This window comes from Dipodomys merriami, unplaced genomic scaffold (genome assembly GCF_024711535.1).
Source record: "Dipodomys merriami isolate MVZ:Mamm:240054 unplaced genomic scaffold, mDipMer1.0.p SCAF_45, whole genome shotgun sequence".
NCBI classification, from domain to species: Eukaryota; Metazoa; Chordata; class Mammalia; order Rodentia; family Heteromyidae; genus Dipodomys; species Dipodomys merriami.
The window spans coordinates 10,928,467-10,993,285 of NW_027206013.1; the positions used below are offsets into that span (position 1 = coordinate 10,928,467).

Here is a 64,819-nt window from a genome sequence, read left to right on the forward strand (position 1 = left end):
GTGCTGGGGGCCTCTCACAGACGCCGGCTCCTGATTCCTGATAGAGGGTCCTCTGTGAAGATTCCTGAGGGTCAGAGTTGCATGCTTTAAATAAAGTGAGACCCCCCCCCCCAGTGGCACTTCCTGGCAGCAAGGGCTATAAGCACCCTCCCCACCCCTCCCCAAACTCCAGTCAAGGCCAGGACATGTTGTGATTTACCTATCTCAACACAACATTTGGCATGGGGTCCCTTCTTTAGGGTTCTAGAAGCAGGACTGCAGGCTGGCCTACCCAGTGGTGCCATCTCCCTCGGGGATGCCAGACTATTATTGTCTGGCACTGGGGAGGAGGGGCAGCTCCTCAGTGACAAGGTCTGGGATTCGTAAGAAGCCCCCCCCCTTCCCTGCCCCAGCACACCATCCCCCCCCCCCCCGCCCAGCTGAGCAGGACCGTGGCATCTGCGGGCTCATTTATCATCCTGAGGGGGGCACCGCACCGCTGGGTCCCTGGGGACAGCTCTGCTGTGGCCCCATCTGATTGAAATCCAGGCCCAGCAAACACTCCACCCTCCCACCCGGGGAAAGTGGCCGCCCAGAACCCCGGAAATAAATAACAACGTGCATACAGGAGGCACAAATCTGCTGCTAATTACGGCATATCCTGATTAAATGGGGTGCATAAATAAAATATTTCAGCTCAGAAGATCAATCTGCCAGGAGGGCCGCCTCAGCCCGAATGGTTCTGAGCAGCTCTTGTTGGCTTCCTCTTCTTCCTAGTGGCAAGGGACAAGGCCCTGGCTCCATTTGCTGTGTGGCCTGGGGATCGATCACTCCTCTCTCTGGACTAGCGTTTCTTCATCTGCCCAACGGGTGTCAAGAGTCATGTCTCTGCTGAGCTCCCAGGTCTGTGAGCAGGAAGGGGAAAGAATAATGAATTCAACACCTGGAGGTCTTGGTTTTGCATCCTAGCTTAGGACGCTGGGCTGTGCCTCAGTTTCCCCTTCTGTAAAATAGATGGGTGTGAAGATCTACTACCTGCCTAGCACTCAGCAAGTAGCCCTGCTCTAGATGGAAGCAGCATCATGAAAGTCCGTTCTGTCAGGTGGAGGGCTCTGGGTAAGGACCTCCCTCCATCCCCTCCCCTTACTCCCACCCTCTCGTCCTCCCCCCCACTTGCCTGGAGCCCTGTTAGAGACCTCTGTGCTTATAGTCACATAAGCCACCTTGTCATTTCCGACAGGCAGGGCCATAATAGGATGAGGGCCCAGGGGAGGGAAGGATGAGGCAGAATCATCCTGGAAAAGTTTAAATCAATTAACTCCCTTCCAGAAAAACAGACTGGGAAATGTAATGGAGAAATAATGACTTTTCTCCACAGGATTAAATGACATAGGCCAGGGCTCAGTAAGGAATCAAGAAAGCAGGCTCTCAAGAGCCCTCTTTCTGATGATCTATACAGGCTTAGGTAAGATTCAGTCCTTCTCCGAGCCTTAGTTTCCCCATCTGTACAAGGAGAGAGCATCTAGGAATAACTAATCGATGGCATGCCTTCCAGTACTCCCTATCCCTTGCCCACAACAGGCATTAGTAATGGTTTGCAGCACCATTCTCACTGAGTCCAGGCAGGACAGCAAAACCAATCCAATGCTGGGTACTAGAGGCTCAAGCCTATAATCCTAGCTACTCAGGAGGTTGAGATCTGAGGATCAAGGTTTGAAGCCAGGAAAAAGGAAAATCTGTGAGACTCCTATCTTCAGTTAACCAGCAGAAAGCTGAACATGAAGGTGTGGGTTCAGGTGTTAGAATGCCAGCCACGAGCAGAAAAAGCCAAGGAAAACCTGAAGCCTTGAGTTCAAGCCCAGTATCAACACAACAACAACAAAACAACAAAACAACTCTCAGTCTTCTTCCCCAGTAGGTCAAGCCTAGCACAGGCATTGGATTGAGTTTTGATGGCGGCTGCCAATATTACTGGGTATTACAGGCTCAGTCCATCATGGACACAAATCAAAGATTAGTGTTCAGTGAGCTATGGGCCAGGTACCATGAATGTTTTCATGCAACCTCAGAAACAGACAAGGCAGTGACTAGTAATGTTTTCCTTGTGTTAGAGAGGAAGAATAAAGGGCTGGGAAGGTGGCTCAGTGGAAGAGTGCTTGCCTTGCATGCATGAGGCCCTGGGTTTGATTCCTCAGCAGCACATAAGCAGAAAAAGCCAGAAGTAGCGCTGTGGCTCAAGTGGTAGAGTGCTAGCCTTGAGCAAAGAGCTGAGGGAGAGCGCCCAGGCCCCACAACCAACCAACCAAAAAAAAAAAAAATAGGAAGGAATGAAGGAAGGAAGGAAGGAAGGAAAGAAGGAAGGAAGGGAGGAAAAACTCAAGGCCCAGGAAAAGGAAGGGATTGGCCCAAGGTCATACAGTAGCAAGTAATGGTTCCAGGATTCAAACCCATATTTCTGGCCAATCCTCTTCTCTTGCTATTGGCAATCTAGGCAAGAGAGATCCACCATTTCTCATGCTCAGCTCTATGCCAAATGGATCATATGGGATCATTTTTGGAGAGGGAAACTGAGGCTGGGGGGTCACGTGGCTGACTGCTGTTCATGTCCCAATTCTCCTCTTCCCACTGCAGTGTGGGGCCTGAAGGCAGGAACAGTGTGTTCTGCAATCCTCAGTATCCCCAGCCCAGGGCCTGGCACACACAGGGAGTACCAGGGGACACCAGCCCTCCTGTCATCCTTTCTAGGATTCCTGAGCTGACTTCCCATCCCTTGTCCTTCACTGACTTCTCTGGCTCTTCTCTTGGTACCAGATGACCCTGGGAGGCCTCTTGTTTGTCATCCAAATCTATCACTGCAGAGTTCACTGTCCCAGCCCTGGCTCCACACATCCATCTTCCTACCACCGTTACAGAGAAGGGAGATTCTTGGCCCATTGGATCCTCTCCAGTGTTTCTCTATCATCTGTCAGCTGTGTTTGACCCGCTTTGGCCAACCACTATTAGAATCCAACAAGTAACCCCGGAATGTTAGCCTAAGGTTCCTGCCCCTAGCTAGTGGTCCCCCAAGACATTGTCCTTAACCCTCACATTCCCAGAAAGGCTTTTTCTGTTTTTGGTTGGTCATGGGGTTTGGACTCAGCGCCTGGCCACCGTTCCTGAGTTGTGGTGGGTTTTGTGGTTTTGTTTTGTTTTTGGTGGGGGGCTCATGGCTATCCTCTACCACTTGAGCCACAGCTCTACTTCTGGTTTTAAAGGTGGTTAATTGGAGCTAAGAGTCTCACAGTCTGGCTTTGAACCCTAATTAATGGTCAGATCTCAGCTTCTGAATAGTTAGGATTACAGGCATAAGCCACCAGTGCCCAGCCCTAGAAAGACTTTGAAACTACAAGAATTGGTTTCCAGCTGGGCGCCGGTGGTTCACGCCTACAATCCTAGCTACTCAGGAGGCTAAGATCTGAGGATCACGGTTCAAAGCCAGCCCAGGCAGGAAAGTCCGTGAGACTCTGATCTCCAATAAACCACTAAAAAAACAGAAGTGGCATTGTAGCTCAAGTGGTAGAGTGCTTGCCTTAAGCTGAAGAGCTGAGGGACAGCGCCCAAGGCCAGAATTCAAGCTCCACAACCAACCAAAAACAAACAAAAAAAAGAATCGCTTGCTTTTTTTGTCGTTGTTGGTCCTGGGGCTTGAACTCTGGACCTGGGCACTGTTCCTGAGCCCTACCCCTTGAGCCACAGCACTACTCCCAGCCTTTTCTGAGTAGTTTATTAGAAGAGTCTCACACACATTCTTGCCCGGGCTGGCTTTGAACCGTGACTCTTAGATCTCAACCTCCTGAGTAGCTAGGATGACAGGTGTGAGCCACCAGTGCCCAGCTTAGAATTGCTCATTTGTTAAAAAAATAAAATAAAATAAATCATCATGGAAATGTTCTGACCTACAGCCAAGTTGGAAGCCATTAACAACAAACACTTCCAAACTCCCCTCCCCTCCAGGGTTTACCATTAATATTTCACTAGACTGGCTTTCTGGAAGGAGGGCATCTCTCCTGGGTCTGCAAATTCCACAACTCAGAAAGAGATGTGCTGAGGTGTTGGAGGTCTCCTGGGAAAGGCCGATCGATGCATTAGTACAGGCTACACAGCCACCAGGACAAACAGGCCACCATCTTTTGGGGCTCACCACAAGGGCAGTTAATTTCTGGGTCATGAGTGGACAGGTGGGCACTTAGAAGGGGTGATCCACTGCCTCAGAGCAGATAAGGCTGATGGTGAGGAGGAGACACCGTGGCATTTGATAGCAGCAAAAGGAATTCACACAGCCATGCTTGGAAGTGGATACCTTGCTGGGCTCTGCTCCCAGAAGCCATTTCAATGGGGGGGGGGGGGGGAGGAGGGCTTGATTTCAGCTAGGAGTTGACTGTCTCTGCCCATATTCATTGGGCCTACTCTCTAATATCTGGACTCCTCTCACTATCCACCCCACCCCCCTGCACCCCCGACCCCTGTTTCTCGGAGCTACCTTAGGCTTATTAGAGGAAGCCTGGCCATTTCTCATGAGCTGGAGTCTAACCTGATTCAACAAGCATACATTGACCTCTTGCTGTATACCAGGACTCTGTGCCAAGCCCTACTGGTATACAGATGAAGAAAACCAGAGTTTGGCCCTTCCTGACCCAAAGCTCATGAGATTTTTTTCCATCTTGGGAAGGTGGGTGGATCTAACACTGCAAAGCAGGAAAAAAGGATTCAATTTCAATAACTCAAACTGTGTATGTTTGTGTGGGGGTGCGCACGTACATGTATGTGCGCACATTCACCTGTCCTGGGGCTTGAACTCAGAGCCTAGGTGCTATCCCTAAACTTTTGTGCTCAGCTAGTACTCTACCACTTTGAGTCACAGTGCCATTTCTAGCTTTGTGGTAGTTAATCTGAGCTAAGACTCATGGACTATTTTTCCTGCCTTTGAACCACAGTCCTAATATCTCAGCCTCCTGACTAGCTAGAGTTACAGGTGTGAGCCATCGTTGCCTGGCTATCAACAACTGAAACTTTTTTTGAGAAGTGGTTTCTCTATAGAATCCAGGCTGGGGCTGGGAATGTGGCTTAGTGGTAGAGTGCTTACCTAGCATGCATGAAGCCCTGGGTTTGATTTCTCAGTACCACATACACAGAAAAAGCCAGAAGTGGCACTGTGGCACAAGTGGTAGAGTAGTGCTAGCCTTGAGCAAAAGACACTCAGGGACAGTGCTCAGGACCTTAGTTCAAGCCCCAGGACTAACAAAAAGAAAAAAAAAAGAATCCAGGCTGGCCTCAAGTTCTTAATCCTTCGTCCTCAGCTTCTGAGATTACAGGCATGTGCCACCACGCCTAGCGTTGATAAATCTTTATTGGCACTTCCATGTATGTAGCCCGGTTGTGTGGTAAGCTTGTGGAATTATCACTTCCTTTTATTTATTTATTTATTTTAGGCAAGAGCATTCTCGAATCTTAGAAGGAAGGGAGGCCAGGGCTCAATGTGGGGAACTACTTCTATAGAATCACATAGTTAGTGGTATACCCAGGATTTTTACCCCAACACTTTCCCACTCTTTCCTACACCCACACACAAACCATTCTACCATACTCGTGTGTGTGTGTGTGTGTGTGTGTGTGTGTGTGTGTGTGTGTGTGTGTGTGTGTGATTTGAAATTCATGGCCTTGAGCTTGTTAGGCAAATGCTCTACCCCTTGAGCCATGCCTTCCACCCTTATTTGTACCATTTCAGAGGACCGAACGTTGAGGCTGCCAGGCCTTTCCTGGAGTGAGGGCTCAGGAGACTCAGCCCAGCCCTGAGGCTTTAGGCACCAAGCGCCCGGGAGTCAGGCTGGAAGCAGGGACCCTGACTAAGGATGACAGAGGGCTCAATCAATGCTATCTCTCCAGGCCATGCCTGGCCAGACATTGATTTCCAGCACCGTTGTTAACTCCCTGTTTATGTAACGCCTGAACTTTGCACAACTGAACCGTTTAATGTGCAGAAGAGGGCCTGTTGCCATGAAAACCGGGCTGCACATGACAGCCAGGATGTGGCCGGATCCCTGTTTTATTGGTCTGTGTGGAATGTATTTTAACCTTGATAAGTCAATAACTTTTTTTTTTCTTTTGGTACAAAAGGAGAACTGCCAGGAAGGCTTAGGAGAACCTGGGAGGCCTTGGGGCCTTTCCAGGTCAGAAGGGGGTTGAGTTGGGGAGGAAGGGGGGGGCACTGGCTTTAATCCTCTGGAAATCTCCTTGCCACACAGCCTGGGAAAACCCGACGCAGCTGGCCAGAGCTGACCTTGAGGGTGGGCTGAAGTGGGGACCACCTCCCACCTTTATCACCATTTCCTGTTAGTGAAGGCCTCCAGGGAAGTTGAAAACACTCCCTCCAAAGCAGGGACCTACTAGGGTTCAAATCCCAACCCATCCACTTCAGGGCTTCTGTGTGACCTTGAGCCAGGCTAAAGACACACCAGCCTCCATATCTACCTGCTTAACCAGACAGTGATTCCTTCTCATGGGCTGTGCCAGGCTTGCCAAGGCAATGCCAGGTCCCTGGGGGTCCGGGATGACTGTAGTACTATCATCTGTAAGACTTCACACTAATAAGCTCTGGCTCTAGCTGAAGATCACATTAGGCTTGGGGGAACCACGTGGCTGTTTTGTCATTCTCAAGCTTGAGATGAACAGGGCTGAGTTCATAGCCCCAGTTTTCAGATGAGAAACTGAGGGAGGCCCAGGGGAAGCTGGCTGTCCTGGCCAGAGCTCACATGATTTATGATGTGGTGCCGGCTGAAAGAACCAAGTTTACACATACTTAGCCCAGTGTTCTTTCACACTCAAAAATCATAGACATAGGATTAGCTCCCCCCCACAAAAAAAAGAACCTTCTAGAGCTCCAATATCCAACCCCAGACTCAAAACCTATTACTAAGTACTCTTGCTCCTGAGCCAGGCTGAGACCTCAGAATCCTCTTTAGCATAGAGCTAGCTGTGCTTGAGATGGATTCATATGGAACTCTATGCCCCATCCCCTAAAAAAAGGGGGGAGTCCTGAATTCAAGTTCTACCTTGGCCCAAACTTATTGTGTGACTTTGGGCAAGTGCTTTCCTGCCTCTGGGCATCCTGCCTCACAATGGTAAAAATTGAATCGTTCTTGGATTTACAGAGGGGTCTCCTAGCTTGAGATACCCCCCCCCCAACTACCTTCTGTTTTGTTGTTGTTGTTTGCTAGTCCTGGGACTTGAACTTAGGGCCTGGACACTGTCCCTGAGCTTCTTTTGCTCACTACCACTTAAGCCACAGCGCCACTTCCAGCTTTTTCTGTTTATGTGGTGCTGAGGAACTGAACTCAGAGCTTCAGGCATGCTAGGCAAGCACTCTACCACTGAGCCACCTTCCCAGCCCTACCTCCTGTTTCTTGTCCTGACTCTGCCCTCCTTCCACCCACGTCATTCAAATCTTCTCCAACATTACGGACAAATGCGGACCTTGAACCCACCATCCATCATACGTGTGCAATGTGTTATGGCCATAACAATAAAGAAATAAATGACTAGCTGGGTGCCAGTGGCTCACATCTGTAATCCTAGCTACTTAGGAGGCTTAGATCTGAGGATGGCAGTTCAAAGCCAGATCAGGCAGGAAAGTCCATGAGACTCTTATCTCCAATGAACCACCAGAAAACTGGAAGTAGCAATGAGGCTCAAAATGAGGTAGAGCACTGGTCTTGAGCAAAAGAGCTCAGGGATAGTGCCCAAGCCCTGAGTTCAAGCTTCATGACCAACAAGGAAGAAAGAAAGAAAGAGAGAGAGAGAGAGAGAGAGAGGAAGGAAGGAAGGAAGGAAGGAAGGAAGGAAGGAAGGACAGGACAGGACTAAGAGCCTTTCTCAGAGCTGAGCGTAGATAAGGAGACAGAAAATAAATAAGTCAACCCACAAGGGCTCAGAGTTACCAATGGAGATGCATAGTGGGGTGGTCCTTAGGAGAAATCAGCTGCAGGTGGGGTAGTCAGGGAGGCCTTCTCTGAGGAGGTAACATTTCAGCTATGATCTGAAGTAGAATGAGCCAGCTGTGGAAAGAGTGAATGGAAATGTCCTCCAGGGGAATGAGTAAGGGCACATCACACTGCGAGAGGAGGCAGGAGTTCCGAGAGGGGGGTGAGGGTGGGCTGTGGCCCCGAGGGCCCCCTGGTCGTCCTCAGCCCACACGGGAGGCTGTGCATCGGTGCCCCATCCCCCAGGGCCTGCCCCTCCCACCCTACTCCAGGTACTGGGGGTGGGGTAGGTGAATGACAAGGTTACGGAGCTCTTTCTCTCCCCTTTTCTCTGGGAGAAGAATAAAGAGCTCTTTCTTTTCTGCTTATTAATAGCTCTGATTAAATTATCTCTGAAAAACCTACATCGTGTGCACCAATGGGGGCCCGGCTCCCTCCAGCTCTGGCCTAGATTACAGCAAGCAGGGCAGGTGAGGCAACTGGAAGAGGGGTGGAGGGGGGTGGATGGGGTGGCGGGGGAGGAGACTCAGATCGCGCACCCCCCCGCTAGGAAAGCAACCACCTGTGCCCTTGCTATGTTCCCAGCTCCTCAACCTGGAAAACTGGGCCCAGTCCTGCCAGGGGCACTGTCCCCTACCCTGCCACCATGTTCACGGGGAAGCCACTTTGCCTTTCCCTGTCACCCACCCTCCCCTGGGACAGAGCACAGATCTGGGCTGTCTCCTCTCCTGGGACCCTGGATGAGCCTTGCTAGTCACCCTGCTGGGGCCTGCAGTTCCACGGGATGATCTATGTCTGGGTCACTGCAGATCCAGCATCAGGCACAGAGCTGTGTCCCAGGAAGAGGAATTGTGGGGGAAAGGAGGCTGGTCAGGGCTCTTGTGAGTATCAGTTTCCAGGCCCCCTGCGTGTTGCCTATGTGACCACACGTCCTGCTTCACGTAGAAGGGTAAACTGAGGCCCCCAAGGGGCTGAGTGATACAGCTTTTGTACAGGAAGGTGTTACATGCAGGAGGAGATAGCCAGGAAGGCTTCGCGGAGGAGGGGGGCTTTTTCTAGCTGAACTCTGCAGGAGGATTAAGAGTCAGCTTTCCAGAGACCATTCAGGTGGTGATTTTCTGTCCTTCATGACCGGGGAGACAGTGTTCAGGGGCAGTGGTCCCAGGAACTATGGCAAAGCCATCTTGACTCGCTCCAATCCCACCAGGCAGAGTCATTGTGCATGACCAAGAGCAAAGGCACACGCTGACCCAGTATGTGACTCATGTTTGTCATCCTAGTTACTCAGAGGGTCAAGATCAGAGATCGTGGTTCAAAACCAGCCCAGGCAGAAAGGTCTGAGAGCCTCCTTGTATTTCCCATTAACCAGCAAAACTCTGCAAACGCAGGTGTGGCTCAAATGGTAGAATTATCAGCCTTGAGTGAAAGAAGCAAGGGACAGCGCCCAGGACTGGAGTTGAAGCCCCAGCAATAGTGCCAAAAAGCAAGCAAGCAAACAAAAAAAGGTTCTGACTTACTGAGATGTGTACATTGGGGCAGGATGGGAGTGTATTTGGGGGATGCATAGAGGCTCAAGGCTGGATGACCTACAAGGTAGAGGCAGGCACGGAAAGACCACCTATATAGCTACCTTTCAGTCTGCTGTTCAATGGAGTCCCACAGATTCCCCAAATTTCAGAAAGGGGGGATCTTTTTTGTTGTTGTTGTAGGTTGCAGGGCTTGAACTCAAGGCCTGGGCAATGTCCCTGAGCCTCTTTGTGCTCAAAGGTAGCGCTCTGGGGCTGGTAAGTTGGCTCAATGGTAGAATGCTTGTCTTGCATGCATAAGACCCTGGGTTGATTCCTCAGCACCACATAAGCAGAAAAAAGTCAGAAGTGGTGCTGTGGCTCAAGTGATAGAGTGCTAGCCTTGAGCTGAAGAGCTGAGGGACAGCACCTAGGCCCAGAGTTCAGCCCCCACGACTGACAAAAAAAAGAAAAGAAAAGAAAAAAGATAAAAAGCTAGTGCTCTACCACTTGAGCCACAGCACCACTTATAGCTTTTGGGTGGCTAATTGGAGATAAGAGCCTCATGGGAACTTTCCTGCCCTGGCTGGCTTCCAACCACGATCCTCAGATCTTAGCCTCCTGAATAGCTAGTATTACAGGGGGGATTTTTGTCCAGATCTTCTAACCACCTTGGCTGTACTTTGAAATAATGTGAGGACCTTTGGAAACTTTTTTTTTTTTTTTTTTTGGGTCCAGTCGTGGGGTCTGAACTCTGGGCTTGGGCGCTGTCCCTCAGCTCTTCAGCTCAAGGCTAGCGCTCTACCACTTGAGCCACAGCGCCACTTCCGGCTTTTTTCCTTTTGCTCATGTGGTGCTGAGGAATCAAACCCAGGGCCTCATGCGTGCAAGGCAAGCGCTCTACCACTGAGCCAACTTCCCAGCCCTGGAAACTTTTTTTAATCGGTTGTGGGGCTTGAACTCAGGGCCTGGGTACTGTCCCTGAGCTTTTTGCTAGCGCTATACCACCTTGAACTACAGCACCACTTCTGGTTTCCTGGTGATTGGTTCATTGAAGAGAAGAGTCTCATGGACTTTCCTTCCTGGGCTGGCTTTGAACCTCGATCCTCAAATCTCATCCTCCTAACAGGCGTGAGCCACCGGCACCCAGCCTTTGGAAACTATTCACGTACATCCAGAGAGGCTCACGAGGGAACTGGAGCTCCAGGAAAGAGAAAAAACTTGTTCCCAAGGCCATACCCTGTCAACTAGTGGCTGGCATGGGACATAAGGAGCTAAGGGGAAAAGCCCTGGTGTTTAGGATCCAGGCTTGCCCTGGGGGCAGGACTCGGGGACAAATAGGACTGTACACTCACCCAGCACAGAAGAAGGGTCAAGTCTTGGTGACCTTACAAATGGAAAAAAAATCCCCAAACTTTAGAAAAGCTGGATGGGGGGGCTGGGAAGGTGGCTCAGTGGTAGAGCGCTTGCCTTGCATGCATGAAACCCTGGGTTCGATTCCTCAGTGCCACATACACAGAAAAAGACAGAAACGGTGCTGTGGCTCAAGTGGTAGAGTGCTAGCCTTGAGCAAAAGAAGCTCAGGGTCAGTGCCCAGGCCCTGAGTTCAAGCCCCAGGACTAGGAAAGAAAGAAAGAAAGAAAGAAAGAAAGAAAGAAAGAAAGAAAGAAAGAAAGAAAGAAAGAAAGAAAGAAAGAAAGAAAGAAAAGCTGGATGGGGTCCTGCTACTCATTTCTCCCCTCATATATTTTCTCTCTCTCCTGCTGGGCTTTGGTTGTTATGTCTTCGGTTCTATCACAGGCCAGAATCCGCTCTTTCCACCTGTCCATGCCTGGGTCTACCTAGTGAGTTGCCCCAGCAACCCGTCCTGACATCAGGGCAGCTCTGCAGCTGGCCTAGAGGAAGCAGCTGGCAGCTGGATCACATTTCCAGGTGAAGCCTGACCCCCGCCCCCACAGGCTGAGGTAGGGGAGAGGAAAGGAGGGTAGATTGAGAGGAAGGTGGGGGGCCATGAATAAATGGGACAGGACACTATGGCCCCCATGAGCTGCTGGAAACTGTGAGTGTGGTGTGAATGGAAGACTTGAAACAGGGCCAGTTCCTGCCCTAGATTCGGTGGCAGGTGGCCTACTTGGGCCAGCCCTGCTGGAGGTCCCAAGTGGGTGCCTCTCCCAGATTCTGAGTTAGGGGTGGATCGGCTCCCGAAACTAGGCTAAGGCCAGATTATAATCAGCACATGCTCTAGTCACATTCACCAGCCCTCCAGAATGGAGGATCACTGCTGGCAATTATTGAGCACCTAAGGTGTTCTTTCCATCTGATCGTTCATTTCATCCTCACAACAACCCCATTAAGAAGAAATGAAGACACCCTGTCCTCTTATTTCACACACAAGCATCTGAGGCACAAACCCCTGAAGATAAAGGCTGTGATCCTGCTGCTGCCTTGCCTTTCTGTAGGGATCCTGCGGTTTCTTCTGGGAAGCTGGCTCCTTGGCCTGCTTTGTGATGAACATATAACAAGTGAGGGAACTATCCCATGCAGTGCTGGACCTAAACTCCATCACTACAAGGTTGAAGGCTTGACCTCAATGGTATATACCAGTCCAGCAAATGTGAGGTCCCTAGTTCAAAACTAGTACCTATGAAAAAAAATCATCACTGCCAAAAATATGCCTTAGTACAAAATATTCATGACACTTCACATTTTTTCCCTTTTATTCTTTGTCTTTTTGTCAGTTGTAGGTCTTGAACTCAGGGCCTGGACACTGTCCCTGAGCTCTTAGCTCAAGGCTAGCACTCTACTACTTTGAGCCACAGTGCCCCTTCCAGTTTTGTGGTGGTTAATTGGAGAGAAGAGTCTCTCAGGAACTTTTCTGACCAGGCTAGATTCCAATCGTGATCCACAGATCTCAGCCTCCTGAGTAGCTAGGATTATAGGTGTGAGCCACTAGCCCCCCACCCACTCCACGTTTCTTTTTTTTTTTTTTTTTGTCGATCGTGGGGCTTGAACTCTGGTCCTGGGCGCTGTCCCTCAGCTCTTCAGCTCAAGGCGAGCGCTCTACCACTTGAGCTACAGCGCCACTTCCGGTTTTCTGGTGGTTTATTGGAGATAGGAGTCTCACGGTCTCTCCTGCCCGGGCTGGCTTTGAACAGCGATCCTCAGATCTCAGCCTCCTGAGTAGCTAGGATTACAGGCGTGAGCCACCAGCGCCCGGCTCACTCCACGTTTCTTAACCTGAGTTTCTCCTGTGGGCCATAATACCTTAGGTAAATAAGGTACTATGTAACTGTGCTAGCTACTGTTTTTGTTTTGTTTTGCAATGCTGGAGTCTGAACTCAGAACTCTAACATTAAGGAAGCATACTTCCACTTGAGTTTCACTCCCAGCCCTTTTAAAAATTATTTAGTTATTTTAAAAAAAAGGATCTTACTTTTGCTTTTTGCCTTTTCCCTCCCAATTAGCTGGGATCACAGAGGTGTAATCCTATAGCTGGCTTGTGACAGGGTATCACTATTTTGCTTTTGACCTTGAACTACAGTCCTGAGTTGTTAGGATTACAGGTGTGAGCCATTCCTTTTTGTTGTGGTTGTTGTTGCTTGCTTCATTTTAGGTACTGGGGATTGAACCCTGAGCTTCACACACCTGCAACTCTTTCCTTTTTATTACTTTCAAGATTGGTCATGGGCTTGGCCCAAGATTAAGTGAAACAATGCAGACAGTACACTTAGCACGGTATCTTACCCCAAACATAGGCTCAGTACAGAACTACTTTTTCCACCCTTCGGGCCCTGACAAAGGGACTACAAGTACCAGCATGGCCTGCGCCTCCAGTCCGGGTCTCTCCGCTCGCCTCAGGCGCGCGGCATGCCGGGAGTTGCAGTCCTCCAGAGGCCAGCCCCGCCTCGTTCCGAACTGGGGGGGCGGGGGGAGGAGGTTGGAGAGCCGCCCTGCCGGCCTTTGAATTTTGCCGCGAAAAGCGCGCGTGGCGGCCCCCGGCCCCGCCCCCTAATAGACGCGGCGCCGCGTCACCCTGGTAACCGCCTCTCGCCCGCCGCTGATTGGGCCGAGTGGCGAGGGGCGGGCGGGGATCGAGACGCAGCGGCGGCTGCGGCCGCTCGCGCCTGTCAGTCGGGCTGGAGCGGAGCAACGGGCAGGACGGTCGGGCTGGCGGCTCGGCGGAGACGCTGCGCGGCGCCGGCCCGGAGAGCCGCAGAGCCGGAGAGCCGGGCCCGCGACCGGAGGGGCGCGGTACCCGGATCCGGAGGCGAGGCCGAGGCGCCCGCGCACGCCAGGCGACACAAGACGGCCCCGAGAGTCCCCGCACGCCGCCCGGGGCCATGAGCGCGTGAGAGCCCCGTGCGCGCCGCTCCTGCTGCAGTCCTCGAGCGCACACGACCGGCGCGCCGACCCGCGGGCGTCCCCGCGTCCGCGCCGCGCCGCCGGGACCGGCCCTCCCCGGGCGCGAGGCCCCGGAGGCGGCGTCCCCGCCGGTGCCTCCGCCGCGGCGGCCGCGGCGCTCGCCGGCCTCCCCTCCCCCACGCCCGCGGCGCGGAGCGGCAGCGCGAGGAGGAGGAGGAGGAGGAGGAGGAGGAGGGGCCGGCGCATTCTCGCCGCTGCTCTTCGCAACCTGCGGGGGCCGGTGCGTGCCCGACCCGCAGCTGGGGCCGCAGCAGGTGCGCGCAGCCTCCGGAGGAGACGATTCTGCACCCCACACCCCGGGCCAGCCCGGGGGCCGCGAGCCGGCGGAGCGGGCGGGCGAGAAACAGCAACAAAGACCCGCTGCAGCTGGGGCTGGCGAGACGGGCCGCGGCCGCCGGGCTCCCCACGCTGACGGAGAGGCCGCCCTGGGAGCGGCGCGGGCCGAGCCGCAGCCGTAAGCGGGGCCCCGAGGGGAGGCGCAGCGCCTCCCGCCGGCCGCGTCGAGCGCTGGCTTGGGCAAGGATGCACCCCCTGAGCGCCAGCCCTGCCCGGGCCCCGGACGCGCGCGACCCTCGCTGAACCGAGGAGCCCCACCCCCACCCCACCCCCGACCTGGGACGGCGCGTCTCGGCGCCGGGATCGCTCGCACGGACTGCAACCCTTCCCACCCGGAGAGAAGCATCGGCCCCCGGAGGGGGCTTCCTCGGACAGCCTCTGCCCACCCCTGCATGGCTGCGACCCGCCCGGGGCAGCGTCGTGGCCTCTGAGACCTGGTGCCCTTGCACGGCCTGGCTGAATCGGTGAGTTGCGCGGTGCGGGGGGGATTCCGATCTGCAGTTGGGGGACACTCTCTGGCGTGTGGGCGGCCTGGACTGGACAGAAAGAGGCGCCCCGAGGCAGCAGTCTTCCGTGTCCACTCCTTCCCCGCCTGCACACAACTTGGTCGGACTAGCCAGAGGGCTGGAGTGGACGGTGGGGATCCCCGGTGGCCATTTCCGTGGTGCTTTGGGCAGGGCCAATGCCAGGGAGTTAAAGGTCACCCCACCGGTAAAGCTAACAGACAAAGGTGGTGGCTCTGTTGTCTGGAAATTCACTGGGAGCACCCTGGGTGGGACAGCATTGGGGATCTCCAAGGCAACCTCGGATTGCTTAGAGAGGGCCCTGGTTCCGAGAGGTGATCTGGTGTCTGGGACACACAGGTGGCAAAGGTTGAGAAGTTTGTGCTCTCCGAGTCCCAGTTACACATAGCAGGACTCTCTCCATTCCAGCCCAGATTCCCACCAATAACTTACAGGAGGATCCTGTGGTACTGTGTGTTCCCCATGGGCCTGTCACGTGACATCACTGCCCGGCCTCTGATGTCACTGGGGGTTGCAGCTGGTCTTGACCCCAGTACCTGAGAGAATAGGGCTGGGTGCTTTTTTGGCTAGTGGAAGGGTAACTGCCAACTTTTTTCCTCCCCCTCCCCCTCCCCCCCAAACTCTCTTACTACAGTCTTCTGACCTAAATCCCCAGCGGCCTGGCAAAGTGCAGGGAGGGAGGCAGCACCAGCTGTCCCTGCTGGTGCTCCTTCCCCCAAGGACAGGTGTTCAGAACTTTGCCATATAGCCCAGCAGAGTGTATAGGGAGCTTGAACTCCCAGACAGAGCAATGACCTACTTTAACATGGGATACTAAAGAGACCTCCTTGAACTTTACCATATACCTAGCCTAGGGCCCCAGTGATGTGAGCTGTCAGCCTTCAAACAGGCTACTTCTGCTCAGGAGCATGTGAATTCTCTGCCCACACATGTGAATTCTCTGCCCCCAGCTAGAGATGATGAGAGGAGCTGCTGCTGCTGCTGCTGCTGCTGCTGCTGCTGCTGTACTCTTAAGTCTAGGGGAGGCCCCTGCCATTGAACCTGAGGTGAGGGGCCTTGGCCCAACCTCCGCTCCTGCCTGTGCCATTCTCCTTGTGGAGTTACAGATGGTTTTGACATGCACAGTGTGATTGATGCTTATTAAATGGATGAAGGGCAAATCAGCGCAAGGTCTGAATAAAGGTTTCTGCCAGGGCCCAGCTTTGATGGGCAGAGACATTAAATCCTTTTTCCTCACCAGAGGCCAGCACTGGTCCTATACCATGTGAACTCCAGAGAAGCCCCAAGCAGCACCCTGTTTCTGGTCCCTGGGTACTATTTCTAAGTCCCTTCCAGCATTGACTGCCAGCGTCAGATGTGGGTAAGACTGCTGGATCACGTTTCTAGGAAAAGGCTCAAGTACTCTGTCATTGCTTCTGCAGTGTGGGCTAGGTTGAGCTCAGGGAAGAGCGTGTGGGGCCATTCTGGAAGCCAGGTCCTGGTGTCTGTGCAGCCAGCATTTTTCTTCTTCTCCTCCCAGACTCTCTAGCTAGATGAACAGGTCAGTAAATACCACAGAAGCTGCTTTGGGGGCTTGGCAGGGAGATGGTGTTTCTAGCTGAAATAGTGTTGTTAAACACACAAGCTTCCGAGGACAGCAGAGCAGCAGCAGATTGGGGGAGAGCTGGGAGGTGTGGGCCGGGGCTGTTTGCACTGCCTCTCCACGCTTCCCAGTTTAGAAACAAACTCTTGGAATGCTCGCCAGAGATCCACAAACACAGTATTTACACTTTCTCAGCCAAGGCGGAGGGAAAGGCTGTCAGAATTGGGCAACTCCTGCTGTTCCCTTCCCTCCGCTCCCTGGGCTTGGCAGTTGGCGCCAGACACAGGCAGGAGAGTGCCAGCTTACCCGGCATCTCCCTGTGTGCCTTGCAGTGCCTTTATTCTTCAAGTGGCTCAAAAACGGTGGCCATTTTGCAGATGAGAAAGCTGAGGCTCACACTGAGGAAGTAATGGTTAGCAAGGTGCTCAGCTAGGCAGCTGTGGAAGTTTGGCCTTAATAGCCCTGGCTTCAGAATCTCTGGGACCTTCCCCTCTTGCTTGTTGGACAGGTCTTTACTGCAAAATTCCGGGATTGTAGGCTATGAAGGGAGCCTGCCTTGTCTGTGCCAAAGCCCACATTTGAATCCCAGCATTACTTACAGGAAATATTAAGGACAGTGTCACTCCTGCCTGGTTTGTCATCTGCCTATCCCCCTGGACTTGCTTGGAGGGGTGATGAGGCTGCCTTCAGCCATCCAGGGACTCTGGATGAGTGCCTAGCTAATTCAAAGGCCAGAATATAGAGTGGCATGGGCTCCTGACCCAGTACCAGGTCAGGAAGGGCCTGGGGGACAGGGCCATGTGACCCTTGTAAAGGACAAGTTAGGGACACATGGGCAGAGGAGTAAGAAGAGCCAGCCAGGCAGTGGGAGCAGCACCAAGTGGGTCAGAGATGTCTGTGGGGCCTTGCGTCTGCTGTGGTGAAATGGGGCCAAGTGGCCCTGAGGTGACTGTGCCAGGGAGCCTCAGGTGACAGGGAGACAATCCAGTGAGAGCACCCTGGATATCCTTTCTGGTCAAAGAGAAGGGTTCTTTTTCTTTTTTTTGGGGGGGGGGTCTGGTCGTGGGGCCTGAACTCTGGGCCTGGGCGCTGTCCCTCAGCTCTTCAGCTCAAGGCTAGCGCTCTACCACTCGAGCCACAGCACCACTTCCAGCTTTTTTCTTTTTGCTTATGTGGTGCTGAGGAATCGAACCCAGGGCCTCGTGCATGCAAGGCAAGCGCTCTACCACTGAGCCACCTTCCCAGCCCCAAGAGAAGGGTTCTTTTGGAAAGGCTGGCTCCCTTCTCCCACCACAGTAATCCTCCTCCCATGTCTAATTCCACCTAAGCTTACTGTGCCTAGGCCAGGCAACTTTAAGGTTGCTGTGGTTGCTTATGCCCCCTGATGAGAAACTGAGGCTCTCCAGATTTCCTTCCGGCCATTTCCCCATTTGTAAGAAAGCTGCTAGTAGCCCCCACTTCCCCGGGGTCTACTGGATGAGGACATACAGTAAGCTCTGGGTAAATGCAATTTCAAACCTAACTCAGCCTTATTTTCTAGACAGGGTGGCTACAGACCCAGTTCTGGATACAGTGTGACAGGAAGGCACTTCTGACCCCCAAGCAGCTGTGCTCCAGGGCCTGGGGCTCGGCCAGGGTCTCCTCCCCAACCTCTTTTCTGCCCCTTTGCTTTCCCATCTCCTCCCAGCCAGAGGAAGCAGGCAAGCCGCTCATATTCATGAACTGTAATTCAATCAGCCAGCGATTCCTCGGGGCTGGGCGGGGGTGAGAACGGAGGGAGCGCACAAAAGGGCCGCTTTATTACCTCCTGCGGGCCGGGAATTGCTGCTCTCCCCCAGCAGCGGCCAGAGCCGCCTTTATTGTGTTAACCCATTTGAGTGTCAAGAGCCATTGTGCGCTCTCCCTCGCGGCCTGTGAGGCTCGGCCAGCGGAGGGAGGAGGGCTGCGCCGCTGGCCGGTCACCTCCGCCGGCGCCGCCTGCCGCCCTGATTGGTTGCTAAGTGATTTGCATCCAAGGTAATCACTTTTATCTCAGAAGGATGTCGACTATAATTATAAGCTACTGACATCTTCTGAAATCTGCCTAATGACTATTTTAGTCTGCCCGGGCTGGGAGGGGGGGGTGAAGGCAAGGGGGGGTGAAGGCACTGTGGAGTGGGGGGAGAATGGGCTCCTTCCACCTGGACCCTGAATTCTCTAGTTGAGAAGTAGCTAGTGAGTGCCTCAAACAAAAGACCAGCCGGCTGCAGGGGAGCTTTCATTCCGGTGGGCGGAGTTAGTACCATTTCAGAGATGGGGAAATGGAGGCCTAGGCAGAGAGCCACCTGCCCAGAGCCACACAACCAAACAGATGCCCAGCTTCTGGGTCCATGGGACCCTAACTCATGCACTGATCACATAGGTGGGGAACAGACAAATAATAGTGAGCGGGGGACCTTGGTCTAGTACCTTCTAGTACCTTCTAGTACCTAAGACATAAACCTCATTTTACCAAGGAGGACGTGGGGACACAGAGAAGATGCCTGTCAAGGGTTGCCCAACTAAGGAGTAGTAGGAGAGGGATCTGTAGGTGGCCAGAGGCTGGGGTGAGAGAGGTGGTATAGGCAGGGAGGAGAGAGAGTGAAAAGCCTAGGATTCCAGCTTACCCCCGCCCCTCATCGGAACACCTGCACCAGCCTAGGCCAGCGCATCCAGTATGGTTTGGTTACTATGAAGTGGCAAAACTCTTTTGGAATGGTGGGCCCAAAGCTTCATGGAAAGCCCTCTGCAAAGGAGGGAGGGGAGACCCAACGGGGGAAAACCCATAGCTGTTCCTGAAGGGCTTCTAACAGGAGCTAGGACCAAGTGCATCTGTCCAGCCCCAGCAAGTGGCAATGCTGCCGGCTGAGGGAGGTTAGGACCAGTTAAGATAGGGAGCTTGTAACTGGGCAGAGATGAAAGGGAGATAAACTTAGGAGAGTGTTGGGGAACCTTGAATGCAGGAAAGACTGGAGTCAATGCTGACTGAGGGGAAGGGGTGATTGGGACCTGTTAAGGTTGGCAGGGAGCTTGGGATCTTGAACTGCCTGGTTTAGAACCTGGGATCCTATACTGTTAGTGGCTGTGTGTCCTCAGATACATCACTTTACTCCTCTGGGCCTTGATTGCCTCATTCAAGAGGGAGATTTTCTTATAGATGGGAAGATTGCATGAGAATAGTACTCCTGTGTGTTGTGGGGATAGTGAGGAAGGAGAGGCTTGCTCAGCTCCTGAGACATTAAAGAGCCAGGTTCAGGCCCTGGCGAGTCACCCTGGCCCCACAGCAAGCCTCAGTCCAGGCTGTAGCAGCTGTTTTGGATTCTGGGAGGGCCTGCTATTGTACCAAGAGCACCAGAGTAAAGGCCTGGATGGTGGAGGGGGGCAGGGGGGGTGGTGCTGGCTGTGAACAAGTTCCCAGGGACAAAGGGTTAATGAGCAGTCTCTGGGAAGAGGGGACGCCCTTGGAGAAAGAGGTCCAGCCACTAGCTGTCTTTTCCAAGATTTGTTACCTGAATCTACTGGAGGAAGCAGAGGTGGTAGGGACTCCCAGTCTCAGTCTCCTCATCTGTCAGATGGGCCCAAGTCCATTGAGCCAGGGAGTAGCTAGAGTAAGAAGAAGACAGAAATGGCTATTTTTGCTCTTTATTCATGTATTCATTTACTACCAGGCTCCCTGCCAGGTGCTCAGGACACAAAGATGAACAGGCCCCAGTTACCTTGACAGGTGGCAGGCGCCCAGGGAGACATCTCTGACATGGAGCAGCAGAGCGGGTCCGTTGCCAAAACAGAGGGATTCTCAGTGTGCAGCCACCACCTCAGGAGCAGGATGCTACTGTGTCCCACAGCAGTGAACACAACAGAGGAAGGCCCTGCTCTTGAGGGCCTTGGGTCTCTCAAAGCCTGCTGGGAAATCAGAGGTGGAAACTGACTTGCAGCCAGGGTAACCAGGGAGGGTTCCCTGGAGGGGGTGACACAGCAATTGCTGGCGTTTTGCACTTTTAAACATTTTTTGCCAATTGTGAGAATCCCAGGACACTGTTGACACCTACTGTGTGCTGGACTGGGCCTCCTCCTTTGGCCTTTGTTTCTCTCATTTAATCTAAATCATAGAAAGGGCCATTTTGTGAAGGGTGTTTTGTTTTGTTTAATTCTTGTTTTATAGATGAGGAAATTGAGGCTCGCCTGCTGTGAGAACATAGCAGGTGGACAGAGCCCCCTTAATTATCCACCAGAGTGTTTGCCTCTCCTTCTGTGGGGGTTCTGGGCTGGGCAAGGCTACTTTGGGAAATCCTTGGGCAGGAACTACAGGACCCTATTCTGGGCAGGCTGACTCCTTTATGCACTGCATGACCTTGAACAAGTCGTCTCCCACCCCACTTCAACTCAGACAGAGCTGTGTCCTTCGTGAAATGTCAAGGATGGTAAATCAGTGGCAGGTCTGGCTTGCCTTCTACCACTGTGCCCTTGGCAGACATTGCCAATCAATTGCTGCCCTCTTCCCCTGCTGAGTTCCTCCCCTGACCTTGGGTTCTTGCCAGGGCTATGGGCAGACATCATCAATCAATCATCGGGGCCGATGAGCTGAAACTGGTGGTTGCGTGGCCTTGATTGAGCTCAGGGGTTTCTCTGCCATCTCCATGTGGTTCTGAGGCTAGGGACCCAGTGGGACCTTCTCTGAGGCTATGGGTTGTTCTTCAGCCATGAAGAACACATTTAAGTGTGATTCAATTGCCTTCTTCCAGCTCCCAGAGTCATAGCCATCTGTATAAATCCCCGAACACCTACAGCCTGGAACTTTTCAGTTAGTATTTATCGGGAGCTAGGTCCTTCAGGGGCACTCTTGACCGTCTTCAGGGTACCTTCTCTAGGGAGAAGTCTTAGCCATTTTAGAGATGAAGAAAGAGGGGCTCCATGCAGTTAGCATAGCTGTATGTGTTTGCCAAGTAGCTGAACTGGCATTTGAACTCAGGTCTCAAAGTCTGTAGCCTAGGGGGTGGCAAGCTTCCTGAGCCAGGCGGTGTTTTGGGGCCTTAAGAGTTGGTGAGTTTCTGACAGACTGAGTGGAACAGCCTGTCTTAGGCAAGCAAGTGTTCTTGGTGAGAGATCAGTGTATGCTGGGGCATGGCTGCAGAAGGAACTGGGCTGGTCTTGGCTTTTGGACTTTGCTTCCCAACAGTAGGGAGCCAACAGAGTTCTCTAAGCCAAATCCAGCATTTCTATGAACCCTGGCTGAGAACGCTTAGAGCTATCTGCCTCTGGTCTGCTGGAAAGTTTGGCCTAGGACAGTGCCTGGCACATAGTAGGTAGGCATCCAAGAAGTGTTTGTTGAATGAGTAAATGAATGAATGTTCACTCGACTGAAATGTTGTTTCTGACCTTCCCAAGGGTCTACCTGCAAGGAGAGAGACCAGAGTCCCTCTCTCCAGGGTAGGTTGAACATCAGGCCTGACAGGGAGCAGCAGGGGAGGGGACCGGGAAGGTACCTTGGGCAGGGGTCCTCCCATCCTCCTGACCCTGCTGCCTGTCCTTAAGACCCCCTCCTAGTCCTTCCTGCTGGGTTGTCTTCGCTTCACCAGCCATGCCTGGCGGGCAGTGTGGGCCCAGCGCTTGGAGGGATGAAAGATGAAGGTTCGTGACCATTTTTTAACTCAATAAAGGGAGAGACAAGCTGCAGGCTGCAGGCCGGAGATATAATTAGTTCGCAGCAGTGGCGCTTTCTTGATTTAGCTTCTGAGAGAACAAGACAAGGATGTTATACCCAATTAGCAGTAACATCCAGTCGGAGCCTCAATAGGTGAGATAACAAGCTATTTTTATGACTTCTCTCCCTGCGTAGAGGGGGTGGGGTTCAGGGGTATCAGGGCCGTACTTCTTTTCATCAGGGAACAATTATTAGCGATCTCAGGATTTTCCCAAGCCAAACGATGCATTCGTTAACCCAAACAAGAAGCAGCCTCGAGAAGCAGCTGGGGCAGCAAGCTGGCATTTTGAGCAGGGGGAGAGTGGGAGGCATGCAGGCCCCTTGTCCTCACTCTAGAAGCTCTTGGATGAGAGTCTGTAGGGTTGGCAGGGGATGCTCAAGTCCTTGGGAGATGCTTAGTGCCTGCTTTGAATTCTCTGTCTGCTTTCAAAGGGACATAGGCTGGGCTAATTCCTCTATGGGTGAAGAAGGAACCAGTTCTGGCCCTTGGCAGTCCTTCCTGGCAATACTTTCCATCTCTTCTGCCAACTGGGCCAAGAGGTTCTGGCTCCTCAGCCCTGCACCTGCTGTTGCCCTAGGCCTGGTGGACCCCATCATGGCCCACACCACCCACCTGCTCAGAGTGCTCATATGCTGCAAAGCACCTTTGTTACCTCGCTGCCCAGGTACCTGGCACTGTGCTGGCCAGGGCAGGGAGGCCCTGCCAAGCCCCACTCCAGCTGCCTGGCTCTGTTCTCCAACTCCTGGTGAAGGCCAATGTCCAGAGAGGAAGTTGGCTGAGCCCCCTCAGCACCTCACCATCCTTGGCCCCAAGCCCACTGCCTGTGCCCTCCCCCCCCATCCCATGGCTCCCCTTGTCAGTATGGAACCCCACACTGTGGTTCAGACAACCGACAGAGCCAGCCATGCAAAGTGGGAGTTTAATTGCAAACAGTTTTTATGGATCATGGGCCCATCTGTGCCACCATATGCAAAAAAAGGAAAAAAAACAAAAGCTTCCCTTTTTCTTCTTCTTTTTTTTCTCCCCACTCCAGTCCCAAACCAACTCTAAGGAGTTGGGACACATCTTGGGGGCTTTCTGCAGGGTGGGCGTTCCCAGAAGCAGGACCTGTCTTCATAGAGGGTGCTGGAGTCTCAGCAGACTGTGGGCTGGCCTTAACCCACAGGCTTCTCCTAGGCCTTGGGGGGCTGCCTTTCCCAGCCACCTGGCAGGTGCTGTGGTGTAGCTTCAAGCACCACTCACTGTGTGCAGGAATGAGTGTGGTAGTGTTGGGGGCTTCCGACAAGGCACTTTCCCTCCCAGTTCTAGTCCTGGAACGGGAAGCCAGCTTGGTGAGCCGCCCCAGGCTTGCCCTCTCTCCTCCTGGCAGCACTGCTGTCCTGATGCCCTGACCGGCTCAGCACTGAGGATTCCTGTGCCTCCATGCCTCAGCTGGGTGGCTTCACACTGCAGATTGGGGATAAGGTCACTGGAGCACAGGAAGTGCATTTCTGTCACTTCTCTTCACTGTGGGGCTGTGAGCTTCAGAAGGAAGGGACTTTGCTTTGTTCTCTGGTGTCCTCGGCAGTCAACAGATGTCTAGAATGTGTGGTCCTGAGGGAGGAACTGTATTCACCGGATTGAGGAAGGAGCTGGAATTCAGGTTGTTACTGCCTTTCTCATTGGAGTCTAGAACCCACTGCACAGCCTGGGGCATCCAAACCCCATTCTACAGGCAAGGTAAACTGAGGCCCCACAAGGTTAACGGAGTCTCCCCAAGTGTATGCAGCTGAAGACAGGCCGGAGCTAGGAGCAGAACCTTGGTCTGAGTGACTCCAGCTGTCCAAGTTCTTGCCCTCATGGTTACAGGTTAATATGTTCAGGACCAGAGCTGGGAAGGGACTTAGCCAAGGTCACACAGCAAAACCAAAACCCAGCAGCCAGCCCTTGCAGTACAGATGAGGTAACTGGGGCCCTCCCACCTCAAAGCAGGTCAAGGGCCTGGTCTCCTCTCTCCCTGCCTCCCCCTGCGTCTCCCAGGTCTGCGCCTGTGGGTTTCCTTGCCAGCTTCATGGTCTGGTGGCCCAGGACCAGGCACTTGGCACAGCCCTTCCACCACAGTTAGCAGGGAAGCAGGGTCCAGGGCTCCATCCCCTGGAACCTGGGGGAGCATAGGCCCAGCACCAGGCAGCCAGTTCCCCTCCCAGTGGTGATCACCAGCTCCCATTGTAATCATTAAAACTATTAGAAGGAAACGTTCGCTTGAAGCAAATGTCAGGCGCCGAGTTGTGCTTTGTAAACGCTCACAATTAATGCCAATCAGGCCTGGAAAAAAGCTGGCCCGGAATCCTGTCTGTTTCGTCTCATTTGTCAGCTGGTGCCGCTCCATGTTGCACATTTTCATACAATTGCTATAAACATAAAAGGGAAACTCCACAGTGTTCCCGGGCGCCCGGATGGTGCACGCCAGCTTAATTACTTGGTATTCCGCTGTTCACTTGGCCGCCCCAAGTGGGTGGGAGGGAGGGAGAAAGGAGGACTTTGTGTGGCAGGATGAGGGCTCCTGGGGGTCAGCCAGGGAGATGATGGCCCAGGACTCCTGCCCCACCCTCTATGGCCCTCCTGGTCCAGCTGAGAACATCTGAGAGACTGCTAAAAATCGCAAGCCCGTCAAGTAGAATTAAATCAAAGGATTCCAAATCCATGTCCTCCATCATTGCTCTCCTCTGCATGTCAGGCCCTACACCACCCACCATGGGGTTTCAGTTTTCCTCTGGGATCTGAGGGAAGGGCTGTGATCTGAATGTCAAGCTTGCAACACAGACCTTTGGGGGGTAAGCAGTCCCCTTATCGTCAGGGAATGGGAGGCCAGGTCTGCAGACTGGGACTTGAATCCAGGCCACTGGATTCTGAACCAATGGGCCACTCTGCCCAGGACTCAGGAGTCCTGCATACAGATATTCAGTAGGCAGTGGCTGCTATCCTATCACTGCCTGGTGATGGGCCAAAGAGATCACTGCCAACAGTTTGGGCCTTGATGGATGGAGGGTGAAGTAGCCCTCAGGGCTCCCTGGATAGTTCTGGGCACATGATTGCTTGGTCCCCCTCCCCTGCTGCCACCAGACTCCTGCACATCCCCTCCCACCTGCCCCCTAATGGCATGCCAGACCCTGAGCCCTCTGACAGCCTAGAGAGCTGGACATGTTGCCATTACTGCACACCTCCCCCCTCCCCCCCATTGTACAGATGAGGAAACCAGTGGAGGAAAAGTTATACAGCTGTGAGGTGCCGAAGATGGAGCTGATGTCCCTCCTGACCTCCCCATCAACACCCGGACATGAGGCCTTGCCACACCCCACACCCCCTCCCCTGGACCCTGACGAGCTCTCTAACCCTCTGTGGACAGGGTCTTCTAAGGCCAGCAGGCTGGGCAAGGACACATCAGCCTTTGTGTTGGCCTGGCCTGGCTGGGCAGCCCTCGGAGTGAGGAGAGGGCGATGCAGCCCAGCTGGCCAGGCACAAATGCTCAGAGCGGGGATAGAGGTTCCTTTGTGTGGTGCCGGGCGGGGGAGGGGTGCTGCCAGCGGCCACCCTGTGTGAGGGGGGGCCCAGGCCCTCTGCAGAAGTTTGTCTGCCACCCCCAGGGGACCGGACAGGGAGCCTGTCATCTTCCTGCCTCCTCCTCCTCCTGCTGTTATGTATCTTCCTCTTGCCTCTGAGGAGGGATCTGGCTGCTGGAAGAGCCCTAGGTAGCTACTCATCTGATTTGCTGTGGGCCTACTGTGTGCCAGCAAGAGGGGTAGGGTAGGTCCTCCACGAGTCGAGTGTTACAAATTACAACACTGGGGTCTTCATGAAGTATGGCACACAGTCGGTCTTCAGTGAAGTCAGAGACCTGGACCTGGTCCTCTGCCCACTAGGAGAAACAGACACAAACTGGTCAGGGATGGAGTCAAGTGCAGGACACCCACGGGGCAGGGAGCTCCCACCCACCTCTGAGCTTACTGAAGCCCTGGGCTGCGCCTGGAAGCCCAGGATGAGGAAGTTCTCCCTCGTGCCCGACTGAAGCCATCAGCTGTTGGAGGGCAGAGCCTGAATCTGCCCTTCCTCCAGGGCGGGGACCGGCGGCATCCACCAGCCCACACAGGAATCGCTGTGAACACAGCAGCTGTCTCTGGGACTGGGGACTCCAGGTTCCAGAGCTACGGCATTGCTGTGCGTTTTTTCTTGAGAGACCAAGCAAAGAGAATTTTAGATGAAATTTTAGTTTGGCTTGTTTTCCTTCCTTTTTCTTCTTTTTTTTCTTTTTTCTTTTTTAATTTAATATAGCCAACAGCACAAAGAAAAGATATTGTGGGCAGGATCTGCGTGCTTCGGTGATATGGTATTGTCTGGGTTGGGGCAGTGTTGGGGTGTCAGGATGGCTTGCCTCTCCCATCTGCAGCCAACAAGAGCCCCCAGAACCCTCTGTCGTGGCACCCTGACCCTGCAAGCATTCCCAGCCCAGCCCCCCGGCTCCAGAGGCAGGAGGCAGGGCCCAAGCCTGGCGAGGGCACCACCCAAATAGCTATAATCAGCAGCCTCGCCAAGACTTCAAACTCACCCAATTATCCTGCTAGGGAAAAAAAAACACAAAATGAAAACAAATTAACATGTTTGCATAGAAGCCGCTGCAGCAACACACACAGGCGCGTGCACACAAATGTACATGCTGGCGCATGCCCCAACAAGGCTGGAAGATAGTGCTGCCACCCCTCCCCAGGCCTAGCACCCGTCTGGACCTAGATATGGAGCCGAGCCTAGTGACCAAATGGTTCCCAGGTCACCAGCTTTCTGTTTCTTTTCTTTTCTTTCTTTTTTTTTTTTTTTTTGCTGTTTTCTTTTTTTTCCTTTTTCTCTTTTGCAATGCTAGGAATAGTACCTAAGGCCAAATGCATGCTAGGCAAATGCTCTACCACTGAGATACCCCCAGCCTACTTCTCATCCCCCCTCCCCTTTTTGTGCTGGTCCTAGGGCTTGAACTCAGAGCCTAGGCACTGTCCCTGAGCTTTTGTGTTGGTGCTCTACCACATGAGCCACAGCTGCACTTGTAGCTTTTTGGTGGCTAATTGGAAATGAAAGTCTCATGGACTTTCCTGCCCGGGCTGGCTTCAAACCATGATCCTCAGAGTAGCTAGGATTACAGGCATGAGCCACAGACTCCTGGTCCTTTCTTCTTTTAATAAACGCATAAACTTGCTTGGTGCCCTTTCTGTAGATGAGGAGACTGAAGCACAGAGAGATTAGTAGACCTGCCCAAGGTTGCAGAGCTGGTTAGAGCATGAACCCAGACAGACCAGCTGCCAAGGTGATGCTGTAAAAAGCACAGTGCCCTTTGCATAGCTCGCTGTTCTCTGTGGGTGATGGACCCAGGCTTCTGCCTCTTTGTGCGTCAGTTTCCCCTCCTAACACATTGCGGTAATCATCCCGATCCCAGAGAGGTTACCATGGTACAATGGATGGGCCAGTGGCTGGGAAGTGCCGCCTCTGGCGGCTGCCTGTGGGGCTGCCCCAACCTCCAGTGGCTCTGCCAGGCTCATGGGCCCCTGATGGGCACTTTTGGTGTCAAGTCTGCCCTCGCCCTGGAAGTGCTCACCTTCCTTCCGGGAAGCTGCCTGTCCTGGGAACAGCCTCTTCTGTGGGCTCCCTGAGGTTCTGGTTGGCCCACAGTTGAGGTTACCATGCGGATAGCTCATTTCCCACTGTGCTTGACTCTTCCAGTGATCCCCAGCAGCTACTCCAGCAAGGTATGGCGAATGTGCCCTTGGAAGCCATACCAAGGGCTTGACATTTGGAAGTCAAAGGATAAACTGCTGGGGTGAGTTGGGGTTTAGGTCCTGGAGCTCAAAGGTCCCTGGCCTCTTTTTCCCTTGATGCTTTGTGACCACCCACACGTACCTTCATTTCGCTGAGCCTTTCACTGTCCTGTCCGGCCTAAGCCAGTCAGCAGCCAGTGTCGGTGACATGCAGGTTCTGTGTTCTATGGATATGTTTGTTATACATCTTGCTGCTGAGGCAGGTGTAGTTTCTAATTGCTCTTTGCACCTGGAGAAACTGAGGCTGCACAGGACTTGGTGACTCAGGACAGCCCCGCTGGGGAGCAGCAGAACATCTTGGAGCTCAATTCTGCAGTTGCACTTTGGCTGCAGTGCTATTTTTCTCTCCCTAGAAGCTGCCTGTCAGGTCCCACAGGTGGCAGGAGCAGTACATTGTGGCTGTGGAGAATAAGGCCAGTAGGGCCACGTGGTGCCGGTGTTAAGAGGGTGACTTCATTGGCTTGAGGATCACCCCATTGGCCTATCATCACACAAGCCACTTGGGGCCAGGACAATGGCTAGAAGAGGTAGCCCAGTATCCACTGGGGGAAGGCCGGCAAGTACAGTAAGGCAGAGAGTCTGCATGTGGAGTCCCTGCCCTCCTTCAGCATGGCTGTGCGGGGGCTTTAGAATCCAGCAGCCCGGGTTCACATCCAGTCCCCACCAGCTGTCCCAGGACAACCTTTTTCCCTCTTCAAGCCTCTGTTCCCCTGAGTAAGCCACACAGAGAGGGCTGGGCCCAAGGCTCCTCATGCTGGGGGCGCACACTTGCTGTTGTAGGCAGCGTCCTGTGAGCCTCCACCACGTCACAGGTTGGGGTGCCTCACTGCCTCCCATCCTGTGCCACCCTGATAGGAGGACCTGGAGGTGGCCCGGCTCCTCTGCCTGTCCCTGCCTACATGATGAGCCCTCTTAGTGCGCTGGTGCTCCACCCGGTGTGTGGAGGAATTTGCTGGTTGCGGTGGTAAACTTTGGTAAAGGTAGGAGCAACCCAAAAGGCCAGATCAAAATGACTAGAAAGGAGGAGGAGCAGTGGGAAGTAAAGGTCACAGTTCATCCCTCCGTGTGCTCAACGGAGAGTTAAGCATTGGCCCTGGGCCTAGCTGTCTGAGGTCCAGTACAAGATGCCTGCCAGCCCGGGCCGGGAGCCCCCATGTCCTGGGAGAACAGGAGCCAGTTGCCTTGCCATCATGGAGCTGTGTGTGGAGGGGCTGGGGCCCCCTCTTGTCCCGCGTCTCAGGTTCTGAGAAAAGAGGCCGAGGACTGACTGAAGAAGAGGTAGCGTGAAGAAGGTTCCTTTTTCTTCCCCATTGTAAAAGTAGTACTCGTCTTTTAGTGTTTGGAAATAAGTCTGACAAAGAGAAGAGAAGCAGCCACTATCTCCCTGCTGGGAGCTGCATAGGTGGTTCACGCTGAGGACTTCCTGTTGTAGTGCATCTAAACAGTACTGATTTTACCTTGCACAATGACTGGGCTGGGCCTACAGGCCCAGGAGCAGGTGTGCGGACCTAGCATGCCCAGGATCTGGCTAGAGGAAGAGCCCTCTCCGTGGCAAGCCTGTCCTGGGCTCATGTGGCTGGCTGGCTGGCCGGCATGTTCGGTCTGACTCCCAGGAGCCACCTGCACCCAGCAGCCTTAATGTCAGGCATGTGGGGAGCAGAACAGCCATTGCTCTGCACACATCTGATCCTGTCTTTTCCACATCAGATCATTTGTAACCGTCACTAGGCAATCGGCCTGTCGCTGATTCAATCTCGGCTTTGTGCTGTCACAGCCGTTTTTCTGCACCGGGCTGATTTTGAAAGGAAGCCCATCCTCTGTTCTGCTTTTAAGCGAGGAGAGGGGGGTGGGGAAAGCTCTGTGTGTGTGTGTACACTTCCCCCACATGTGTGTGTACACACTCATGTACACACACATGCACCTTCCCTACTTTCCCATCACCTAGACTGTAATTGGAAGAGATAGGTAGACAAGGCTTCTGGCCTGCTTCTTCTGCCCCCACCCTCCGTCCCATATCACCCACTCACCCTGAGCACCTGCTGTGGACCCCCATGTGCCTGCATACAAACAGCAGAGTCTGTGCTCTAGTGGGTGAGATGAACCTTCAACTATGCTGCAGGAAGATGATTTCAGAGCCATGGTGACAGTGAAGGACAGTAGTAGTGATGGCGTGGTGCCTGGCCTGAAGGGTCCCACCTGGCAGGTGGTCAGGGAGGGCCTCTTTGAAGAGGTGATGTTTCAAAGACAAGCTGGAGCTGACAGGAAGAATGCCACCTGTGGGAGGTGGCAGGTAGGCCGCGGGGGGCGGGGAGTGTGGGAGAGAGTGTGGTCAGTCTGCAGAATGCTCACAGTGAGGAGAGTCTGAGCTGAGAGCCTGTACGATCACCCCTCAGACAGGGTGTGAAAAAATGACATAAAATCTCTCCTTGGTATTTTTCCAATATTGATGACATCTTTTTTTGTGTGTGAAAATACTGTACAGAGGGGTTACATATTGATTACATCTTGATTGATTGCATACTAGTTGGGATCTATTGGATTATTAAGTAAGCTGTATTTCCAAATTTAACTTTGTCTGTGGTTACCAGAAAAATTACACTTACTTGTGGAGCTCATATTATTGTGTATTTCTTTTTGTGTGTGTCCAAGACTGGGACTCAAACTCAGTATCTAACACTTTCACTCACTGGCTGGCACGCTGCCGCCTAGCCACACTTCCAGCCCCCACATATTATGTTTAATTTTGTTTCTAGCACTGAGGATTGAACTCTGCTCTTGCATTTGGGTCATGCCCTGAGCCCTTTCAATTTTTATTTTCCCCCCAGTACTGGAGCTTGAATATAGGGTGTCATGCTCACATTTTTGCTAAAGGCAAGTGCTCTACCACTTGAGCCTAAACTCTACTTGTGGCTTTTTGTAATGTAAGAGTCTCATGGACTTTTCTGTCTTGACTGGCTTTGAACCATGGTTCACCTCCTGAGCAGCAAGAAATACAGGCATGAACCATCAACACCCGGCTTGTTTTTTATTTTTGAGATAGCATCTCAAGCTAACCTTCTGAGGCTCACCTCATAAGGTGTACCACAATGCCCAGCCTTCTTGCATATCTCTACTGTACAGTGATGATGGATGATGTAGAGAATATTTAGGTCAAGACAAACCATGAATGCAAAGGTCCTGTGGAAGAACAAAAAGACACCCAGTGTGGCTGAGCAAGGTTAATAGCAAGGACACAGGCACAGTCCAGGGAGAGGTGAAGGGCATTATTAGAAATGACTGGAATCCAGGAGGTAGTTTTGAGTGGGGAGGAGGGTCAGTACGGGTGGAAAGGTTCAGCATATGGTCCCCTGGATGGAAAATGCTGTGGAGTTCAGGAGGTGTTCAGTTATAGGTTGGCTAGACCCAATCTGGCTCGTTAGTGGGCTTATCCCTGTTGCTCCTTGGTTTCAAAGCTTCTGTCTCCCCATAAAGGAGCTGTTCCTTAGGCTTGAGCACCTGTTTCCTGGTAGTCACAGGTTGAAAACCCCTTTTGAAACATTCTTAAAGAGAACAAAATGAGAAGTGATGCTTGGGGCTGGGAAGGTGGCTCAGTGGTAGAGCGCTTGCCTTGCATGCATGATGACCTGGGTTCGATTCCTCAGCACCACATAAGCACAAAAAGCCAGAAGTGATGATGTGGTTCAAGTGTTAGAGTGCTAGCCTTGAGCTGAAGAGCTGAGGGACAGCACCCAGGCCCAGAGTTCAAGCCCCACAACCGGCAAAAAAAAGAGTGATGCTTGTTCAATGTAAAGCACCTGTTGATCTTGGCTTTGGATGACAAGTTGAGACAAACCCTCACCCTGGATCTGCTCTCCTCTGTCTTGGTTTTCCACCTTCCAAACACTCCTGGTCTATTTCTCCCTTCGGTGTTTGAATCCTTAGGCCCTGTCTGGCTAAGGCCCAGTTCATCCATGCTAGGGCTTTTCTACTGGCTCCCCCAACCAAACAGCCAACGGCCCTGGGCAACCCTTTCTGCTCTCTCTTAGGTAAACAACAGTCCTCACTGTCTGGGTTGTGGAGTGGGTTAAATGAGGTGATACCTGTAAGGGCTGAGCCCTTAGGGAGCACTGAAAATGAAAACCACTCTTGCACCTTTCATTATTAGATTTTCTCCTTCCTCTTGCCTGTCTTAATTAACCCTGAACCGGGGGTGCAGGGACCTGGGCCCTCCCACCCCACACAGTCTTGACTTCAAGTGTTGCTTCCTCTTTGGGGATTCCTTGTACCAGAGTGATCTGGTAACATTGGATGGGTTTGGTGACTACTAAGGTGGTAACAATTGATAGGACTCTCTCTTTTTTTTGGGGGGGAGGGTCTGTCGTGGGGCTTGAACTCTGGGCCAGGGCACTGTCCTTCAGCTCTTCAGCTCAAGGTGAGCGCTCTACCACTTGAGCCACAGCGCCACTTCCAGCTTTTTCTGTTTATGTGGTGCTAAGGACTCGAACCCAGGGCCTCATGCATGAGAGGCAAGCACTCTACCACTAAACCACCTTCCCAGCCCCCCACCTCCTCTTCTGAGAGCCAGACCACACTGTCTTTATACAAAGCCATGGTATGCAGTTAGCATCTCTTCCAGATGCAGAAACTAAGTCTGGGAGAGGTAGAAGGATTTGCCCAAAGCCAGAGTTCTGGAATAAAAGGGGTTTTAGTATTGAGACAATGCTCAGGCATCTGAATTTGAAGTACTGTCATCTCCTTCTAAGGGAGCTGAGATCTTATTCTTTGTGACAGCCAGGGCCAGGTGGGATGGCTCCTGGTAGCTACCACTTGTCTTCTAGATCACCTCCCTGAGGCTTCCCAGAGCATCTAGGGTAGGATCACTGGCACACCGTAGGTGTTTATCACATCCCCAGAGGTTGGAGTGCTGAAGAAGGAAGGCAGACATCATCATGGCCAGTTTCCTTAGCAACTGACAACTGCACTCCCAGACTTGGCCCCGCCCCCTTCTTGGGGACTTGGCTCTGGAGCTGGCCATGGTGCTGAAGGACCCTGGGACAGCTGCCCACCCCTAGACCCCAGACTTATGTCCCACTTTATAAGCCATACCCCTTGCCCCCTCCTTCCCTCAGGAGGTGTTTTCCTGCATGCCAGCTCTGTGTGGGGCACTGTTAATAGCATCACATGGACGAAGGATAGTGGAGCCATTAGGAATCCATTTACTGTACTGACTATTCTCACACATTTATCATGCACCTGTATGTCTTAGAAGCCCTCAGGAGCCCAGACTTCAGTTGAAGATTGAGTAGAATCTTAAGAAATCCTAAGAAGGGCTGGCAAGCAGAAGGATTGCAGGAGCCAAGGCCCACAGAAGTGAACAGTGAGAGCCTTGTGCCGAGGGTGCTACTCACCTGGAGACACAGCTGAACTCAGAATCTGTGATAGTTACTTCATTGCTTTGATCTCCCCCTTGACCCAGAGTGAGCAGCATGTCTGGCTCAGAACCGGACCTAGATGGGGCACTAGAATTAGCATGTGAGTACTGAGCAGAAGGCAGATCAGGGGCCGGCAGGTGACTGGTGTCTGTCCTAGATGCAGAGGGAGCCAGCTGTGCTGTGTGACCAGGTGAGCATCTTAGATGGACCCCTGGTCTGTGGGGTAGATGGATGCAGCAGTCATCTGGGCAGGATAGGGGTCTCCTGTTGAAAAGGGCAGTGCCTCCCACCCCCACACTTAAAAGAGAGTCAAAATCCTCTTCTGGTGCTGGCCCCACTGGCAGAGGGAAATAATCACTTTTCACAGGCCTCTTATCCACAGCCAAGCCCTGCACTGGTTTAATCAGCAGTGCCTGCCTGACTTGAAGATTCTCTCGTCTTGAGAGATCAGGAAAGGGGTTAAAGAAAATTACCCTGGCCTCCTCCATGCTAATGTAATCTCTAACCAGATCTGCCTAGCCGCAGCTCAAATTGCTTTTTAGATTAACATTTAATTATTAACAGGGTCCCCTGGAAGGCCTCCGGCTCTAGAACAGGGTTGGGGGAGGGAGCTTCAGGAGGGAGGAGGGGTGGGCTTCTGCTCAGCTGCCTCTCCAAGACTGTGCTGGGGAGGGGGTGAGAGGAGGGAAGGGGGAAAGGGTCAGACAGGGCGAAAGAGAGAGAGAGACTGGAGGAAAATAGAGATGCTAGGACCTGGGTAGTTAGGGACAGGGATGGACTTGAAGAGAGGAGGGGAAGGACAAACATGGACCCTCCTGGTGTGTGAGTGCTGGGGGGATGGGGGATGGAGGAACTATGTACTCAGATTCCCAGTGACCTTTCTGAGCAAAGTGCTTGCACCCTTCCATTCTGGCCACAGGCCAGCCTGCTATGGCACCTCAGTGGAGAGGACCGAGCTTTCCGAGACTTAACGCTGCCTTGGCCTATGGTGGTACTGGAGACAGCCCAAAGAGGTGACCAGGTCAGCTCTATACAGCCAAAATCTGACATCCCCGGTCCAGCACCCATTTTCTTCCCTGAGCCTGGGCCTCCTACCAGTTGAGGCTTTTCCCTGCATCTGGCCACAGCTGTGTGGCTAGAGCAGCCTGAGGAAAAGGAGACTTGGGTGACCACCAAGAACATGGAGGGGTGAAGATCGGTGTTGGTGGGGGAGCCTTCAGCTCCCTGGGCAGGAGCGATGGCAGCTGCAGAGTCCTAACTGTCCATTGCACTTGGAGAGAACTGCCGGGGTGCTCCAGCCAGGATCCCAAGTTCTTCAAATAAGACTTCTAGACTACGTTTCTGTAGTCGTGTGTGCGCACCCAGCCCTCAGCTTTGCACACAGTGGATACCATGGATCCTGTCAATAACATCTCACTTGTCCAGGCTGATGAATGGCTTCAGTCACTCAGCCAGCTCACTCCCCATCAAATTAGGTAGGAAAATGAAGGCTCAGAGAGGTGCTGTGACCTCTTCTGTGTCACTCAGCCTTGATCCCCAGCCACCACCAGGCCAGTGAAACTCTGAGTCTCGGGCTTGCTCTACTCTGTGAACTCCTAGTTCTGTTGGAGTCTGGGAAGGGCTTGGCAGGATCTCCCACAGCCAGTCATTGGTCTTACGCAGAGACACAGAAGGAAGACACAGAGGCTGGAGTCGCTCGCTGCTCCAGGGACAGCAGGAGGATGAGGGCTGGAAGTGTGGCGGCGTAGCCCGTGGCCTTGGTGGGGTTCAGCCCTGCCCTGCCAGGAAATCCAAGTGTGTCTGGCCCTGGCCGAGTGCTGACTATAGAGGCAAGCTTCTCCCTACCCCTGCCGGATAGATGTGCAGGGTGGGGGAAGAAGGGAGGGTCCAGAAACAGCTCTTTGTAGCGTGGGCTGAATGTTGTGGTTGGATGTTGCCTGGGTGCCTTGTGCCAGGACATTCTTTCCTGTTTCCATGCTCCCATCCGTGGCTCAGAGTTGAGGGAGTGTTTGCTGGCTGAATGGATGGGTGAATGAATTCAAGAGTGAATGAGTGAGTGAGGAGGTGAATGAGTGTGTAAGAGGCAAGGCCTGGGCTTCACTCATCTCAGCATTGTTCTGCCTGACACGCGCCTTATGCGCTGTGCTCTGTTGAATGGTTATAGGATGAATGAGGGGCCTCCTGGGAGCCTCTGCCCTCTCTTCCGTCTTCTCCTCTCCTCCCTGCCCCGCCTGGCGTGGAATCAAAGTGCACTGGAGAGAAATACTGCCCCCCTTCCCAGCCAACTACAGCTGGGAACTGAGCCCCCGCCCCCACCCCCCGAATTACAATTCAGGGTCAGACCAGTATCGACACCCATGGGCCCTGCCATCTAAAATCCATGTGACCTTGTACAAATCACCCTCCTCCCTGTCCATGGAATGGAGTTCAAGACAGAATCCAGTAGCGGCTGCTAGGAGGATGCGTGGGGCGTGATGGAGGGATGCGAGTGGAGCTGGGCAGAGGGGACAGGACCGTCCGTAAACACGTGCTGCTCTAAGAACAGCTTAGTGCTAAGCTGCACGCTGCTGCTTTCCAAGCTCCCCGCTCCCACCGGCCGGGGGCTCCCCAGTGCCCGCGGCAGCCAGACCAGCAGGGAGAGATGACAAAAGGCAGGCAGGGCCAAAGGCCCTTTCCCTGTTCTTTTAATAAGAATAAAGCCAGCTCTCTGCCATCCTTCTGGTGCTCAGCGCCTGCCAAGGCAAGCAGCAGCCTCAATTCCTCCTCGGACTTGGAAAGTTCCTTCCTTCTTTCCCCTCCCCTTGTCACATTCCTTTTATCTAAATGCTCAGCTATGAAAGGGCATATCGACAGCTGGGGGCATTATCTGGTAGAGGGGACCTTTTCCTGGGGTTTCTGAGAGATAAGGCGTCTTATCAACCCTCATGTCGGGGACTGTGCCAAAGCATTCTAATCATTGAGGCTTGCGGCATTTTTTCCTTCCAGTCCCTCCCCCCACACTTTATTATTAAAGTCACAGAAGACCTTGAGCTTATAAACAGTCTGATTTGCAGATAAGGTTTCAAAATGAGCTGTGGCTCTTGCAGTGGTCCCTGGTTGGGTCAGAGAAGTGCGGGGAGTCCATCTGGGGATCCTGTGGAACTGGCCTTCTGCTAGCCAGATGGCTCTGACAGAGGAGCCAGGGTGGGAATCCTGGGTGGATGATGAGTGTTTTTGGTGTTCCCCGCAGCCCTGTTCCTGGCTTGCTGTGTGACCTTGTGCAGAATGTTTGCCTCCGGTAGGCCTTATTTGCTTCATCTGACAATAACCAATTCATTGATGCAGCCTTTCATCCAGTGCCTATTTATTAAGTGACTGTTCTTTGCCAGCATTGGAGAGAGAGAAATAAGATACGGTCCTCACCTCTAAGGAAGAGGCAGACATGGAAATTGGCAGTCACAGTGGTATAAGCAGGGGATGGGGATACCGAGTCCAGCTTGAAGAGGGATCTTGCTGGGCAGCACTACGAGCAGGGAGCAGGGGATTTCACAGCACATGCAAAGGCTTGAGGCAGCTGGCAGAGGAAGGACCAGAGGGAGCAATATGAGATGAGGGGTAGGACCTCCAGGCAAAGGCTCAGAAGGTTGGGTTCTGTTTTGAGGCCAGAAAGAAGGTCAAGGACAGAGCCTAGTGTGTTTTGTTTGTAGGTGATGGGCATAATCTGGGAACCGAGGGAGGGGCGGGTCCACTCTCCATTGGTGTGTGGCAGGCCCTGCCACATGCTAGACCCCTGCCCCACCCCCAGCTGCATCCAGTGGCAGGATAGCTAGGGGAGGGAGCTAGGGGAATTGGAGGATAAAGAAAGAAAACTCACTCCTCTCCCAGTGCAGACAGTCTCAGGCTACAGGGCAGTTTTGACCTCCTGCTTTCCAGAGGTGAGGAACAGAACAATCTAGGTAGGCTGTCCTGGAGAAGCTGAGCGGAGGCCTTGCCTTGGACACTATCTCCTCTGAAAACCCTGCTGTCCTGAGCTCAATCAGGTGGCTCCCTTGGCTCCCAGATGACCTGGGTACCTGAATTAGAGACCAGACCCCTGGGGAGGCAGCTCGGGGACTTGACAGGGCTCCAGCGCCGGCAGCCTGCCCTCTCCCAACACCAAGTCCAAGCATGGCAGGATGGGTGGCCATCGGGAACTGGAGCCCTGGAGATGGGCTGGACTTCTGGCTCCCTGCACCTGCTGAAGGTGGGGGTGAGGGTCAGAGGGATCTTGGAATGACTTCCATAGGCCAGAGAAGGGAAGTCTGCCTCCCCCTAAGGTCACGCTGGAAGGGGGGCGGCTCAGTCTCAAGCCTAAGATGCCCCTGTGACCTCCCTCGTACCTCCTGGCCACTGCCTACTGGGGCCCCAGGCACACCACCACCTCCTCTGGCCTAGCTATTCACCTGTGGAGGGAAGGGGCATGCAGCTCTCCCCCACCCTCCACATCAGGGTGACAAGAGGAGGACTCTGCTCTGGAACAGATGGGGAGGGAGGCACGGCCAGGGAGCCTGGGCACAGAACCTCTCACCTCGCAGCGCGTACCAGTTACGGGGCCCTGAACACTGTGTGTGCATGCCAGGGGGCAGCAGGCACAAGTGTGCCACAGGTATATGTATACCACACGTCCTGAGCGTGTGCTGGCAGGGTGTCGGGGTGGAGGGAGCCCACGTGCTCTGCTGTGGCCGACCTCCAGGGATGTGGTGGCATCAGCCTGAGCCCAACCTGCCCCCTGCCCTCCCCCCCCCCCCGGCTCCCATCCCAGGCCCCCCAGGAGCCGCACTGCATTCTGAAGTCAAGGACTTGCATCCTTGTTGTAAGCCCCACTTCACTCCCTCCTTAAACTGTATAATTTCTGCCTGATTGTAATGGCATATTTTAAAATTGCCAGAAATCAGAGCTGGGAAGTGGATACTGCAGCGTTTATCACCTCGCTGTGTTAAGGCTGGCGACTGGGGGGAGGGGAAGAGAATCACCCACCCTCCCCCACATCCATTCCCCCTTCCCTCTCTCACTCTCTCTCTTTTTTGAGACAGTAATAGGAGAAAATTGGTTTTGAAACTGAATAAAAGTCCCTTTCAGAGGAAATCATTTCTTTCAGGGTACCTTTGCTGAAAGTAAAATAGAGCATAATGAAAGGTGGTTACGTGATTGTCTTTCATTTACTGAGAGACCAGGACAGACGGGAGGCTGCCGCCATCTCTGGGAAATACAAGATTGGAATAATTGCACCGTAACAAGGAGCTTGTTGTGAAATTAGTATCTTAAGAAAGTAGTGAAAAAAGGCTTTTCCTCATGAATACTTCATTATTAGAAGAAAGCGGCAGGATTCAGAGCTCCAGACACCTGTTTAGTATTGAATAACTTCCCTTTCTTCCCTTTAAACACACCGTCCCCCCCCCCCGCACCCCCCTTTTCTCCTTTCAGAACAACACAGGAGGACGGAGGTGACCAGCCTGGTGCAGGGATAGGGTGGGCTGGGCTGCAGTGCTCACAGAGGGGTGGACTGCAGGGTCTCTAGAGTTGAGCTCATACCTGGACCCACCTTCTCTGTGGCCTGGAGAGAGGAAGGGGCCGAGCTGGGAAGCCCCCACCCTCTCAAGGTAGCCTCCAAGGCAAGTCTGTCCTGTCCCTGCTCAAGGGCTTTGGGCCCCAGGAATGTGCCTTCACCTCCCAAAGCCTACTTGACAGGAAGCAGGGCCTGACATCGCCACCACAGGCAGAGGCCAGACCAGCACTCAAGGAAATGGGGACCCCAGTATAGACTGCATAGATCACCAGAGGCGGCCTTCCCCCTCTTGATCTACTCATAGGATGATCAGAGAGCGGTGTCCTCCCCAGCCAGGGCAGTCTGTCTTGGGACATGGGAGGGTGAAGCCTGAGTTGATCTAAGGGTACCAGAGCAACCCCTGGAGGAGGCATCCCACACGCTAAATGGGCCATCTGCTCTCGCTTCCTGTGACACCTTGGACGAGCTCTGCCTGGGCCTCGGTCTCCTCATCTGACAGAGGCAGAAGATGGGAGGTCTGCTTTGAAAAGCATGGTCCTGGGGAGGATGTGCAGCCGTGAGTGACATGCATCTCACTTTCCTCCTGACAGGGACCCTGCCACTGAGCGCACTACACCGGGGACCCCCAGTTCAGCCATGCTGGCCTGTCTGCAGAGGACCCAGAACCCCCCGGGTCAACACCTGGCCTGCCCAAGCAAGAGCCTGGAGCTGCGCAAATGTGAGTGGGCCCTTCCAGCTCCCTCCTCCCCCACCCGCTGCTCTGAGTCCACAGGGCAGGTGCCCCCGGGAAAGCCACTCACCCCTGCGAGTCTCTACCACGATGTGGATGTGTCATGTGGTGAAGTGTGTGCTCTGTGGTTCTCTCTGCCCAGGCCCTGGTTGCCTGGCTTACCTTCATTTCATGCATCGGCCCAGAGCAGGATTCTGCATGGGATCTGGCCCAGGGCCTCAGGGACGGGGGGGATGTAGGCATACCCTTCCTTCAGGCGTGGCTTTTACCATGTCAGATTAGGGTCAGACTTGGTGGCCTCCCAGGCTCTGTCTTCTGTGACCATGGCATCAGCATCCCCCTGACCCCTGACAATTTTTCGCTATCTTGGAGCCTTCAAAAGGAAGTTTCACTGACTGTTTTTAATGGTCATAAAAGTGATGTACAAAGGGATTACATAAGCCAGGTAAAGAGTACATTTCTTTTTGGACAATTTCACCCCTTGCTCGCTCTCTCAAAAGGAAAGTTGACCAAAGTACATGGAAATGTTTAGAAATAGGGAGGTGTGCATTAACATGTTTTTCTGGTGTCTTTGAGGAGAAATCTGAGGCTCTGCTGGCACAGGCCTGGGCTGCTGCTGTAGCTATTGGTTGAGGTTGACGTCCATCTCCAGTGTACCAGTCTCTGCCTCTCCCTCCCTTGGGCTTCTGGCCTACAGCCCAGGATCACTGGCTGTTTATCATTATGCTGACGCTGTGGCTTCTTTTGAGTATTTGTTTATCTTTATACAAGGTAACATGCTTGGCCCATATTGCTGAGGAAGGAAGGGGTATGCAGATGAAAGCAGCCCATGGGTCAGCATCGTATGTGGCCACCCAGGAGATGTTTAATGGGTGTCCCAGCAGACATGTGTCCATGCTTATGTTACACAGTCCTGCCCCTCACTTTGTCACTTTAAAGTAAATCCCCTGTGCCAGTTTCTAGGACTGTCCTTGTGCTCTTACCACCTGGCTGGCCCTAGCAAGGATGAGCCATAATTTATTTGAACAGTCCCTCTAAGTTGAGACTGTACCCAACCTGTTGCTCTTACAAGCCCTGCAGCAGTGAACCCTGTCTGTGTCACAGTGTGTGGAGAAACTGCAGGCTGTCTCTCTAGAAGTAGAAATTCTGGGTCAAAGATGTGTGCATTGTAATCTTCATTGATGTAAGCCCAACCTCTTGAGAGAGACATGCCACCACACGGGGGGGGGGACAGGGGGTCTGCTCCCCACACAGATGCTGTCACACCATGCTCTGCTTACCTGAGCAGAGAGAACAGGACCACGGTCATCTTTGTTTAAAATGACTGAGTTTGAGCATCTTTTCTCGTGTAAACCATTTGTTTTTTCTTTGAATAATCTACTTCTGTGGTCCTTTTTTTCCCCCAATTGGGTAGAATTTGTCTCTTATTGACTTGGAGGAGCCGTTTGTATGTGATGGAAGTTAGACCTCTATCTGTCATGAACTGCACAGGTTTTTCCCAGTTGGTTTGCTTGTCCTTTGGTTCTGCCATTGGAGGAATTTTAGTTGGTGAGATTTCTCAGTATTTCTTTTCTGGCCTTTAGATTTTTTGCACCATACTTAGAAAGTATTTCCTCAGGCTGATTTTTTTTTTTAACTGTTCAGGATAGTTTTAAAAAATTGTATTGTTGGGGCTGGGAAGGTGGCTCAGTGGTAGAGCACTTGCCTTGCATGCATGAGGCCCTGGGTTCGATTCCTCAGCGCCACATAAGGAAAAAGAAAAAAGCCAGAAGTGGCGCTGTGGCTCAAGTAGTAGAGTGCTAGCCTTGAGCTGAAGGAGCTGAGGCACAGCGCCCAGGCCCAGAGTTCAGGCCCCACGACCGGACCCAAAAAAAAAAAATTGTATTGTTATTATAAAGGTGATATACAGAGGGGTTACAGTTATGTAAGTCAGATAAAAAGTACATTTCTTTTTGGACAATATCATCCCTTCCCTTGTTCTTTTTTGTTGTTGTTTTTGATGGTGGTGGTCGTGGGGCCTGAACTCTGGGCCTAGGTGCTGTCCCTCAGCTCTTCAGCTCAAGGCTAGCACTCTACCACTTGAGCCACAGCGCCACTTCCAGCTTTTAATGCTTATGTGGTGCTGAGGAATCGAACCCAGGGCCTCATGCATGCAAGGCAAGCTCTCTACTACTGAGCCACCTTCCCAACCCCTCCCTTACTCTTCTTTTTTTTGGGGGGGGGTTTGAACTCTGGGTCTGGGTGCTGTCCCTCAGCTCTTCGGCTCAAGGCTATCGCTCTACCACTTGAGCCACAGTGCCACTTCCAGTTTTCTGGTGGTTGATTAGAGATAAGAGTTTCAGGGTCTTTCTTGCCCGGGCTGGCTTTGAACCTCGATCCTCAGATCTCAGACTCCTGAATAGCTAGAATTAAGGCGTGAGCTACCGGCGCCCGGCCCTTACTCCTCTTTTAAGGAAAAAATTCCCCTAGGGATTAATCCAGTTCTCTTTATGGTTTTTAAAAACACATATATGCTTTGTATATTTCTAAAGGTTTCTCCAGCTTTTTAAATTTTTTTTTTTTTCAGTCATGGGGCCAGAACTCTGGGCCTGGGCGGCTGTCTCTCAGCTTTTCAGCTCAAGGCCAGCACTCTACCACTTGAGCCACAGTGCCACTTCTGGCTTTTTCTGCTTATGTGGTGCTGATGAATCGAACCTAGGGCCTCATGCATGCAAGGCAAGCACTCTACCACTGAGCCACTTTCCCAGCATCTCTCCAGCTTTTTATGTATCTTAAAACTATGATTTCAGTTTTGTAATTTTTCTGGCATATGGGGTAAGGTTGGCCTGGAACTTCAGATCTTCCTGCCTAAGCTTCCTAAGTGTGGGATTATAGACATGGGCCACCACATCCTAGCCTGTTTCAATTATTGTAGTGTTATGGCTTTTGAGTTATAATTTGCATACCAGTAACCTATTACAAGTATTAATAATGATTTACAATAGATTCACAAACAGTGCAGCTGTCACTATACATACATACATACATATATATATATATATATATGGATATGGATGGATGGATTTTTTTTGCCATGGCCTCATGCTTTTGCTTGGCTTTCTTTCTTGGCTGGCACTTTTGCACTGGAACCATGCCTCCAAGTTTTTTTTCTTTTTGGTCAGTCATGGGGTTGAACTCAGGGTCTGGGTACTATCCCTGAACTCTTTCACTCAAGGCTAACACTCTACCATTTTGAGCCACAGCGCCACTTCTGGTTTTCTAGGATTTAATTGGACATAAGCGTCTCAGGGACTTTCCTACCTGGGCTGGCTTTGAACCCCAGTCCTCAGATCTCAGCCTCTTGAGTAGCTAGGATTACAGGCGTGAGCCACTGGTACCTGGCAGCAGCCCAGCTTTTTGCTGGTTGGTTGGAGATGAGTCTCTTGGACTTTGTACAGTCCAGGCTGGTCTCAAACCATGATCATCAGATCTCAGCATCCTGAGTAGCATGAGCCACTGTCACCTAGCACGATGGTCAATTTTAACAAGCAGCAGCCCATATCCATTGACATAGCCCCTTCCTTCTCTGTAGGTTTCTCCCTTCTGGACTGCTGTCAGCATGTTTGTCAAGGTTCATTTGTATTGCAGCATGCTTCTATACTGGATGGAGCTTCTTCCTTCCCCATCCCAAAACTTTCTTGGCTGCTTTTTATTTTGCCATCTGCACTATAGAATCATCTTACCTAGATAAGACCAAAAATCTCACTTACGGTTTTGTTTTGTTTTTACAGGGTTTGTATTACACTTACAGATGAATCTAGAACCTAGGAAGATATCTCATTTTCTTGTTTTTCTTTTTGTTGTTTGTTGTGGGGCTTGAACTCAGGGCTTGGGCACTGTCCCTGAGCCTCTTTGTGCTCAACTCTAGCACTCTACTACTTGAGCCACAGCTCTACTTCTGGTTTTTGAGTGGCTAATTGGAGATTACAGTCTCACGGGGACTTTTCTTCCCCAATCTGGCTTCAAACTGTGATCCTTAGCTCTCAGCCTCTTAAGTAGCTAGGATGACAGGTGTGAGCACCAGTGCCCGGTGTCAGACTTCCTTTTGTGTCCCTCAGGAACATCTTAACATTCATTTCATTTAAGTCTTGCATGTTTTGGGTTAAGTTCACTTCTAGGTAGCTGAGCTAGTTTTGGTAAGTGTTTTCTTCTGTAAATGGAGGTTGTCTCTATGAAGGCTATTAACTTCTGCACCTCACTGAGTTCTTTTATTGTCTGTAAATGGTTTTTTTTATTTTGTCTCTGGGGTTTTCCAGTTATCACTGCAAAGGATAATTTTCTTTCCTACTTTGTTTTATACCTTAATTTTTTTTTTTTGTTAATAGAGTAGGCTACTGTCCTTGGAACAATGAAAATAATAATGGTGATAATAGCTTCTATATTTTTCCATTAAGGAAATGCTGGCTTTGGGGCAGGTGTTTTATTGGGTTACATAAGTCTCCCATCTGTTCTTGTTTTATTAAGGAGGATGTTGACCTTGACCAAATTACTTTCTAGTGTTTATGAAAAGAAGTATATGGTTTCTTTCCTACAATCCCTTAATATGAATGACAATAGATTCCTTTGTATTGAACCATCTTTGCTTTCTTGATTGAACCCCACTGAGATATGGGGCATGACTTCCTGAATTTTCTGTTATTTTCTATAGAATTTTTGTTCCAATTTCATCAGAAAGATGGTTCTTTTCTTTTTTTTATTTTTTAAGAAATTTATTAATTTAGGACTGGGAATGTAGTTTAGGATTACAGGCGTGAGCCACTGGTGCCTGGACTTACTTTGTTTTTAACAAAGGAACAGCTAAATATACAAGTCTGACTAACTCTAGTCTCCTCACCAGTCATTCTTTCTCAAGTAAATTCCTCCCCCCAAATGGGAGTCCAGGCGGCATCTCAAATGACAACATGACAACATGTTTCTGTAGATGACCAATGTGCTTCGGCACATGTAGAAGTGCACTGTGGTAACTTTCCATGTGTGTTCAAGAGTAGAGGCCTGGGGGGCAGAGAAGGAGGCTCAGTGGTAGAGTGCTTGCCAAAAAGAGTAGAGACTTGGGGTTGGGAATGTGGCTTAGTTTTAGAGCGCTTGCCTAGCATGCGTGAAGTCCTGGGTTCGATTCCTCAGTACCACATAAACAGAAAAGTTGGAAGTGGTAGAGTGCTAGCTGAGCACAGAGAGGCTCAGATTCAGAGCCCACGCCCATAGTTCAGGCCCCAAGACTGGCAAGGAAAAAGCAGACATTTATTTATTCTTGAGGATTGTCTCAATATGTAGGCCAGGCTGGTCGTGAACCCTGTATCCTTCCTTAGCCTCTTGAGTGTGTATACCACCACTCCTAGTATGGCAGGTTTTGTTCCCTTTTTCTTCTGTGCTATGGAACAGTTTAAATACAATTGGAGTTATGTTTCTAAAGGCTAGTGGCTTTTCCCACAAAGTTGTCTAGGCTAGGCTGTTTATTTGGGGGTACCTGGTGGCTCTCTGATGATGCTATTTCTTCTGCAATAGCTATTTTTAAATTACTGCACTGCTTATTGTTGGTGGTGGTGGTGGTGGTGGTCATAGGGCTTGAACTCAGGGCTTGGCCGTGGTCCCTGAGCCTCTTTGTGCTCAAGGCTGGCACTCTACTACTTGCGCCACAGTTCCACCTCTGTTTTTTGAGAGGCTCGTGGACATTTCCTTTCCAGGCTGACTTTGAACCTCAGTCCTCTGATTTCAGCCTCCTGAGTAGCTAGGATTGCAGGTGTAAACCTGGCCTGATTTTGGGAGAGGGGGGGCACGGGTACAGGTAAGTTCCAAGGTTTAAATTCAAGGTTTAGAGCCTGTTAGGCAAGTATTCTACCACTCTAGCCATGCCCCCAGCCTTTTTGCTTTAGTTGTTGTTTTCAGGTAAGATTTTGCTTTTCTTGCCTCAGCTGCCATGGACTGTGATCATCCCTCCCACGCTGCACCTTTCATGTAGCTAGCATGACAAGTGCATTCCACCAGCGCCCAGCTTTCTCATTGAGATGGTTTCTTTTGAACCAACCTGTCCTTGAACCATGATCCTTCCAATCTCTGTCTCCCAAGTAGCTAGGAATAATTTTTTTGTAAGAAAAAACTTTAAGACTCTGAAGTCTCTGATCACTTCATTTTTTTTTTTTTTTTTTGGGTCCGGTCGTGGGGCCTGAACTCTGGGCCTGGGCGCTGTCCCTCAGCTCTTCAGCTCAAGGCTAGCGCTCTACCACTTGAGCCACAGCACCACTTCCGCTTTTTTCTTTTTGCTTATGTGGTGCTGAGGAATCGAACCTAGGGCCTCATGCATGCAAGGCAAGCGCTCTACCACTGAGCCACCTTCCCAGCCCCACAAGGCCATAATCTTGATCAATCAGAGAATTAAATCATCTGACTCCTTCTGACTCTCTGTGAATGGCCCCACAGAGAGCGCGCGCGTGCGTGCGTGCGTGCACGCGTGCGTGCGTGCGTGTGTGTGTGTGTCCGTCCCAGGACTTGAACTCGCAGCCTGGGCACTCTCTAAACTTTTGTTCTAAAGGCTAGTGCTCTACCACTCAAGCCACAGCTTCACTTCCAACTTTTTGGTGGTTAATTGGAGATAAGAGTCTCAGGGACTTTCCTGCCTTGGCTGGATTTGAACTGTAGTCCTTAGATCTCAAGTCTCCTGAGCAGCTAGAATTATGGACATTAGCCATTGGCACCTGGCCTACAATAAACAAAATTCCCAGAGACAAACAAATTGATTAAATTACAGTGTTCCATTCTTTTATTTTTGGTCAGTCGTGGGGCTTGAAGTCAGGGCCTGGGCACTGTCCCTGAGCTCTTTCATTCAAGGCTAGTGCCCTACCACATTGAGCCACTGCTCCACTTCTTGTTTTCTGGTGGTTAATTGGTGATAAAAGTCTTACCCAGGCTGGTTTTGAACACTGATCCTCAGATCTAAGCCTCCTGCGTAGCTAGGATTATAGGCATGAGTCGCCAGCACCAAACTCAATATTTCATTCTTTATATTCTCTTGGAGTTGACTTTGTATTTTCAAACCTCTGTCATCTGACATTGAAGATGAGAACACCAGTGGATTTGTACCATCCCCTGCTATCCCTCCTCCTCCCTTCCATTGTCAGTGATATCACGGCTGTATTCTAGGGCTGATAACATCCGGCTACATCCACACAGTCCCCACCTGTTTCAGTCTCCTCAGTGAGTAAGGGCAGTACTGGCTCAACACCAGCTCTTTGGCCTTAGGTTGCATCATCTGATGCTGGCCCTTTTGGGCACTGCTGGGCGGCCTCAGGTAAATTATACACCTGAGACTCCTGCACATTTCCCCATGGTCTGTCTGTTGCCTTTCCACTTGAACAGTTAAAAAGGGAATTCATGGGTCAGTTGATTCCTTCAGCATTTCACAGCCTCCTACCCTCTTCTAATGTTGCATGTTTCCATGGAGAAGTGGAAGCTGACTTTTCCTGACTCTCTCACGTCCAGTTACTTTCACAGGATGTGTTGTATTGTGTGGCTTACCTGTTGGAGTCTTTCTTTCCCTGGAACTGGGTACCCTGTTCATTGAGCACCCAAATCCAAAGCTGGGGTTCTTTTAGTTTCCTTCTTCGGGATCTCCAGTTAGGCGTATACTGGCTGTACCCCACTTGTCTTCTCCAATACCCTCTGCTAAGCCTGCCAAGTCCTTACTTCCTTTCCATTTTCCTTTTCTCTCTGTGTTCAGCACTTACTGTGTCACTTTCCTCTCTGCTTTGACAATAAGGTTTTCCCTTCTACTGTTATATATCTGCTTTGTGCTTTTGCTCTACAGAAACAATTGTTCACTGTTATTCCTTCATGATGAAACACTGGGCTGTAAACACCTCTTCTGTGGCTACAATCCTCTCATGAATGAAACGTGTCTTTTGTCAACCATCACATGACTTTGCTTGTGCTTTCCCTTGCCTTCATCTTTAATACATTTGCTTAGGTTCTATACTTGTGTGTCCCTCCGTTTGGGGTGTGGGCACTGCTGGCTCCCTGACTTCAGCAGTAGCACTTTTCTCTGTTGCTCCTCTCAGCCTCACCTGGCTTCTGCTGCTACTGGCAGCCTAGACAACTCATTTGCTCACCCTGGTGCAGCAGCCGCGTATTGTATTCCACTGCACAGATAAAGACCAACACACCTAACCTCTACCTCTTTGACAGGGATGTAAAGGTTGTTTCTCGTTTCTTGCCACTCCAAATACCGTGTGTGTGTGGTGTGTGTGTGTGTGTGTGTGTGTGTGTGTGTGCGCGCGCGCACGTGTGCCAGCACACACTGGCTTGAACTCAGGGCCTGGGTGCTGTCTGAAGAGTTTTTTGCTCAAGGCTGGCACTCTACCGTACCTTGAGCCTCTACTTCGGGCATTCTGCTGGTTAATTGGAGATGAGAGTTTCAGACTTTCTGCCCAAGCTGGCATTGAATCCAAATACTCAGATCTTAGCCTTCTGAGCAGCTTGGACTACAGGCATGAGCCCCAGACCCTGATTTGGAACATCGTTGTGCATGACTTTCTGTGTACAGATGCCTCAGGAGGGCCTCATCGCTTCGGGGGCCATGCTATTTCACCTTGGGTGGCTGTGCAGCTGCCATGGCTGCCTGCCTTGCCCCCCACTGCCAGCTGGCTGGAGGCAAGAGCTGGGTTTGATGACAGGGGCTTCCTTCCTGCTCCACAGCCGGAACTGTGGAGTGCACAGGGCCACCACAGATGACCTCCTCCTCCTCCCCCCCGCCCCCGCCCCTCCGCCTCTGCCCGCACAGATCCTTTCACATCTCTGCACTTATTGGAAAAGACACTGACTCCATTTGTAATTGAAGAACACAGGAAAGAGGGAGGCAGGAAGGGAGATAAGCAAATTGAATCCGGCACTGTGCTGCCGGTCAGTGCCTGGACGCTGAGCCGAGGGACTCCCCCCTTCCTTTTGGATGAGATTCTTGGGTGATGGAGACCTCTAGTCCCGCAGTGCCCCAGGCAGAACCAAGGCAGGGAGGGCTGGTCCTCAGCTTCAGGCCGTGCCATTTTCCCCCAAGGAAGCTAGGTCTCAACCAGGCTATGGACAACATCGTCATGCACAAGTCACCTCTGGGGGTTTGTGTTCCCACTTCTATAAGGAAAAGGTGGGGGAGACCAGCCCTGGCCATCTGTGAGGATGATGTCAAAGACCCGGGGGGGAGCATAGAGGTTTTTATGTCTTGTGGGTATTGTCCCTATCTATGAGCAGAATTTCTGGATCACAGAGTCACTGCTGACCTTTTTTTTTTTTTTTTCCACTGCTGAACTTTTTGAGCAAGTACCAAGCTGTAGCCCGGAGTGGCTGTACTATTTATTTCCCTACTGAAATTGAATTCTAGTTTCTTTACCCCTTTTCCAACACTTTCTTCCCTCTGCCTTTTTGATGATAACTATTTTAGTGGATCTCACTGTGGTTTATATTTGCACCTGCCTAATAGTTAAGGTTTGCTAGCATCTTGTGGGTGGATGGGTGGATTTGCCGGTCCTAGAACTTGAACTCAAGACCTGGGCATAGTCCCTGAACTTTTTGGCTCAAAGCTACTACTCTACCACTTAAGCTGAAGCTCCATTTCTGGCTTTTTGGTGGTTAATTGGAGATAAAAGTCTCACAGACTTTTCTGTCTAAGCTGGCTTTGAGCGTGATCTTCATATCTCAGCCTCTTGATTAGCTAGGATTACAGGCGTGAACCACCAGCACCCAGCTTTTTTTGGGGGGGGTCTGGTTATTTTGGAGGAGGAGTTCCACTCTTGTCACCCAAGCTGACCTGGAACTTGGGATCCTCCTTCCTCAGCCTCCTAAGTGTTGGGATTACAGGCTGCTACCACCATGCCAAGCTTCTCAGAATTGTTGCCTTAATTTGTTTTTGATGTTTAGTGTAAATGTATAGAAATACAATTTTTTTTTTTTTTTGCCAGTCATGGGGCCTGAACTCTGGGCCTGGGCGCTGTCCCTCAGCTCTTCAGCTCAAGGCTAGTGTTCTACCACTGGAGCCACAGCGCCACTTCCGGCTTTTTCTGTTTATGTGGTGCTGAGGAATCGAACCCAGGGCCTCATACTTGCAAGGCAAGCACTCTACCGCTGAGCCACCTTTCCAGCCCCTACAATTGGTTTTTGTATCTTGATTTTATATCCTGTGACCTTGTACAGCTGGTTTGTTCTCGTATTTTTTGGGGGGGTCATCTGTGCCTTTCTAAAATGAATGTCTTTCTTTTCCTGTGTGCCCTGGCATTTGAAGCCTCCCTCAGTTGGTTGAAGAGCTGACATCTTTGTCTTATTTCTCATTATGGAGAGAAAGCATTTAGTCTTTGACTATTATGTAAAAGTCATCTGTGGATTGTTCGTGTTGTGTTCAATAGTTTATCCTGAAAGGATATGGAGGGCAAACACTTTTCTGTGTCCACTAAAATGGTTGGGGTTGGGTGAACACTGCCCGTTGTTAAGTCTGTGATGGTAATTTTTTTTTTTTTAAACATTGAATCAACCTTGTGTTCCTTAGGCAAGTCCCTGTGGCCGCACTATCTAGACCTTTTTGTCACTGGATTTGGTTTGCCGGTATTTTCATGATTTTTTTCCCCCTCCTTTATTCATAAAGGACATGGGTCTATAGTGGTCTATAGGAGAGAAATATCTTTAGTTTTATTATAAGGTAATAATACTAACCTTACAGAATCACTTTAGAAGTGTTCCCTCCTCTTTCTGGAAGTGTTTTGGAAGCCCTAGTGTTACTTAAATGCTTGATAGAATCCTGGCTAGGGCTTTGCATTGTGGGTAATATTTCAATTTATTTTAGCCTCTTGTTATAAGTCTATTTTATTCAGATTTCCTGTTTCTTATGCCAGTTTTTGGGTAGTTTATGCCTAGGAATTTGTCCATTTCATCTAAGTATAATATACAGTTTAAAATGGAAATAAATGGACCAGCTGGGTACTTAATGATAGCTCACACCTGTAATCCTAGCTACTTAATATGCCGAGATCAGAAGATCAAGTTTTGAATCCAGCCAGGACAGAAAAGTCTTAAGAGACCCCCATGCATAATCCCTGTCCCATAACGCAGAAGCCAGAAGCAAGGAGCCAGAAGCAGGGAGCGCAGCCTTTGCTGCAGAGCCTTCCTACTTGCATTCTCTCATTTCATCTTAACCTCCTTCCCCTGGGAACAGGCCACAGAGCCATGCACCCAGCTGGTAAGAGGGCTCTGGCTTCATACCAGCCCTAGTCCTCCCCTCAACTCCCGAGGTCAGGGGTCAGGGCAGGTCCAGGTCCCTGGGGTGGCCAGCAAGGCGCTGCTGCTCCACGTCCCTCCCAGCGGAGGCCCAGCCCTCCCCACCCCCTCCTGAACGACCTCATTAGGGATTCTGCTGGTGCCACCAGCTAATTAGTGTCACGTTAATTGAGCATTCAGAAGGCTGCCACCTCCAAGGGCGGAGTGTCACAGTGAAGGGGAATGCAGATGTGGGCTTCTCTTGGGGTGGGGGGCCCCTTCTGTCCTGAGGCAGCCCTGGACACACACACACACACACACACACACACACACACACACACACACACACACACACACACACACACACACACACACACACACACACACACACACACACACACACACACACACACACACACACACACACACACACACACACACACACACACACACACACACACACACACACACACACACACACACGGGGTCGCAGGGAGCCACCTCTCCAAGGGCGGCCTGTGGGATCCTGGCTCTGCAAGGCCATGGGGAGGAGGCCCTGGAGCCACCAGCCCAGTTCCAAATCTGCTGCTCCCCACTCCCAGTCGGTCGGGGAGGTGGGGCAGGTGCGCCCTCTCCACACGGCGATCTGCTGGGCTAGTGGGGCCAGCCAGCCCCAGCATGGTCTCACAGGGTGGGGGAGCCGGCCCCGCTGTCCCCGCTGCCTCTGTGTACTGCCCAGTCACCTGACCGGACGGGCCTTTCCCACTGCAGACGCCAGCCTCCCCAGGGAGGCCTGGGGTGGCTGCCCCCACCCCCTCCCAGCTGAGCGGGACTGTGCAGTGCCTGCCGCAGCACAGAGCTCTGGAGGGTCCTGCCCCGGCACCCGCGCTCAAGGGCAGCCTGCAGCCTGACTCTGGGCCAGTCTCTGCTTCTCACTTCTGGTCCCTGCAGAAGAAGGAACCCCTCCCCCAGCTCTCCCTTCCTCCCCCCCACCCCCTCACTGCTTCTAGAAGGCAGCAGTGTGGCCAGGGCCGCTCCCATGTGTCCCTGAGGCGGCATTAAACCCCACTCAAAGGGCTGGTTTTAATTGGTTTAATATACTCGTTAATAACTGCGTCTATTTAACGCACCTGTAAAAGGCCCATAACATTAACTTAATGGCAGCGACGATTTGCCCGGCACTTCTCGCCAGCCTTTTAAATGTGCTGACAAGCCTTTGATGGGGGCTGTGGTGGATGGAGACGGATCCAGCCTGGGCGCGGTGGGGCGGGCAGGCCAGCTCCTGGAGTGGGAGCCCCCGGCCCGCATACGTGAGTCCTCACCCTCCTTGGCCCGCCTCAGCCCTGCCTGTGTAACCCTGGTAGGCAGTGGTTAGCCCTGGCTTGATGCCTGGTCCCCCGGACATGTGACCTAAGACCCCAGCTTCCACAAGGCCTTGGCACTCTTCCATTCCCACGCCAGTCCCAGAGCACCCATTGCGTGGTGCCACACTTCTATGTAGTGTCAGGATGGCAAGAAGAGCAGCATCTGCCCTCAAAGGCTAGGAGACAAGTCAGTGCGCAGCTGGGGTGCAAGGGAGCTGTCTTTCTTTTGGGGGGCATGTCAGCTGAGACCTGGAGGGTCGGGAGAGCCTGCGTCTGGGTGGGTGGGTGGAAGAGGGTCACCCAGCACGTGAGCACGCCAGTGTGAGCAGCAGCCCCCAGGTGGACGGCAGGGACTCGGACTCCACTGTCTCCACCCCGAGGTGCTGCGGGGCTGCCAGTGCCTTCCCTCAGCCCCAAGCCCACCCCGTGTAGGGCAGGCCATGGGAGCCAGGGAGGGTCAGCAGACGCGGTGGGGATGGATGGGGCCCCTCCCCAGGCTCCCTGCAGGGGACTCCAGCAGAGCAGACCTGCACACCCTCCCTCATCCCAGCCCACTGGTGTCCATGGCTGGCCACTGGCAATTGCAGAGAAGCAAAGAAGTAAAACTTGTCATCCTCCAGCCCACAGTCCCTTCCAGGGTGGGCCCCCGCTGTCATTAAACAAGGCGTGGTGCAGCGAAGGAGAGAGACAGGGCTGAGGGGGGGCAGTGAGCCTGGGATCCTCCTCTCCCACATTCTCAAGGCCGCCTGGTGCCTCTGCCGGCCCTTCCTCAGCAGGTGTGGTGCACAGCCAGGTCCCACAGCGGGCCGCCTTTGCTCTGCCCTCTCTCACCCCGACCGCTTCCCAGCACGCACCCTGGCACCCGCACCCGCTCCCACGTCCCTTAGCTGCCGCAGGCTTCCCTCTCCCTCCCTCCCCCACTGACCATCAAGTCCAAACCAGGCACCTTTCACCCCGCCACTCAGGCCACCTCCCTGCTCTTCCTGACTCCAGACTAGCGACAAGCAGCCATTCATTACGCTCAGTGCCAGGACAGGACGGTGCCCTGCTGTGATGTCCCTGGTGGTGGACACGCTCACTGTGATGGGGCCACGGAGACACCCGCAGGTGGAGGCCACGAGAGCCGCTGGGACATTTCCGCACGGTAGAAACAAGATTGCGATCAGCGGACACATTTCCAAGCCGTTGCCCATGCTTCTCGTGTGGGGTTGGCGTAGCCTCCTTCCCCTAGAGGTGCGTGGGCCCAGGAGGGCAGACATCCTGGTGCTTCGTGTCTCTAGGACCTCGAGGAAGGACCCAGGGCACACTGGAGAGACTGGGGAAAGCTCCGCTCCCAGCCACAGGACTGGCAGACGCTAATCCCTGCAGCCACAGCCTCGCCATTCATTCAGTACTGCATTCTTGAGCATCTGTTCAAGAATGTGTGTGCCCAGCAGTGCACACGCAAGGAATCCCAGTCTGGTGGGTAAGGACAAGCCAACAGCAGCGTGGTTTCTGCTGATGGACTGAAACCCATGTGGGCATGGCACCCAGCTGGAGCAGTGAGGGTGGACGGGGAGGGAACAGCATCCAGGCTGGACCTTGTGCCAGTTGCCCTCTACTCTGTCCCATCCTTGCCCCTGCCAGGAAACCCACCTCCAACCACACCCCCTGCTGCCGTGCAGCAGGCAGGCCGTGGGCCATGGCAGCGATCTTCGGGGAACAGGCAGAAGTCAGAGATGTACAGGGGCTCTGTAACCAGCCCAGGTCCAGAGCCAGGAACGCTGATGCCCATGCACACCTCACATTTGGCACATACACACACACTGGGAACGCTGAGCCCTGCGCAGTGCACCTGATTCCACTCACAAGGAGTACGAGCTGGCCCTGCCTGGGTTGGGGTGACAGTGACCTGACGGCAGATGGAGGGCGTCTGACCCTCTCCACCATCTGCTGAGCTTCCCTCTCCTCAGTGCCTCCCAGGGGGCCTGTGCAGCCTGGAACTTGGGAACAGCTTAGCTGGGTGGCTCTGCTTAGAGTCTGTCAGAGGCTGTGGCCAGGGCTAGGCCTGTGTCCATCTCTACCAGGCCTCAATCTCAGAGCAAGAGACCCCAGAGAATGAGCCAGGAGGAACCCCAGTCTCTCTTTGGGCCAGGATGTTCAGTCCTCCTTGTGTGGGTCCTAGGAGCCAAGAATCATGCTGAGCACGAACGCTGCAGGCCAAACATAGAGGTGCAGGCCTGTAATCCCTGTACTCACCATACGGAGGTAAGGAGGACTGCAGTTCAAGGACTACCCCAGGCAAAAGCACAAGATCCAATCTGAAAACTAAAGCCAAAGGTCTAGGGCCATCTGGACTTACAGCAGAGGCTTCATACTCAGGAGGCTGAAACAAGTTGTGAGTTCTAGGCCAGCTTGTCTGTGAAGTGTTTGTGTCCCCTAAAATAAAGATCACTGAGGGCAGGAAGGTCTCAGAGGCCAGACACCAAATGCCATGGCCCGATTCCTTGTCCCTAAAGTGGAGGCTGCGCCCATGCCGGTTACCGGTGCACACAAAGGCTGGCACCTGCCAGGTGGTCACCAAATGTCACCATCTTCTAACACCACTACAAAAGCTGACTGCCCTCGAGGAGGTCTGCTGACCAGATTGGGGGGTTCACCCCTTTTTCAGTGGATGGGTGCAGGGAGCAGGCGGGCATTGGTTTCTTTCCTCCTTTTTAAGGTTTTAAACACCTAATTTATTCCATCCATTAGATAGATTTTGTAGATTTAATCATTTTCACAGTTGGTGGCTCATTGGCTACTCAAGATAAACTAGGAATGAAGTATAATGGCGGGGACAAATGCGTTTTCACACCACAATGGCAGAACTTGCTTGGGAAGAGAGTTTAAGAGGGACGAAAATACACAGAGATTTTTTTTCCCCCTCCCGGCAGCTGCTTTTGCTGAGTCTAGTAGGTTACCACAGCTAATTTCACCAGTTTTGTTCATCTGTAAAATTGCATAAAAGTGACATTTTTGTGCTCATTATAGCAACTGCTGATTTATGGCTGGCAAATGAAGAGCGGGTCCCTTTTCTGCGGGACTCTCCAAGCGGCGCTAAGTGCCCATGAAATTGCTTGTATAATGTAGTTTAAATCCAATCTCAGAGAAAGATTCCCCCATTGGCCAAAGTGACATTTCCATTCTCCACACCGAGTTTATTTTAGACCACTTAGGAGGGAGGGGGTTGCCCCAGGCAGGGGTCAGGCCCGGGCCCACCCTGCGCTCACCTCCCAGCCCTGGTCAGGGCAGAAGGATGGAGGCCGCTGGCCTGGGGGTGATGCAGTGTGCACAGGGCATCTCACCTGGCCGAGCTTGCTGGCGTGTGGGGTGTTCAGAGCGTCAGGACCCCAACTGCTGGATGCATGCGTCCATTCCCAGTGGTGACACACACATGTTCCGCACTGCCCGCGCCCACCCAAGGCTCCTATTCACCTCCTGGGTCCCTCTCCACAAGCTGCTCTGGCACCTGCTCACGTCCTGCGTCATTACAGAGATTCTCCCGTCTGGCCCTGCCCACTGCTGGAAGTCAGCTTCTGCACACCTCTCCCCTTCCTCCTCTCCCCCTCACCTCACCAGCAGCAAGATGTCCTAGCGGGCGGGCTCCCCAGCCCCGAGGCTGCCCGCACCTCCCTCTCACAGGCTGTGAGCCCCCAAAGTGGGGGGCAGGGAGGGGGAGGAGGCTGGCAGAGGCCTGCGCCCTCACCCCTTCCTCTGAGGGCAGAGGGGAAGGCATCTAAACAAACTCAAACAGCCTGTGAGCCACCCCATCGCCATTACCCCCCCCCACCTCTCTACCCATGAGGAAACTGAGGTTGAGTAGTGAAGTCTCTCCCTCAGCGCTCCATGGGTTGGAAAACTGGCTCCGCCATCCTCTGCCAGCCCCTCGGTCCTAGCAGACACTTTGGAAATGGGAAGAAAGGAAGGAGGAAGAAAGCAGGGAGCTGGGCGGCTGGGTGTGTGGCCACCGGGTCAGCGGTAACCTGTGCCTTTGTCCCTGTAGGCGAGTCGGTGGCCAGCTCCATGCATTCCTCCCGCTACCCGAGTCCGGCCGAGCTGGACGCCTATGCGGAGAAGGTGGCCAACAGCCCGCTGTCCATCAAGATCTTTCCCACCAACATCCGGGTGCCGCAGCACAAGCACCTGAGCCGCACGGTCAACGGCTACGACACGAGCACCCAGCGCTACAGCCCCTACCCGCAGCATGCTGCCGGCTACCAGGGCCTGCTGGCCATCGTCAAGGCCGCCGTCTCCTCCTCCAGCACAGCGGCCCCCACCGGGCCCACCAAAAGCGTCCTCAAGAACGCTGAGGGCAAGCGGACCAAGCTGTCGCCGGCCACTGTGCAGGTGGGCATCGCGCCCTACCCGGCACCCAGCACTCTGGGGTCCCTGGCCTATCCCAAGCCACCCGAGGCCCCGGCCCCGCCGCCCGGCCTGCCTGCAGCCGCCACCGCCACCTCCGTCATCCCCCTGCCCGGCCGGGGCCTGCCGCTGCCGCCTTCCAACCTGCCCTCCATCCACAGCATCCTCTACCAGCTCAACCAGCAGTGCCAGGCCCCAGGTGCTGCACCCGCCACCTGCCAGGGCGTGGCTGTCCCCCACCCCAGCCCAGCCAAGCACGGCCCGGTGCCCAGTTTCCCCAGCATGGCCTACTCTGCCACAGCTGGGCTGCCCGATTGCCGGAAAGGAGCGGAGCTGGGCCAGGGAGCCACGCCAGCCCTGACGCTGGCTGGAGCCACCAAGCCTGCGGGGTACACAGACAGCGGCCTGGATTACCTGCTGTGGCCCCAAAAGCCCCCTCCGCCGCCACCCCAGCCGCTGCGTGCCTACGGCGGGGGCACGGTGGCCAGCAAGTCCCCCGAGGCCTGCGGTGGGCGGGGCTACGAGCGGGCCGGCGGGTCGCCCCTCCACTGCGGCGTGGGGCTGCCGCCCGGCTTCACCATGAGCCAGTACTTCACAGCCCCCTGGAACAGCGTGCTCGTGACGCCCACCAGCGACTGCTACAACCCTGCGGCGGCCGTGGCGGTGACTGAGCTGGGCTCGGGGGTGGCCACGCTCACAGGCCTGCCCAGCAAGAGCGTGTGCAACACGTCCGTGCTGAGCAGCAGCCTGCAGTCGCTGGAGTATCTCATCAACGACATCCGGCCGCCCTGCATCAAGGAGCAGATGCTGGGCAAGGGCTACGAGACCGTGGCCGTGCCGCGGCTGCTCGACCACCAGCACGCCCACATCCGCCTGCCTGTCTACAGATAAGGCCGCCCGGAGCACGCGTGGACACACGGGCAGGGTGCCAGGAGGGCAGCGTAGAACAGGGCGGGCAGCCCCCAGGGGCATGCAGCCCTGCCCCGCGCCTGTGGGTGCCCCCGGGGAAGCGGGGCTGGCTGCCGCAGCAGTGGCGCGCACAGGGGCCTCCCCCACCAAGCTCCTCCTGCCCCAGTGGCTGCCTGGCCCAGGAGGGCCCAGACACAGCCAGTGACACGGGCAGGGAGGGAGGCCACGCAGCCACAGGAGCGCTGCTTCCTGGGTCTGGGGTGGATGTCAGTGAAAGTGGGGCTCCGTCAGGTGAGAGTCACACCGGGGTCCCCTGCAAGCCCTTTGCCTCCTGGAGCGGACAGGAGATCACCCCCCCCAACCAATCCAGATGAAGACCACTCGTCCCCCAGAAGCTGACGCCCAGGACTCCAGTTCCCCCGTTGCTCTTCCTCAGACTCTCCCATTCCTAACAGAATCATCCCGGGACCAATGCCTTCCCCCCCTCCCCCTCCCCCCCCGCCCCCAGGGCTGCTGCACAGTTGTGCGCGCAGTGCACTGCACAGGGCATGTTGTCTGAGGAGACGCCACGTACATCCTAGACTTGTGTATTTATTACAACTTTCCGCATCTTGAGGAAGGGCACCATTTTCCCACTCGCACGCAGCGCCAGGAGCTGCGATGGGCCTGCGAACAGACCCATCCCAAGGTCTCTGGTGTGTGTGTGTGTGTTGCCCAGGAGCCAGTGGGGGGATGAGCCCCAATCCAACAAGTCACCCGCAGGGCCTGGCCCTTACTATCATGGGGAAGAGAAGTGGGGGCCCCAACAGGTCCCCGAGCCCAGCCCCCTGGCGCTCCAGAAGCGGTACTGTATCTCTCCAAGGCCTGTTCCAGCACTAAGTGCATTTACAAATCTCTGAGAATGTTTTTTTATACTAAAATTGACCATTATATTCTACTGTGAGAAGTGCGGTCCGCACTATATTGTTTTAAAAAGGAAGAGAAAGAAAAAAAAAAAGGAAAACACAGATGGTGTCTCAGCTGTCTGCTTGCTTTGCAGCTCTTGTTTTCATTCTTGCTCCGCCTGCCCGCCCTCCCTCCTTCCCTCCCTCCTGCCTGCCCTCCCTCTGGGACACCGGAGCCACCCTTAGCCCACACTGGCCTGCAGCCCCCAGGGCACAGCAGAGGGCCGGCCCCTCCCGCCACACCCCAGCACATCACTTCCTAGCGAGCTGCGGGCTTCCCAAGCTCCAGTGTGGCCCTGCGTGGAGCTGCCAGGCCATCTTCCTGGCCGGTGCCCAGCGCACACGCACCACAGCCCAGGAAGCCCAGCATTTGTTCTGACTGCAGAGAGCCTGCCTGAGCGCCCTGTGGGAAGATGCCCGGCACCCTTGGAGGTAGGGGGGTGGTTAGCAAGAAGCCAAGGCTCAGAGACTTGAAGTGACCAGCCCGGGGTCACACAGCCAGGCCAGGTTCCAGCTCCACAGTGGGGATTTTGCCTCAGGTTCCCTCCCTCCCTCTGCTTCCTCCTCAAAGCCTAACATGTAGCTGAGGAGAACTAAAGACCCTCACCCCTGACGCCCTGCCCAGCGCCCTGCCTCCTTGGCTGCCATGGCAGACATAAGGACCAGGCCCCACGCTCGGCAGTACACATAGCCGGCCCCGGAGGGGAGGCAGAGGCTGGGCTTTGGGGGTCTGTGTTCCCCACATCCAGCGCACCAGCCTGGCCAGGAAGATCAGCCCTGCAAGTGCAGGCTGGTGTCGCCGTGAACAGCAGCTAATCAGCACAGACAGCAGCGGCTGAGGCTTAGGGAACAGAAGCAACGCCATCTCACAGACAGGACCGGGGACCTCGGCACCAGCCCAGCCTGAGGGACCTAGACTAGGAGCCATCTGACGCCACCCCTCTGGTGATGCACAGAGGCCAGCACCGTGAGCCGGGTGCGGGCCACAAACCCAGCTGGCCGTGCTCAGCACCCTTGGTCCCCTGGGCCCGCCAGCAGCCCCGCCCACACTGGGACACGGGCAGGGGCGGCGTCTCTGCAGGGTGGGTCTGTGCTAGCCCCGCCGGGGTTGTGCCCGTTCTGAGCCCAGACTCCCAGTGTGCCCTGGCCTCAGGCTCCGTCTCCTGATTTGAGAGAGGAGCCGCGGGTCTCCGCCACCTCTTGCATACACGTGGCCCTGCCTATATTTTTAGTCACCTATTTTTTTGGTGACACTGGGCCCCCAGCCCTCTTGTCTTTGTTTTTGAGATAGGGTCTAACTTTGCCCAGACTGGCCTCAAACCCTTGATCTTCCTGCCCTCACTTTCTGAATGGCCAGGATTACAGGTGTGTGTTACTGAGCCTGGCGCCATGGGTTACCTTTGTTTATCCCACAAAAGGGGGCAGGACAGGTAACAAAAGCAACACCACTGCTATCATTTCCAACAGCCCTCAGAGACCCTGAGCACAGGAGACACCAAGCTTAACCCTAAAGCTCCTTCATTCCTCCAACCAGGTGAGGCCAGCGAGGTCCACGATCGGGGCGATTACTTTGTCGGGAAACAGAGAAACAGCTGAGAGAGCACAGGCTTGTCTGAGGCAGCCTGAGCCCTTCACTGCCCTGTTGGCAGAAAACATTCAGCCACCGGCAACCCCCCAGCACGGCCTGTTTGGCTTCAGAACCTCCTCCAGGTGTGGGGTCCCAGGGCTCAGCTGTCAGGATTTGGGCTGGGTGAAGGAGGCAGAGCGAAGCAGCCGCCTCCACTGGCCTCCTCCCGCCTGCTGTCTCCTCGCTCTGCTCCAACAAGAGTCCTCCTCCCTACCGATTGTCCTGGGCCAAGCCGTCCAATAGGATGGCTAGGAGCGCCACACCCAGCTATAGTACTGTATCAGTCCATCCCGCAGGGATCACAGCTGAGCAAATCCAGGCTGGAGCCATGGCTGTTGGCCGACACTTACCTGTCCAGGGTGGCTTTGCTTTCTTGACTCATGTCCCTGCTTTCTGTCATTTCTCCAGAAGTTGAGACAAGCTGGCACAAGGGCAACTCCTGAACTTAACCCTGAAGCAGCAACAGGGCCTTTGAACCCATCTCAGTTCCTGGCCTTGCAGCTTGACCACCAAGCCAGGACCCTCACGCGCAGTGTCCTGGGATCAGCCTGACTGCACTGCACCAACAGCTAGGGCCTATGAAAGAGGCCACGCCCCATCCACCTGGCAGGGCCAGCCCCGCCCCCAGGGGAGGCTCCCTCCCCCCCCCCCCCCAGGCTCAGAACGGCAGTAAAATCATTTGGCCTGTGACATGACAGACATATACTTCTTGGGGACTGCCCACGGCCCAGCCTGTATCAATAATTGTGTGTGAGCTGAAAATAAAGTTGGAAACATCCAAATGGTCCTTGGCAGAGAAAGGTCCCTGACCCCTGGCTTACGTCATCACCAGCTCAGTAGAGAAGAGGGTGGCATAGGCCAGGGAGTGGAGAAAACTGGCGGCTCCTGCTCATAATCCCTAGCTACTCAAGAGGCCGAGGCCTGAAGATCCTCATTCAAAACCAGCCTAGGCAGGAAAGCCCATGAGACTCTATGTCCAAAGAACCAGCAAAATGCTGGGGGTGGAGGTGTGGCTCAGGTGGTAGATTACCTTGAACACAAAAGCTAATGGACAGCACACACAGACCCTGCGTTCAAGCCCCAGCACCTGCACAAGCAACAACCGCCCCTCCCAGCCTAACCACTGATGGGCTGACTCTTGCTCCTGATCCCTGGGGGTCGGGTCTCCTTGGCCACTCCTGTCCTATGACTCCCTCCCTCCCTCTGGCTTCTGTCTCAAAAGCTTGAAATAAAACTCTCCCCTTTGTCCCCAGTGACGCTGGATTCCTCAAAAATAAAAGGCAGGAGGAGCTTGATTCTCACATAAATCCCTTTGCCAGGAAGCCAAAAATGTCTAACAGCATGAGGCCAGGAGCAGTAAATCTCCCATGCAAACCACCCAGGCACGCCTGCATCTTTGGGCGAGGCTCGGTGCCGGCTGCCGAGACGAGATCCCGTTGGGAAATGTCACAAGTGTGCATTCGGAGGAGACGAATGGTATGGTTGAATATGGCTTTTGATTAAATAAAATCCCCAGCATTCATGTAAAACAATAATAACAGCTAATAATAACAGGGCATGTAATAATGAACCATTCATAGACATAAGAGGTAATTGTTCAATTAAGAGCCGAGAGTTCCTAAGACTGTCTTTTCTGATGGGATCCTTTGTTTAGGCCTCGGGTAGCACTAATTATTTCCCAGTAGTGCTTTAAACTTAGGGGGGGGAAAAAGCCCTCCTGTCAAAGATGACATACAAGTGCTTTATCATTATTAAATACACATATGCGCACATAATAAGAAACCCTTATTGGAATGAAGTTAGGGGGTCTGTTAGGGGGCGGGCAGGAAATAAGAGCCAGCAGGCTGGGGGACTTAGTAACTAAGTGGCAGATGACAACCAGGCCCCACCCATCACCTCTCATCACTTAGAAGCCAGAGAGTCTGAGGGCGAGTGCCCAGGTTCAAATCCCACCTCCACTACTTACCAGCCTGGTTGATGCCCAGGGCAAATGATCTCCTCTCCATTTTCTCAGCTACAATACACAATGCCGTAGTCTGTCTGGCGTTTGGCCTCCAGGAGATTCACCCTTCCCTCTAGGGTTTGTAGCCACTGAAGATTGCTGCCCGCACTTTTTTTGGGGGGGAGGGTGTCCGGTCTGTGGGGTCTGAACTCTGCCCTGGGCGCTGTCCCTCAGCTCTTCAGCTCAAGGCTAGCGCTCTACCACTTGAGCCACAGCGCCACTTCCGGCTTTTTTCTTTTTGCTTATGTGGTGCTGAGGAATCGAACCCAGGGCTTTGAGCATGCAAGGCAAGCGCTCTACCACTGAGCCACCTTCCCAGTCCCCTGCGCTTTTTTAAAAGCCACAAAAACCGGACAGCGCAGGACGCCTTGTGTGGCAGCGTTAGAGTTCCTTTGAGCTTGGGGGTCATGTGGCTCATCCTCCCCTAGGCTTTCCATTGGTCAACACAAGTCACATGGCCAGGCCCAGGTGTGGGAAGTTAGGCCCCACAGAGCCTTGATGTAGCTGGAGGCAGGGACTGGGCTACGAGGGTGAAGCTCAGGTGTCCACCTTCCAACCTTGAGCTTCAGGGACAAGCGAACTTCCCCGTTCTCTGTCTTCGCTGTCTGGGAAAAGCTAACTCCACTCCTAGCACCACAGGTGACCAACGAACCCAGCGCTGACCAATCAGAGAGCATATGGGGTCCCTGCCCACAGGGATTGGCTCAGGAAGAGGACACGTGACCCCAACTGCTCAGGTAAGAAGTAGAGTCTGGAGACTGGTGGGGAGGGCTGAGGAAAAGCAGCTCTTCCCTGCCCCCAGTTTCCCAGGCCAGCGCCTTGGGAGAAGCTGCCACCACACAGGGCAGAGACATGCAGGGAGACACTCCTGATCGTGTCATTGGAAGCCAGGATCCAGCCACGCCTGAAGTCTGAAATGCCTAGTCTTTTTCAATCCCATAAACCAGTCAGGTACTTACACTCAAGCAAGCCAAAACACAGAGATGAATGAATCCCAACTTTGCTGGCTAACACCTGTAATGCCAGCAGCTCAGGAGGCTGAGGTAGGAGGAAGGTGACTTGGAGGACAGCCTAGGCTATATAACAGGACCCTGCCTCAAAATAACAGCAGCAAAGAGAAAACAAGAGGCATTAGTGAGTGTTGAAAGGGCGTTAAATCCACGAAAGGACAAACAAAACGGGATCCCATGCCCAGTTATTCACCCAAAAGTATTTTGGCCTGCCACCATACATGTCCTGAACTTGGAAGAAAACTGAAAGATCATTTTTTTTTTTTTTTGGGTCCGTTCATGGGGCCTGAACTCTGGGCCTGGGCGCTGTCCCTCAGCTCTTCAGCTCAAGGCTAGCGCTCTACCACTTGAGCCACAGCGCCACTTCCGGCTTTTTTCTTGTTGCTTATGTGGTGCTGAGGAATCGAACCCAGGGCCTCTGGCATGCAAGGCAAGCGCTCTACCACTGAGCCACCTTCCCAGCCCCTGAAAGATCATCTTTAAGATTTTTTTTTGAGTCATTCTTGATCTGTAGCCCAAGCTGGCCTTGAATTTAAGATCTTTCTGCCTCAGCCTCCTGAGTGCTGGGATTACAGATGTGCACTACCACAGTCAGCCATCTTTAAGACTTTACTGGATCTTCTAGCATGTTTGAAGCCCTAGATTCAAAGCCAAGCACTGAAGAGAAAAAGCAGGAAGGAAAGTCCGTGAGACTCTTATCTCCAGTTAATCAGCAAAAAGCTAGAAGTGAAAAAAAAAAAAAAAAAAAAGCTAGAAGTGGCACTGTGGCTCAAGTGGCAGAGTGCTAGCCTTGAGCACAAAAGCTCAGGGACAGCTCCCAGGCCTTAGGTCTCAGTACTAGCATCAAACACACACAAAAGAAAAAAAGAAAAAGGAGAAAAGGAAGCAAGCTAAAGGCCATCAGAGGAAAGGTGTCTTCTTCATAAGACAGAAGCCATCTTTCCCCCTCCCCCTTTTTTAGATGTGATGCCTGGATCTGGGGCGCCATCTTGCGACCTTGAGGGAAGCCCGAGTGAGGAAAAGGCCAGTCCTACCAGACAGGCATGCCTCACAGGGACAAATAGTTGGAAATCAACAGCAAATACCCGTGTTTAAAGAATCAGAGTCCCGGGGCTGGGAAGGTGGCTCAGTGGTACAGCGCTTGCCTTGCATGCCTGAGACCCTGGATTCGATTCCTCAGCACCACATAAGCAAAAAGAAAAAAGCTAGAAGTGCTGTGGCTCAAGTGGTAGAGTGCTAGCCTTGAGCTGAAGAGCTGAGGGACAGCACCCAGGCCCAGAGTTCAGGCCCCACAACCAGACCCCTAAAAAAAAAAAAAAAAGAATTAGAGTCCCTGCATTAACCAGCCAAATGGCCTCTCTAACTCAGGATGTCTCCATCTAAAATGATGCACATTCTTTTTACACTTGACCTCGGCCAAAAGGCCAAGAAGCCATAAAATTGTCCTTTCTCTCTTTTTTCTTTTTGTTGGTCGTGGGGCTGGAATTCTGGGCCTGGGCGCTGTTCCTCAGCTCTTCAGCTCAAGGCGAGTGCTCTACCATTTGAGCCACAGCTCCAGTTCTGGTTTTCTGGTGGTTCACTGGAGATAAGAGTCTCTCGGACTTTCTTGACCTGGCTGGCTTTGAACCGAGATCCTTAGATCTCAGCCTCCTGAGTAGCTAGGATGACAGGCGTGAGCCACTGGCACCCAGTCATCCTTTTATTTTTTTAATTCAGTAGGAGTTTTCTGTGACTGG

At 53.1% G+C, this 64,819-nt stretch overlaps 1 protein-coding gene across 3 annotated transcripts; it reads left to right on the top strand.

The window, feature by feature from the left end:
• The first annotated feature begins 14,118 nt into the window (after positions 1-14,118).
• On the top strand, positions 14,119-58,501 carry LOC138808443 (protein FAM222A-like). Of its 3 annotated transcripts, XM_069994685.1 has the most exons (3): positions 14,119-14,721; positions 39,443-39,570; positions 56,233-58,501. In XM_069994685.1, exons 2-3 carry the CDS (start codon positions 39,489-39,491, stop codon positions 57,480-57,482), a joined length of 1,332 nt encoding a protein of 443 aa, XP_069850786.1. In that variant the 5' UTR covers positions 14,119-14,721; positions 39,443-39,488; the 3' UTR covers positions 57,483-58,501. The 3 variants fall into 3 exon arrangements, with proteins under 3 accessions (XP_069850786.1, XP_069850787.1, XP_069850788.1); XM_069994686.1 differs by lacking the exons at positions 14,119-14,721; positions 39,443-39,570 and adding an exon at positions 53,465-53,673; XM_069994687.1 differs by lacking the exons at positions 14,119-14,721; positions 39,443-39,570 and adding an exon at positions 54,297-54,455.
• Positions 58,502-64,819: the final 6,318 nt, after the last annotated feature.

Excerpts from the sequence above, each read along its gene's own strand:
- LOC138808443 (XM_069994685.1), top strand. The coding sequence starts at position 39,489 with ATGCTGGCCTGTCTGCAGAGGACCCAGAACCCCCCGGGTCAACACCTG. Across the intron at positions 39,571-56,232 it reads GAGCCTGGAGCTGCGCAAAT|GCGAGTCGGTGGCCAGCTCC; the intron begins GTGAGTGGGCCC and ends TTGTCCCTGTAG.